Source organism: Carassius auratus, chromosome 17 (genome assembly GCF_003368295.1).
Source record: "Carassius auratus strain Wakin chromosome 17, ASM336829v1, whole genome shotgun sequence".
NCBI classification, from domain to species: Eukaryota; Metazoa; Chordata; class Actinopteri; order Cypriniformes; family Cyprinidae; genus Carassius; species Carassius auratus.
Window position 1 is genome coordinate 16,496,198 of NC_039259.1, and position 72,089 is coordinate 16,568,286.

Sequence of the window (72,089 nt, forward strand, 5' to 3'; positions counted from 1 at the left end):
AATGAGAACTAATTTGTGCCATCATTTTTGTATTTTGCAGCAGTAGTGCTTGCTCTTCTTGTTGAAAGCGTGTCAGGCCTTTTGATATGGTACAGCCCCGAACCATCCCGCCAGCTCTCGGTGGGAGGACATGCGCGTATGCAATCCCACACACACATTTGTCATCGCTGGATGTAAATGAGCCCCGTATTTACAGCTAGAGCAGCGTTATCGGTGTGAACCGGGAATGACTTCTATGTAAGGACGGCAGGAGATGGTGACTGTACTATTCATCACTGCAGAGACACACACCTCACGGTCACCTGACCAGCACTGACTAGAGACAGTGTAGAGACGATATGGGCCATTAAAACATACTAGACTTGATGATTGACAGCTTTATGCCACAAATACCTCAGTGATGAAATGTGGGGGAACGGGCAGGAAAAGGGACGCTGAGCAAAACTCTGTAGTCAGCCATGAAGCTGATGGATAAAGACGAGATCTTCTTTACATTTCATCCGTTTAATCCCTGTGGTCCCCTCAAATACCAGCTCTTCCTTCCTGTTGTGGTTTTAAGTCGACAGGCCAGCACTCTTCCACCTCTGCTAAAAGTTTTTTTTTGCAAAGCGTGTTGGCAACTAGACGATCGTCCCATTTGTGGAGCTCTTTGAGTTGCATTAAGAGGCTGGGTATGTCCCTGTTCATCTACTTAGACTCCTCGATGGGCCGCCACTCCTGCGCTCCTCTGCAGATTTAGAGAAGCGGCAGCGGCCAACCTGCAACCGTAAACGATGTCAGCCCAGAGTGAAAGAGAGCCGTTTCTCTAAACAAAAGCAGGCGATTAGATAACCACCTAGGGGATGGATAACCAGGGGGCTGGGACTGAAAAGGTAGCTAATTGTTGTGAATGTGCGCCTTTGGCAACGTTCAACTTTCCGATCTGATGCCAGGATTTGCAGGCCCCGCGTTCTCTCTCGGGAGCGGTGGAATCAAGCCTTTGTCCGGCTGCCAAGCAAACCGATTTAGTCACACTCTGTTGCCATTTTTCTTTTCAAACAGTCGTGTTTTACCCCCTGGACTTGCTCACTGGGTCCTGGAAGAGTGCAGGGGATGCGTTGTCCCAACAGGGGTTGGTGATAGGAGACGTCCTGGAAGCCCCTGGGCAGAAACAAACCTGTTTGGATTCATTTGCAGGCCTGAGGTTAAAGCCGCCCACATGATGGCTACCAGGCTTTGAGCTGAGTGATGACAGAAGGCTGAGATGTGATTTATCAGACAGTCTTATCGCTCACATCTTTTATTGCTTGACAAAGCCATGTCTTTCCATTTTATCTCTTTTTCCCCAATGAACAGCAATTAAGGCTGACATTCCTTCAGATTCACTAGATTAATGTTTCTCTCTTACTGGTGACATAGTAGGGGTGAGAGAGAGAGAGTTGGGGACAGATGAAATAAGATGAATCTTTGTAGACTAGTCCTAATGAGCTCTGTGATGAGGCTATGCTGGTTGTGTGTACATATTGATTGTGATTTTTATGGAATATTTAAGATTTGTTCACAAACTGATTTGAGGTGTGGGAAGATTTAGTCCCTCTCGGTTTCTTCTGTTTCTATAAAAATTTTTTTTTAAAAATCTGCAATCTGCAAGTGAACTCACTTCTAAGATACTTGCGATTGCCTTATGTAATGTTTTCCAAATAATGTTTAACAGACACAAGAAGGTGGCTAAATGCTTATTAAACATCTTAAAATAAAATATCCAACTGTGAATATAGGGTTCAAACTAGATTGCTTCATTCAACTTAAAATGTCGAAGTTCTTTCATTCTAAATGCTGAAGAGACCACATATTAATTTCTATTCTTCAATCTTATCATTTAATTTAATGTAGATGAAGGGCAAACAAGAGCTCATTTTGTGTTGTAAAAACATATAAAGATAACACACTCAATTCATGTTAGTGATTCCAAATTAGGTTGGTTGTTTTATTTTGGCATAAATTATGCTTTAAAAAAATTATTAAGTGTGAAATTGAGGGAAATGTGTGTTGGGATCCATGCTTCTGTATCTTTGTGGCAGTAACTGGCCAATAGAGGGTACTGTTGCATTGCAAGTTCAGCACATAGGAGCGATAGATTGTAAATAAATATATCTTATCAAGTGTGGTGGACACACTTGCAGTAGTCCTTATAACTGGACATCACATATGAAGATATTACCTGCAGGAGAATTACAGTATTAAAATATGGAGTATTGCATCTGTATTCTGGAGTAAACTATATTTAGAGTTTGTGCTTATAATATTTGATTTGTGATTCACCTAAGCAAGGCACTTGTGTTGAGAAAAACAAAGACGTCTGTCTTTTATCGCCCCCCCCCACTCCTCACCACCGTCGCTCTCTCTCTCTCTCTGTATTTTTAAGAACCACGTTTAATTGAGATGCTTAAAATTTAATTCAGATGCATAAAATAAGTTTTATATCATTTTGGCATTTCTCCTCTTCTATGGGCTCATTTAAGAAAGTTGCCTTTTATGGTTCTTGCCATAAATGAAGATCACTGTGTGTGCAAATTACCCATTAGCACCTGAGGAAAAATACAAGTCCAATGTACAGGTAACTGTATAAACGTAAAAACAAAAGTTTGTAAAATTGCAATCAACAGCAGTAATACTATATGCAGTGATTCCAGGTGTTTTATATCATTTTTATATAATAACTTGAAACACTATGAAGATGTACAATATGTTTACTGAGGTTAACAAGAACAAAAGACTATTTATACACACCACACTAATGCATGGAGAAGAAAGTTTGAGCCAAACTATTGTTATAGAGACAAATTTATTGACACAAGGGAAAAATATTCAATGAAAAACAGAGGAAGTACAGGATGTGTCCAATGAATTCATGCAATAAAATATTTTTTTCAGCTGTGGGCAACCACTGCTTTTCAGAGAACATTTCACGCTTTTTATAGGGAGAATAATCCAGCAGTAACAGAGCTCATATCAGCAGCAACCTCCTCCAGTCTTGATTTCCAGGAAGATGATTGTAAATCATAAAATGTCATTTTTTTGGCAACACCTGGAATTTCTAATATAAATCACTCATCTATTCTTGCCACATTTTAAGGAAACTGAATCTATCTATCTATCTATCTATCTATCTATCTATCTATCTATCTATCTATCTATCTATCTATCTATCTATCTATCTATCTATCTATCTATCTATCTATCTATCTATCTGTCTGTCTGTCTGTCTGTCTGTCTGTCTGTCTGTCTGTCTGTCTACTAAAAAAGTTGGGGTGCAGTTTAACAGAGTTCAGGGGCAGAGGATATATCAGAGACAGTGGCAGGATATATGGCATTGTTGGTGAGGCTGGGCCACCCAGCGTCACATCCCATGATGGATCATGAGCAGATGGATCGACAGAGACACACTCTCATCTGGGCGCTCCGCCTGATATCTGCCTCTGAACTGGCACAAGCCGGACGCTCTGTGTGCCTTTGGTAGCGCCGTGACTCTATTATGCACCAAGTTAATCAACAGTTGAAGGTAGATACAGTCTCCATGAATTAAAACGATAACAACTTGTTCTGTCCCCCTCAATCTCATGCCATTAGCTTACTTTTCCACAGCATGTCTATTTAATTGGTTTCAATTTACACGAAACATGTTCACATATTACATGTTACTATAATTAAGTGCTATGGCAATAACAAAAAGAATGCCTAATTACATGCAATTCTAGAAAATAATTACATATTTAGTGCATGTAGTTCATTAGCTTTTCTCAGTGTTAACATATGTATGAACACTAAAGTGTGACCTCTATTTTTTTTTTTAAATTGAAATGCCATTCTGAACAAACTAGCTGGTTATTTACAGTTATACCTCTGCGAACCTCAGTTTAACCCCAAAATTATGATTATGGGTTACTTCCTGCCCTCTTTGCATTTGCAATTGGATTACCAAGAAAGCATGAATCATAGGAATTTATTTAGAATTAATAGTCATGTCACAGTGGAACATTTGTCACCATATTTAATCAGTCTGACTTCAGTAAAACATTATTATTTTTTTATGATTAGAAAACAAAAAAGGTTTGCAGTCTGATAAAATAAATTAAATACATTTGTTAATAGTTTAGTTTTTAGAACACAATGTTTTAACAAACCTAGAAATGCATACATTGATTTCAAGAAACTGTCCAAAAAAAAAAAAACCTATACAGGCACCCTTAAAAACCACACACACACAGACACACACAATAAATAAACAAATAACCTGTGTATTTACTTATATCCCACGTATACAGTTGTGTGTGTGAGTGTGTTACAGTTTCCAAAACTCAGTAAGAAATTATTCCAAAAATCTGAGCCACATGACTAGATTTCATTTTACTGCTGTACGCGGAGTGTAAAACAGATGCAAAGGAACATCACTTGCATTTCACCCAGTAAACTCAAATCATGCAAGTATTTGCACAACACACCTCCCTTATTTTCATTTCCTCCAGTATTCAGTCTTGCATTTCCACTCATGCAACAGTTTGTGTAGCATTCATTCCTTTGTTCAAACAGATTTGATCAAATTATTAAACGTCTGCTATATGTGGATTGAAATGCTAAAAATATACATTAGATTGCCTATCAATAAGGATTAAGAAATGTACTTCACAATAACACTTCACAATATTTTTTTCTTCCTTCCGATGTTCTTTTCCTCTCCAAATGTGGGTTTAATTTAATAATGTCATTTCTGTAGGACATAAAACACATAAAGAAGAAATGTGTCTATCAACGCCTGTCTTGTCTCGTGTAATTTATTGCTTATGAGGTAAACAGCACACTTATGTCTCACTGAAGTGTATTCTTTGTGCATCCGTCCGTGCTTTAATCTTTTCCATCAAATGATTTGAAATGTTCTGATTTGAATATTGAATGTCAATGCGTGACTATCACTATCACTGTTTTTATTCTTTTATTTTGTTTGCATACATAAAATATTTAATTTTAATGCGCATTCACATATGCACGGAAAAAGGTTTTTTTATATTTTATTTTATTTTTTATAAGAGCTATATTCGCATCCTCTCCCCCTTTAAATTCATTGCAAACGTTGTAGTGCATGCAATATTGCATTGTTTTATTTGCGTTAAAGCGGATACAGACAAGCAGTGCGCCGGTCTATCAGGTGCTGTGTGTTTGTGCGCGTGTATGTGTGAGTGAGTGAGTGTGTGTGTGTGTGTGCGTGTGTGTGTGTGAGACAGCGGCTCGCGATGTCCACGCTTTCCACCACTGTTCTGGTGATCCGATAGTTGTGAAAAGCCACCACTAGTCGCCCCCAGTGCTCTTGCAGTCTCCAATTTTCTTTCCCACTGTAGACTTAACGTCACGTCCGCACTTGAACTTGAATTTTATCCCATTGTACGGAGGCAGCCCTCGCCACAGAGACACTGAGAGCTCCCGGAGAAGCAGGACTCCGCCATCTTCACAGAGGCAGAAAAGGGAGAAAGAAAAAAAAGCTTCATTCATTTGGAAAGGAGGTGGCAAGTCCATGTCCCTGGTCTCCAGTGCGCAAAGCCGAATAGTGGAGCAAGTGCAAAGAGTTGGAGAGAGTGCAAAGTAACCGGGCATCGCATTCACTTAGAGCCCAGGAGAGAAGAAGAACTGTCCAGTGCTTGGCACACTCAAGTGCCAACTCACGGAGAATCTGGATTCGTTTCATCCGATCTAATAAGTAATGACCATTTTTCTTTTTTAGAGTTATTTTGACTCAGTGAGAGAGAGAGAGAGAGAGAGAGAGAGAGAGAGAGATAGATAGAAAAAACGAATTGCTTTTGACAAATCCACAAGGCGCAGACCGGACGAAGAGAGAGCCGCGAGAGGGTCCAACCTACCCAAACGCACCGGGCATCTCGTTCTGAGACATTTCCCTTGGTTTCTTCACAACTGTCACTCGTGAAGGATATTTTCGCCCTCAGACAGATCGCGCTCTGCACACAGCTGAAGTGCATGTGTGTGTCGCTGAGATACTGAGCGTCTGCGCGTCTCTGGTCATCTGGAGAGCCGGAGCGCAAAGACACTTTCGCTTCTCTCACATTCACGGGACCCCTATCTGTATTCACGGCCCGGAGCTGTGGCAGTTCTTTGGAAGTCCCAGGAAAAGTTAGTTACCGAGGTGGGTAAAATCCCACGCCACGGACACGGAGGACAGAAGGCGCGAGCCGACTATTCCTTGTGCGGGTCTCTGGGCGATGCCAGTGTAAATGCCAGGGCAATGTCCCGTCGCAAGCAGGGAAACCCTCAGCATTTGTCGCAAAGAGAAATTATAACACGTAAGTCCATCTTTAATTTGACTTATTTGTGTTTAAGAGTTTGTTCGGTCATTTTCGGCCTTTTTTTTTTTATTTGTATTTTGTTGTTGTTGTTGTTGTAATAGTAATAGCGATCTGTGTGTGAGAGTTTATGTGGTGTTAGTAATTAACTGGTTTCATTAAAATGCGGAGGATCTTTATTTTTTTTTATGTAGTAAAATAGAACAGTTAAATTAATTAATATAAGATATTTATAGCTTTAGCTGTAAGCAAACCGGTTTATGAGCTTGGTGCTACTTAAAAAAATTAAAAAGTGATTTGGTTGAAACTCAATTAAAAGAATTAAAATACAGCAATTTTTTAGACTTACTTAAAATACAAATCTTTGATTTAGTCAGTATTGCTTAAGTTTTGTTGTTTCATTTTAATATAAAATGGTTTGATTAATATAAGAATTTTTAGCAGGCCAGGATTAAAAACTTTAAATTGCGGTGATTAATCAAGCACTTGCAAAGTTTCTGTAAATTTAAGTTTAGTTACGTTAAATTAAAGTGTAGGGTATAAGTGAGGTGTATGTTATGTTAATATTTAAGCATAATTTAATATATTATGCTAATTTAGAGTGATAATTATTTTCTCTACTTTAATCCATGTAAGATTTGGGCCTATATTAAGCTATATACGACTATTTAAATAACTTATTGCAATATAAATATATTGTATTCTCTTATTTATTAGATTTTTTTTTTTTTTTTTTTAAATTTCAAAAAGTGTCATGCTTAAGTTGTAGGCCTTTCTTCTTAAATTCTGATGCAATGAAACTTTATGTATCATGTTTCGTTTTAAACCAAAATCTTTTGCACTTTTTACAAGATATTTGTAGTAGTTCTCAAGGTGAGCAGCTACCTGTAACCACCAAGCACAGGAACAGTTTAAGGTTTTACTTTTGCAGCACATGCTGCACGGATGCAGTGATGTGGTTGTTATTTTTTTAAAAGACTACGTAAAATTTATTGTAATTATGCAACATTTGTGCTATTAAGTCTTAGATGTGTAACTGAATGCAATGAAATGTCAGAGCAAGGAAAATTATTCAAATGAAATTCATTTGATATCCTTGTGTCAAATTAGGTGATACAAATGTCAAGCATGCTTAGTTTTACTCAAGTAGTTTTACTTCACTGTAATACTAAATAAACTGTCTTCTTACACAAAACTCATTGTTTTATACAATGCTTTTTTTCTTTTTTGGAGAAAACTGAAGTTAGCTAAATCCGTACGAGTGTACAAAGAGACAAAGCAGGCATAGGTCTAATAATGTTTCTCACACTTAGCTTTGCCCCCGAGTCAAGATTGTGACTGTGAAGTAAAGGTAACATGAGGCAGACACTGAAATCGAGAGTGTTTCTTGACAAAGTTATATTCAAAGCCAGCAGTTATATTCTAATGCTTGATATAATTTACCTTTTAGGTTTTTCTTCGAGATACTTTTACATCATTTGTGAGAAAACAACTCCAGCGATTTATTTTAAAACACTGTCTATTTTTCCTAGAATGCATCTGTTGCAGTTAAAATAAAAATCATATCACTTAAAAGACAATGAAATCTGTCCAGATTTAGTTTCATATTCATGCAAGTGTAGTGTACAGGACCTAGATAATTCATAGCAGAGCCTAGTCAAGTAATACCAGCCAAATCTGTTTTGTGTTGCAGGGATAGGTCCATATATGCGTTTCATATTTACACTTACACACACCATTCTTTCGCTAATGGCATAATCTGTTACTGTACATACACATATGTACACAGTGGCACTGTAAACATTTAACATGCCTGTCCATTGTGTGTTTGAATTTACCGTTAAGGATTACAAATATGACTTACGACTTACAAATATGACTATGTCTTATGAACGAATGAGAATGGAGATGTTATTTAAAGCTTAAAGCACATTATCTGGCTTGCATTGCATGTTAGCTTTGCTATAGGGCATACACAGCTCTTTTTGTATGTCATCCGCATATGAGATCATGACCATAATTTATATATATTTCAATATTTAATTGTGCACTAGCATGCAAACCATTTGTGTTTACTGCATAAATGCCATCCATTCAAAATGCATGTAAAACAATCATTCCAGTTTAGTAGAAAATGGCCCTTTTTGAATTTCTGTCGCTGTAGTTATCACATGTCCCATCAGTCATTGCATGTACAATGGCCGTGGTTATTAATTTGGGCTTTACATTTCAGAATGCTCCAGTTACACCAAGGAACTTTGCCTGCTTTCTCTCTCTCTCTCTCTGTCTCTCTCACACACATTCATAAACGGACACAAATGCAGACGTGCACAGAGTGAAGCAGACGCCAGTTTAGACATCAAGCTTTTGTATTTTTTTTTACATGCACACAGTGTGTGTGTGTGTGTGTGTGAGTGAGAGAGAGAGAGAGAGAAAGAGAGAAAGGAAGGTGGTTGACTTTCTCCTTCTTAGAAACTAGAGATTGAAAGGTGTTCATTGCATCACCGGTGAATGAATATGTAAGCTTTAGAGAGGGTCCTCAAACGTATCATGCCTTAGTGGGTTTTATGCAGAGGGCATGTAGGCCAGGTGCTAGCAGATAGTCATCTGAGCTCAGGGACGCGTTCTTTCCTCGTAGTTCAGAATTCTCATCACATGCTGATTGTGGCTATGATTTTGATGTAACGAGTGTTTTTGTTTGTAGTAGGCAGCGCATGAACTCTTCACTCATACTGGTATGTGTGTGTAAATGTGCAACCTTAAATTCCCTTGTTCGCTTTTATTCCGTTTGATATGTGGCTGATTATGTGAAACAGATTCTTGTAGAGCAAGAATATGTGGATGACAGTTGATATATCTGGTTTTTCTCTGTAATAGTTAAATTGTCAAATTTTGCTTTAAATGTCAAGGTCAAAAGCAGTGTGGTCCCAACCTCAAAGTTTCATTTTTGAGGACATATTTGGAGCTGTAAACAAGGGTGTGTGTGTGTGTGTGTGTGTGCATGTCTGCTCGTCAGCATGTCTTCTGTGGTATTTAGCTTTTGTTAACCACGGTGTCTTAGCTGGATTAGCCTCAAGTTAGAGAGGCAATTTTTTGTCTGCTCAAGTGTTCAAAAGTGTGTGTGTGTGTGTAGTTTATGTCCACATGTTAATTTATGTGTTCTCGGCGTGAGCGATCTGCAGACTTTGCAGTGCTGTACATCAGTAGTTTTAATGGTTTGGCAGCCTGTGGTTGTGTGCTACATTACGCCACTCAAACGCATATTCTATAAACCCAGTGGTTTATTAGTTCTGCGTGAAAAGCAACCAGTTGCAGCATTTAACGCATTTTTGCATTTCCTTTACATATGCTGGGATTTTCATTACATGCTATTAACGGAAGGGTATTTTACAATTTTATAGCTTTTTTTAAATATTTTTTTTTAGTAAGAATTATTTCTGAATATCATTTGCCTTCCAAATCCTTAACGTTAATAAGTTATAATAATTTACCCACACATTTCTAAATGTTTGCATTCATGTGAGCGTGTCGTCACGTAATTGTCCGAATTTAAATGATATTTTTAACACCTGTTCAACTTTTCATGTCACTGCACAGAGTGTGTTTTATAATGTAGTGCTTTAAAATAAAACTAATAGTGAGTTAACAGATGTCGTCTTTAAATAAAGGAAATCAGATGACAGGCGAGAAGGATAATTTTCCTCCTGTGAGCTGCAGAATTCTGAAGTTGTAACATAAATTTTCTGATGCATGTTTCACATTAGACCTGCCAGCACAGGAAACTGTCTTTATCGGAACTTTGCATTGAATGCATTTAGGAGATATGCCATGACTTCATGTCATCACATCTGACAGATTTGAGTTTATGATAATAACTTTGAATTGCATTATTACTTGTTTAGATATAAACAATAACATATTTGATTATAGTAAAAAAAAAGAAAAAAAAGAAAGTCAAGATAGGAATATGAATTTGCAAACAGACACAGGCGTTAACGCATGAGAGGTGTGCAGCAGCAGAAATCCAGAATCATTGTCTTTTCTTTTTGTTTCTTTGTTTATTAATTTAACAAATTTAAAATGTTTGCTTATTCATTGTCATTTGCATGTATGAAATAGGCAGGGTTTTATTTAGAATTAAACAAGACACGTTTTAAGTTAAAAAAAATATAAAAATTCAACCCCTCTTTTAAATGCTTTTTTCTTTTCTTTTCTTTTTTTTACAGTTCAGGGAATCAAAAATCCTTGTTTTTATTTCATTTTCTCTGGGTGCTGAATTGGGCCACTTTACATTAGCAGTGCAGAGTGTGCTTGCCATGACCTGCTAGGGGGAGCTCTAAGTCTGCCAGAGGGGGTGGAAGGCAGTTCTGAAAAGTGTAAAAACATATTTCCTAAATGTACTTAAATGGGTAAGTCGAGTGAAATAGGGGGCTGCGGCTTCCGACGACTTGCCATAGATGTTTCAAATGATACTGCCATTAACACACACGCTCAGATGCAAACTGTCAACGCCTCACAGCAGCAGCTGGTCTTACAACATGAAGGCACTGTCATTCTCTTTCCCTTTTTTTGACTTTGTCTTTAGCACTTAAGAATTATTTAATTATTTACAGTGAGAGCTGGATCGCTTCTCTGTGCTCATTTAGATGTGTAATAAGTATTTGATAGGTGTAGCTTTAAATATAGATAGGACATCAAGCGTGACACCAAAACAAACAAATTTAGGCTGAACGTCACCTCGTTCGTTTCGCCAAGTATGCTTAAAAAGTGAATGATGAAGTGGCTCTGGAACTTGTGGGCCCCTCTGACTGAGGACCTATTGTTCTTGCCATCTAAATAAATAAATTTGAGTCTGTGATATAAAAAATGGTAGCCTCTACAGGGCTTACACTCTCCCCATAACAATGGGCAAAATGTCTGCCTGGCACGTTTGATTAATACACTTGCATATTCTCTCTTCCTTTCAGTTTCAGGTGGCTTTTGTTGCACCACGAGCGGGAGAATGAGAGAGCAACAGAAAGCCGCCTCTGATGAAATGTACAGAAGTCTATGCATGTCTGTCAGTATAAATGCATCAAGGCGGCTGAATCCTTTGGACGGCATCAAAAGTGGGCATAGTTTTTCATGGCTTGATTTATGAGGCACAGACACTCGTAATAGTGGCTTGAGTGTTTGACGTCCCACAGCTGGCTGGGTTCTGTCCGGCTCTGAGCATGGAAGCGCTCCGCTTCCTAAGCATCAGATGAGCGTGTTGTGTGGGAATGTGTTACTAGCTCCGCCTTTTTTGGTGCTATTTTATTAGAATAAAACATTTGCAGGGAAAAAAAAGAGTGATGCCAATCTTCAGGTGATATTTAGTTATTCAGCTACCAATAATTCCTTTCCTTGTGAAAATATTAGGTAATATCTCCCTGATGAGATTTGCAGATAAAGGTTCCCAGTGGACATCATCATGTTAATCTCTTTTTACCTGCAAGACGACTCATTTTCTACCCCCCCACCCCTTTTAATTAAACAATGGACTAGCGATGCCGCAGTGGCCGAGGATCACGCTTTTAAAATTCCGCCACCACCGCCGCCGTGTGCCACGATGATCCCTGTTCTCTTCTTGTTAACAGCTTCATTTGCACATGCACCACGCTTTACACTCACACACACACCGCGCGCATTTAGTAGCATTTTAAAACCTTTGCATCTGCACAGAAGTGCTCTGCAAGCTAAAGCAGCTAAATACCCTGAACAAGACGGTGCTTTGTTTTTTTTTTTTCATTTCACAGGATTTTGCAAAGGCCTTCAGGCTAACAGAGCTAAAACGTGACAGTATCCCTCGAGGAAGAGTGCTTTGCATCATACATTTTTACACATATTTAGTTTAACAAACAGGTCGCAGAGAAGTTTTTAAGCAAGAGAAAACAGGAAAAACTAGAGGCCTAGTGCAAGGCGGAGGTTTGCGGTTTGAGCGTCAGTGCGCTTGACTGTGGGTTACAGATTAATGACAGACTAATTAATTCCTGATAGATTCCTGTAAGCGCTGCTGCTACATGTGCATGTGTTACACAGGCCTTTGGTGAACGTGAAATGACTGGAAAGGCGGCTGATGTTGACTTGCTGCCTCTTTGCCAACCTGTTTTTGTTTGTTTGCATGCCGTCTGAGTGGAAGGCTCAACCCAAATCCAGCCTGTCCTACTCAGCTTGCCTGCATCTCTGTTTTGTGCATGGGTAATGGGTTGGTATTTCTGAACTGGAGTTTGTGGGCTGGTGTGGTCAGGTTTGTGTATGTAGCAGCGTGACTAGCTAAGCCCCCACCCACTGCTTCTGCTCTTGTGCAGCTCGGGCTGATGGGAAACATAGGAAAATAATGCACAAACAGTAAAGCAAAGCTTTTATTGTTTGATTAGGCCCTTTCCCTGGCTTTTATTTTCAGCACGCTCTCCCCTCCGTGCGCACAGTTCTGTGAATGGCTTTAATTGGCGCAGGGTAAATCTTTATATCTGGACAGCATTATAAAGTCTTTCAAGATTTAAATAGGAAAATTTATGGACCCAGTAAAAAACAATATGAAATCCGTTAAATGGTGTGTGTTGTCTAATTAGGCCTTAACAGTTGCAATGGCTAAAAAACCCCTCTAAAACCTGTTTGACTGTGACTTTTCATTCTGGTATCACTACGGAAAATCTCAACAGTTCAACTATGAGCCAAATAGCGCTGAGCGTTAATGGTGGGGTTTGCAGGGTGACAGTCCGAGGATGAAAGGTGCGTTAACGCGGGGCTGCTAAAGCGTTGTTACGTAACTCACAGACCTTTGTGTGCTTTGGAAGGAAAGCCAGACTGTACCGCGATCAGCCAAATACCTGTCAACAGCAATTTGGTTCCTCACAAACAAAAAGACTCCGTTAAGTATGAGTCAGAGGGCCCGTGAACAATGGTGCGTAAATCCAGAATGGAAAAGGATAAATCCTAAACTGTGTTAAGACGTGCCTTGTGATGCGTTCATTTTTGGAAGCCATGTCTTTTTTTAGTTTTGTTCTACTGAAATCCCATTAGTGTTTATTCTGACTCATATACATATAGTTTTCTTAGGTTAATAAGGGCTTATTTTTTAACATAACCACATTTTACTGATTCCAGGATATCAAGGTAACGTGGATGAAAAATATAGTCTATTTCTTGCACTTTTTTTTCATTCAAAAATGAAATAGAGGTAAAATAGTAAGTGTGAATTTTATCCAAAGTCAAGATTTCATTTCATATCATCCTTTTTTAGCCACCTATAAATATTATTCAGGCTTCCTTACTTCCACTGTCCCTCACTGTCTTTCTCTCCGGCTGCCAGAGAGTGCTTGATAAAGACAAATAACATTTGACATTTCGGTGGCCCTGATAGAATTATATGGAGTATTTGTTGAGGGATCAGAGAAAATCATGAGCTGTAATGTTACCTTGGTGACAGCATTGTTATCGCTGGTGGATGAGAGTGTGTGTGAGAGTGTGAGTGTGTGTGTGACTGTGAGGAATTGCAGACTCTCACCTGTTTGCCTAGAGCAGGAAATGTACACCATCGGATCGGGCCTGCGCAGTTCAGTTTCATACCTTCTGCACAGTTGTTTAAAGGAAAAGGATCTCCAAAAATGAAAATTCAGTCATTTATTTAGCCCCTTATCTTTACAAACCTGTATGACTTTCTTTTTCTGTGGAAAGCAAAAAATGACATTTGGAAGAATATCCGAGCTGCTCTTTTCCACAGTTGTTTTTATATTCAGTTTTCAACTGAATTTAAGTCGTTTGCTTAACCATCACCATTCTCCTTTATTCTCCTGAAAAAAAGCTGCTTGGACATTCTACACGGAACATGTCATACAGGTTTTGAATCAAATGAATCTGAATAATTGACATCTTGAAGTATTTAACTCACCTATGGATTAGTTCAGACTCTATAGGCAAATCCAAGACTCTGCCGTATGTTTACATGATTGCAACACCTGGTGTGTGTGTGTGTTTATGCGTACGGGGGTCCCTTCTTTTGAAGTGCGTACTAGCGGCATTGCTTGCAAGCAGCGTGTTTCCTGTGGTTGGCACAGACAGAGAAAAAGAAGGGGACAGAGGGAGAGAGAAAAAAAAATTCAGCTGTGCACGTTCTTTACCACTCTGGGTTTTTTCTTCAGCTGTCACTTTGATTCAGGTCTGCGCTAGACCTATGACACATTAAACTAACGCTTTCCACTAGCGCACCTCAAATTCTCTCCCACTGTACCGAGAGGCTGCAATCTCACCCTAACCTCCTGTTAGAGAGCTTATAACAGCTTATAACTACTGTTTTTTTATTGTATAACTTATTACATGTTTGATGATTTATAGCTGTTTATCTGAGTCTAATACAAATGTCAAAAATATGCTCTGTGGTAGATGTTGTCTTCTTGAACTTGTAAATCATTTGAAAATTACCTCTTCCTGCAGTAGTGTTTGTTTGTGTATGCATGCGTGTGTGCGCATCTCTGCTGGTGCAGCTTCCCAGGATGCACAAATGCGTGACACACAAACGTGCACGCATATCGCTCATGTACATGCCTGCAAGCAATCTTCATTTATTGGTTCATATGCATATGCTTTTTTGTGCATGTGCTCACAGGTGCAAGTACAGTTACAGATATATGTAAAATAGTTTTTGTTGTGAGACCTTCCACAGCGATAGAGAAATCTACAGATGAGTCACAAAGTCCTCATATAAAAATATTTATTTAAATCATATTTTTTTAAAGCTTTAAATTAAAAAAGGAACACTATTATGTAAAAAAAAATATATTTTTTTTTTAGTAAATTGTGACATTGGATATGTAACCTCCTGACAAAAGCTTCTCACATCTCACAACAACAAAAAGAATAATAATTTATTCTTATTACTTTCTTATTAATTCTTCTTATAAACTAAATGCAATATTATTGATTGAAAATCATTTATGATTACCCCCCCCCCAAAAAAAAAAAAAAAATAATAAAATAAATAAATTGTGTGGTTCAAAATAAATGAATATTAAAATTTAAGTAACAAAATTATTTATTTGAAATAATTTAAAGTATTTGTTTTTTAATGCAGTGTATTGCATAGGTTACAGGCCTTTCTCTTTATTTACATGCAAGCTAATTTAATGCACAGATGGCCTGTTATTGCCTGAAGGGGGTATGTGCTCCACTCCTATATGTCTGAGTCAGGAGGGCTGGATTTGAGGGGGGTTCAACTACAGTACCTTAGTCATCTTCAGTTATTTCATTCAATATAGTGCAAAATCTGAAAACAGTGCCATGTGTGTGCAGATGTAATTATATATATATATATATATATATATATATATATATATATATATATATATATATATATATATATATATATATATATATATATATATATATATATATATATATATATATATATATATATATATATATATATATATATATTGTAGTGCTTTATTTAATCAAAATGCTTTCTTAATACGATTGCAAGGTCTTTAGATGCTGTTGTTAAACAGGATGCACATCTAACACCGCTCTAATGTAGTGTGCATCGTCTGAAATAAAGATAAGAGGGGGTTTAGCGGTTTCATTTTCAAAGCTGCATTCTAAGCTTGACATTACAAATCTGTCCGCATTCATAATTTGGATCGTGGACAAATTGCAGATGGATGCGCAGGCTGCTCGTCATTTATCATCGAAAATTAGTGGTTAGCCGGTTCCTCTGGGAGATGTAAACAGGGCTACCTGTGTTGTGTGAGCAGCGTGGTCCGTTCCTCCATCTTTGTCTCTATCGCCGTCTGTCTCTTCTCACTGCGTTTCTCAAAGAGGGTTTCGGGCCTCATATTGGTGCAAAGCATGTAAAGTGCACAGGACAAATTTAAAAAATGTGAGGAATTCTAATTTGTGTTGTTCCGCAGGGTTGTTGTTTCTTTAAAAAACATCCCACATTTGTCCTTTAGGCTCTGACAATTTGAGAATTCCTCCCTTCATTCTCCTCCCAGATTTATGTGCACTTCAAAAATCCGCACCTGCTCACTGTGAGGCTCTAAGTGTTGCTATGGTAGTGTTTTTCTTCTTTTTTTCCTGCTTTCACCCAAATCATGCAGCGTGTTGAGTAGAGAGAGCATGAAAGCAGTGACAGGAAGCTGAAGAGTGTAAAGTGGCAGTCAGAGAGGTGTTTGTCTAGATCTTATGATTAGTATGGCGCAAGGATAAGCTGTCAAATGTAACATCAACAGAGCTGTCTGTCAGAGGGTCCCGAGGGGGCTTTGTCAAGGGCCTCTACTGTCTTTGATAAAACTGCTCTTGCACCCGGCATTGGGCTACAAAGGGCCAATTGTGGCCACATGCTGAAAGGTGAGGCTGAAATTTCAAAATGGAGGCAGAGGGACCGAGGTTGTCCGGCGTACTCTGTGGTTTGAGAGCCCGCCGCTCCGCGCTGTTTATCTAGGTGACAGAATCAACCAGAAGATCTGCAGGGCCTCTTGCTCTCATGGCTGTGCAAATATCTCTCACAGCCAAAAATGGAGCCCTCCCTCCTTCCTTCTTGCTTTTTTTTCTTCTCCCTTCAGACTTTCTGTTTCAGGTCTGGCGGTCTCATTCTCAACCTCACAAATACTGTATTGTATATTAATAACAGTGTCTTGCTGCTGGGTCTCGGCCTCACATATGGATGTTTATCAAGAGTTGGCTGGTTACAGGACAGAACACGCCGAACTGGAGCGAAGGGCCTCGTGTGTGGCCGCTGAGATGATTAAATTTAAGTCTGCCTTTATTTTCTGCTCTCGAAGTTTAGTGGGACTGTCATGGGACGTAGGTGAATGCTTAAACGGGCCCCAGCATTCATTTCCTTTATTTTAACAAGCTGCCAAATAATGAAATGCTAAATGACCTGACCCTGAACTTTCAGAAAATGTGTGATTATGTCTCAAGTTCCACAGCATTTGGATTTTATTTCAAATCCCCTTACTGATGTACCGGTGTGTGTTTTTTATTTTATAATTTTTTATTTAATTAAAAAATTTTTTTTATCAATTTGTGTGTGAAGGCGGTTAGGGATGCATACAGTGGCAAATTATGAGCTAAAGATGAATCAGTGTTTGTTTATGCATTCAATTTGCATATAGTGACTAGTGCATTTACGAGTGAAACAGAATATTAAGCAGGAAATAATTTAGAGTGAGACTTGATTTTGTTTTTGATTGAGTGAGGGTAATTTATGTTGTGCTATGATATTATTGGTTAAGCATTTTTCTACCAAATCTTCTTTTTTTCTGTTTCCCTTGTAATGCTATGATTTTTCAATTAATTTGTGTAAGAAGACAGGATAGAGAAGATAAAAAAAGAATAGATAGATACAGATACAGTGACGTATTCCGGAGTGATCACCGACGAAAATAATATTTACTTATTAAATAACAATTTTACCTAGGTGCTAGTATTTATTTATTTATTTTCAAATTCCCTTGCTGATGTATCTGAATGAATCTAAATGCATGAAGTGACATATTTCAGAGTGAAACTGAATATTATGTGGAAAATAATCTAGGCTGGTACTTCATTGTAATTATCAGGATCTGAAATCGGGTTAAGCACATTATGCTGTGATATTATTGGATAATATATCTCCTCACCCACATGGCCTGGGTTACATCAGCAAAAAATAAACTAATTTCAGTAGCAGAGAAGTTATTAAGTTTAAATCTTTTTTTTTTCTTTTTAATTTGTTTGGACTAATATGCACTGTTTATTTGTGCTTAGATGGAGCATTTGTCAGAATCTCAGAACGCTTCTTTCTTTTGCTTTGCCCCACAGCGGAAGCTGAGCATGTGGATGCGGGACTGGCCGTGGCTGATCTCCACTCTCACCCTCACCCGCTGCTGGATCCCAGCATGCCAGGGCATCTGCCTCCGGGCCTGGGCGACCATGACCTCCTCACCTGTGGCCAATGCCAACTAACCTTTCCCCTGGGGGACATTCTGCTCTTCATTGAGCACAAGAAAAAGCAATGCCAGGGTCTGACAACCGGCCACGGCTGCTACGACAAGATGGCGGATCGCAATAGCCCCTCGCCGCCCCGCGCAGAGCTGAGAAAAGTGGTGGAACCGGTCGAAATTGGAATCCAGGTGACACCTGAAGAAGAGGACGAGAGACTGTGGACGCCTCCAAAAGGAATTTGCCCCAAGCAAGAAAGTGGCCTGGCAGGTAGGTCAAACTCTCTCCGGAAAAGTTTTGAGCAGGCATACGAAGCGGACACTAATGAACTCACACGTTCTCTCGCGCCAGTGTGTTTTCTAAAACTGATGTGCGCAAACGTACACTTAGAGCCTGCAGAGTTGCAGACAAAGGGAGACACGCACTCATTTACCTCAGTAGGACTCTGGGCGTCCTGTAGTGATTGTGATACCGCTCATCTGCGAGCCTCAAGAGAGATTGTTTTTCCTTCAGCTGATTTCATTAGGGGAGCCTACGCCGTGCAAAGTGAAACATCACATTACTGACTCAAAGCCCTAAAACCCCCTGAAGGACTCTGGTAGTTGAAACAAATTGTGCAAGACGTGACGGAGAACTCACCCTACTTTCATGGAGAAATCCAGCCTGAGCCATCTGCTTAAAAGGTGAAAAGCTCATTAAAATTCAAATGCTCCAAAAAAAAAAAAAAAAAAAAAAAGAGGGAGAGAGGAAAGAAAGGAAGAAAGAAATAGAGTCGGATTAAAAGAGAGTTTCCTATCGAATAGGGGTAAAGAGGCTGTTTAGTTTAGTCCAGCTGTAGGGAGAGAACTCTCCCAGTTATCTTACAAAACAGCGCAGTCAAGTCCTTCACAAAGAACCCGGAGGGATCTTGGGAAATGGGTCTCATAAAATAATATTCTAGGTTGGACAAAGTTACCGGGGGAAACGTAGGGGAGCGGCTTATGACACTGCCTCGGTTTTTAATAACGTCGTTTTTTAATGCCTCACAATCCTTATTTGCGAAAGTTACCCGCGGCATCAGAGACAATTTATTCTGTGCCACCACAATGCCTCGTGTATTTAAATGTCTGTAATAATGAGGCCGCTGCTAAATTACTCAGTACCTCACATGATGCAGGCAGACTTCACTCCCAGACTGACTGGCTGGCTGATCGCACCGAGAGAGTTTTGGCGTCAGTTGTGAAATATGATGCAAACGTCCACACAGTTACGTGCAAACTGTTCCGCTACAGCTCGTCGTTGATGTTTCCTTTTTTTTAAAGACTGACTGGTAAGCGTGCACTTTGCTAACCACACACACACACACACACACACACACACAAACTTTAGGTCAAGGTTCAAAAACAAAGACACACACACACACATACAAATATAACTCTAATAGTTTGAATGTATTATATAATTATTATAGTTTGAGTCAATTTCCCATGGGTGTTTGCATCTCTTTTTTTATCTTTTGGAGAAAAAAAAAAAATTTTTTTGAAGCAAAACTGTAAATTACTTATTCAGAATATAATCAATTGTTTTTCTAGTTAAATTTCTATTTTTGTACATGTTAAAACATTAGCTTGTATTTTCAAGGATAAAAAGGAAGGACACTATTCATGTTACTTTTATTGTGGATGAAAAAATGTGATAGTATTAGATTATCCAATTAATTTTAATTCAGTCATTGCCATCTAAAATTACAAAATCTCTCTTAATTTGTGAAAAGGTCCACACTGAAAAGTAGTTTTGATCTCATTTAAACTTCAGAATTTGAAAAATGGCATATGAAAGGTGAACATTTGGCTTTGTAAATCATATTGCAGTTAGCAAGAGTAAATTTTACACCTTTCATTAATTCAGTACTGGAGAAGGGAGGCAGTTCGGAGAGAAGAGTATAACGGCAGATGAAACATCCTCTGAAAGTGATTAAGACGCTTGAATGTCAGCTTGAGCATGCAGCTAAACACTCACAGGCTGCCTTGTATTCATAATTGCCTCCCAGCAGGTTAAAGTATTCTTTTATGCTAAACCTTTCCCGTTCCATTTGTTCTCGACGTGAAACAGAAAATGACACGAAAAAAAAAAAAAAAAAAAAACACTCAGCCATGCCGCCTTTAAAATGGCAGTGGTACTCTTGCTCGGCAAAGCACAGATCATTTTTCATGAATTTGTTTTTTTTTCTATGATCTATCCATCTGCCAGCTTCAAGTGGAGAAATGAGAGAAAGCATGAGAACGCGGGAGAGAGAAAGAGAGAGATGTTGATGAGGAAGGCCACTTCTGAATCTATCCATACGATTCCAAAAGCTAACTCTGTTCAGGCCGAGTTCCCTGCTCTTCCAGACCCTCACATCTTTTTTATTTAGGCCAGAGTGCATTTTGATCTTTTCATTAAACCGTCTGAGTAACCTTGACATGCGAGCAATGTTGTGACAGGTCTTAAACTCCAGCGCTTCATTCCCACGCGTCATCCTCCATCACATCAGACCTCTCTTCTTGGACTCTCACATGTGATTCACAGAAAGTCCGACAGGAAGAGCATAATTTCTGGCCTTCCTTCCTGGAGTTAACGTTCCCAATATCACGGCTCATATCTTGCGTACATTACGGGCCTTTAGGAGGAAAATCATCCAAGTGATTCTTGGTATTTGGCTGAGTGAAGGTACTAAACGGCAACTTCATTAAGTCACATATACGTAACTGTTCTCTAGAGACTCCGTGATGATAACTAAACATTGTGTGCCTTGCTCCGGAAACCCTGTAATCAGTCGAAAAAGACCTTGTGATAAAGTATTCTGATTACTGAAATTGCTTTTAGCGCTGATTCTCCCAGTGGCTTTTTCTTTATTAGTGTGTATGAAAAAGTCAACGTTATCTATGACAATACGGGACAGCCATCGAAGAGGAACCACTTGAGGGTTGAATTCAATATTTCTCGCATAAATATCAGCAGGACACAGGCACGCTCGGCGCCGTATTGTATTGCCACTTAGCCATCTTAAGTTTCAGTGGAATTTAATTATATTTAATAGCCCTAATTAAATAAAATATGACATTCTGCATACCCTCAGGCGATAGGAGCTGCTGCTGGGGGCATTGGGAGGGCTTGGTTTGCGTGCACGAGCCACTAGAGCCCCTCTCGTGTCACACAGCTAGGTTAAAACAGTTCAGTGGCACTGAAAAATAGGGCCCTGAGATGGCCGACATAGCTGGCTGTTGCCACCCTGCACCATTAAGCAGTCCAAATGTGAAATACATACATAAATAAACAAATAAATAAGACATTTACCACCCCTTAATGCATCTAGATGGCTAAGCCTGCTGAAGCTGGCCAGGCATTTAATGGTACTTGTTATTCAATTATAGATCTCAAATAGAGGCGCTATGAACCACGGTGCATTGTGCTGAGAATGTCCGCTGTGAGGATGCCTTAATTAAAGAGACATAATTAATATGATCTCATGAACCTGAAACAAAAGGATTATGGCATAATATTATGCATACAATCTTAGAATAGGGGTTTTTGGAAGGCAGGCTCTGGTCAGGTTATTACATATTCATATCTAAATACAGCTGGAATAATCAACATCCTTCTGGAAATGTGAGCTTCCTCTCCATCTCTTTTATTTTGCCTACTGATGTTTAATTCTCAAAATCTGCTTTTGAATTAGCAGTTACTGACTTTATGAGTTGTAAGTGATCAGATGCAAAATTTGTATGCTTTAAATATGCATGTGTGACGGTGGAAGGAAAGAAGATTGTGTCAAGCTCTGTTTGCTTGTGTTCTATAGCATCCAACAGGGATGGTTGTGTTTAAGTTTTTCAAGAAAGCCGATTCAGATGTGGTGTAAATAAAGAGGGTAAATAAAGGCTTATTTCTCCGAGTGTTTGGTGTTGGTTGTAATCAGGCTCTTCTTGGTGTGCACGTGTGGTGATGTTGCCATGTACCATTCCAAACCAATGTTGCATTTGAGGTTGGCTTAAATATCAGTCTGAAAATCAGAGTGTCAAATAGAAAGCAAACATTTCCTTAAGGGTTTTGATTTGTCCAGATAAATGTGGTTGCAGTACTGTGTTAACATGACCTTTTTTAAAAAAAATATTCTTTCATTGTTACTCTTTCTCAGTATTAAAAATATAAAGTTTCCAAAAAACAACAACAACCAAAGTCTCAAATAATCTAAAACAAGTATTTTAGATCATTCGATTTATTCATTTTTGTTGAATTCATTCATTCATTCGATTTGTTATTTGAATATTAATGCATGTTAAGCAATTAAGCAGTTAATTGAAGTTTAATACTTAGGACTATCAGTATTGAGGAAGGAATAAACATAAATATATTAGTGATGCTGTTATTAAAAAGTGACTTAAAAATGCCATACAATTGCATTAGTGCTCAATCTAAAAGCTCACAGCAGGCTGCATCAGTTAGCTCGCATTCTATCACCATAGGAACACCAGCTAGCCATGTGGTGAGATGGTGGACATGTCTTATGCCATCATGGACCCATTTCTGTCAACGTTTCATTCTCTCTCTCTCTCTTTCAATTTCTCTCCACTCACACCATCCAAGCACACTCACACAGTTTTACACGTCTAACAAGTGCTGCGACAGGGGGAGTTATTTCTGACCCTTGGCTCACCAGACCGTCGCGGTGAATATTTCATGAGACATGCTATATTTATAAAGAAATTTACCTCAAACACTTTCCTCTCTCACCCTGCCTCTCCTTGAGAGTGATCACACCGCTGGGCCCCTGTCGCTTCGGAGCCCACACCTGCCATTAATGCCGTCTCGAGTCAAGTGCCAGAACCGTTTGTAGGTGTTATGCAAATCGATTCATCAGGAGTCAAAACGCTTGATGTGCAGGGCCTGACATGCTCAGTATCAGCATATTTGATGGTCACAGATTCATTGTGAATGGTAATTAAATGTGATTTGTCTTTTTTTTTTTTTTTACTTCATTTAAAATTTTAAAGTGTAAAGGAATGAATAGTGCTTGAATTAATAGGAAATATGTGTAAAACAGACCCAAATCTTATCAATGGCATTAAGGGTGCCACCATGTTGGGATCACATGACCAGCTAAATACGATCACATTATTACATTATTTTACTAGACACTAATAAATTAATCATGGCTGTCTATGCACATTTCTGCTTTGGTTACTGAAAACTTTAGCACAATGCTATACAGCACAACATAAGAACATACAGAGTGCATCTTTAATTATTCAAATATGCAAATTGGTTAAATTCTATTTATGAAGCGCACTGTAAAATATTAGCAGTGTACTGAGTGACAAAATGTGGTTATTGTCAGGGGTGCACTTTATATATATATATATATATATATATATATATATATATATATATATATATATATATATATATATATATATGTATATATAACAAAACTAAATAAATTGCAATAAATGTCGTTTTTACAGTTATATTTGGTGGTGCCGTGTGAGGACTAGTCCAAATCTCCAGGCTCAAAAAATTGTGCACCCCTGGTTATTGTCTCTCAATAGCGAGATTGTGGTGTATCTCTCATCTCAGAGCTTTTAATGCTCTTGAGAACGATCCGGTCCTGGCTTTAGTGATACTGAGCCTGGCCAGCCGGTTCCTGTTACCTGCCCTCACTTCCTACCTATTTTTGAGATTTTGCCCAGAAAGATTTGTTTCAGAGTTTCACTTGCAGTGGTGTGGTGCCAGCATGGTTTGCCAGCTTTGTAACTGTGCACGATGTGCTTTGTTTCGAGTGTTAGCATTTATTTAGATTTCATCTTAGGTTGACTATGTAGGTTTCATGGTTTAGTCTATCTTGCATGTACAGTTCACTTTTCTCTGATGTAATGTCTAAATTCAATATTTACAGAGGGGAATTGAGAGAACATGCGCTGCCCATTAGATGTTTAACGTTGTTGTAAAGCAGACTGAATTTTGAGTACATCAGAAGATGGTATATTTTTCTTGTTTTCTGCCCAGCAGAGATGAACATGCACAGTCCAGAATAAACTGATATTTAGATCTTCCCTCACTGCGCAGAACATCTCAATTGAGAGTACATGTCCCTCTCTTAGAATCAACATAGACACTGGGAGGGCTCTTCAATAAATAATGACACAACACAGGCGCAGAGATATCGAAAACATGCTTCCATAATATGACACACATGCCATTTTTTCAATTAAGATTCACAAAGGCTTGGCAGGAGGACAGTCTGCCCTGGTGCAGAGGCTATGCCTGAAACAGTGTGCACAGATAAATGTTTGATTTAATATGTTGCCTCAGATACAGTTTTCTTGTTGGTCTTCTTGTTTTATTCACTTTGTTATTTGAAAAAGCCTGAAGTCAGACAAAGCGGCCATTTTAAAGTGAAAATTGTCCATTTTTGTCTAGTTGTGCAGAATTTGTGTTTTTTACCCCCATACTGTATGTGCATTTTAAATTTGCAGCCTGGATAATACTTTGAATGTTGCATTGAGGCGCAAGCAAACAAACAGGGATTTTTTTTTGTCATGTTTTCCTGGACTAGATATACATTGCACCTTTTAAACGTATTAACACTTAAGATCACCATTCTAATTTGCATGAATAGTTTGTTTACTGACTTATCATGCTACATATGCACATTTGCATTTGAAATAATTTAAATTTTTACATTACTGCAACACATAATCAAGCTTGGAAAAAAGATTAGATGTATATGTTTAGAGCTATTAGTTTCGTGGCAGTCAGATAAAGTAGAGTGTCTGTTTTTAGCAATATCTCTCTTAATCGACAGTTGATTGCGTGGCCCTCTGCGGCTCGTCAAACCATCTTCAATAGTTATGACATGGCCTTACTTGCTGCTAAAGCCGTTCCCTTTGGTGAACCAGACTTTAATTTCTTCCCTCCTGTGTGTTTAATCCACTACTTCAAATTTCAGCAAAGTGCTACCTTTACTTAGCTTTTGAAATGCCTTCCAAATCCTTGCATTTGGGTCATGTCCAGCAGCGGCAAGAACAGGAAAAGCCAGGAGGAGTGAGAAGCTGAAAATGAGAGAGAGAGAGAGAGAGAGAGAGAGAGAGAGAGAGAGAGAGAGAACGAACGAGAGAAAACAGTTTTAGTCATTAATAGACCATAAAAAAGGAAAGCTGCATCCATGTTCTTCTCAGCATCTTGAAATCCTTTTCAGATTTTTGCCTCGTTGCTTTTTTCAGTTAATCACTTTGCATGCACTCATTTAAATATTAAAATTTTCTTTAATCATCAAAGGCAGTGAGCCTCATGCATATTCATATTCACACCCCCCCCCCCCACGCTTCCCCCAGAATTACAGGTTCATTACCTCGCTCCAAAGCCAAACAGTCATTACCAAGAGCCAGCTTTTTAATTGCGGATGCCTGGCCATCATCGCCTTACTGCTAAGGTTTAAACTTCCATAAGAATATAAAAAAAAGATTTCCCAAGTTCAAAATAACTTAACATACTTTGGTATACATTCTCTGTGCCTTGGAAAAAAGTACAGAGTCTGAGGGAGAGAGAGAGAGAGAGAGAGACCGAGAGAGAAAAAACCTGTTCTTTGGCTGGAGCTCTGAATATTTGTCAAGAGGCTTGACGAAAGTTGCATTTGCATAATGACTTTGTAGTTCTGCATTAATAAAATTTGCATATGAAGCCGTGTTAATTACTCCTGATCAGGCTTTTTTGCATTCATGCATGGTAATTTTCTGCGACTTGCGAGAATTGATGTCCTGGCGTCAGGGCTGTGATTGGTGGCGGTGGTGCTTGTGGATGTGGAGATTTGTGTGTGTGTGTGTGTGTGTGTTTGAGTATTTGTGTTTTAGGGGGGGTCAGGAGGAGATGGCGTCGGATGTACCGGAGAGAAAGAGGAGATGGCAAATTTGTGTGTTTGTGCGGGCCTCTTTATTGCATCGCTCTCTTGCTGTTGTCTCAGATATCTCCTGTAATTGGTCTAAGAAAAAGAGCAGTCATTTAAACGGCTTTCTATGTAATGAAACGTCATAAAGCAAGCAGAAGAAAACAGCCCCTCAACTGCAGACAGGCATTTCAAATCTATTGTTTGGCCTATTTATTTCTAAACAAGCAGACTGTTCTCTGCAATAGAGGGCTTCGGTGTCTTTACCATCTGAATGGAGGACGTTGGGAGTATAGAACCATAAATAGGATCGTTTACCTTCTTAATTTTCATTTTGTTCCAGATCTTCCTGTTCCCGCCTCCAACCTTTTTAGTCTCTCACCTGATTGGTTTAATCTGTCTTATTGCTAGTATGCAATTAAGTAGCAGGTTTACATTTTGCTTTCTCTTCTTAGTTTACTTAGCGTCAGCTTGTGATCTCTTTTCCTCCTTGCAAACCTGATAAAATGTTTCTAAATGCTGTGGCTTATTATTAGCTTGTGTGTTCTTTTTTTAAATAACTGAGTATTTTACCTTTGTAATGAGCTCCATTTATACAGTCCTTAGGGATTTGCCTTAATTTAAGCATATCAATTTGTACACTTTTCACTAATGTTACCTTTCCACTGATTTTTCTTTTCTCTTTGTCAAAGCCCTGCTGGGTTTAAGCATTTGCCTATGGAATTTTGGCCCCTTGCTTGTGGTTTGGCAAAGGCATCACACGGCAATGTGTGTGTGTGTGTGTGTGTGTGTGTGTATGTGTATGAGTGAATCCCCCTTACTAGCAAGACTAAGAAGTCTATATGTGAGTTTATTTCTCTCCTTTTCTATTTCAGAAACCGGTGGTCTCCTTGTCATTATGATATAGCGACAGAATTAAACACAACTTTTACCAGCATGAGGATTCTGGGGCTGGTTCCAAAACAAAGAGATGTGTTGTGAGCCAACAGACGCTCAGCATATGAGCGCTATGCTGCAGTGCACAGAGTGTGTGACGGCTCTGGCATACCTGAAGCCTGGCGCTCTCTAAATGCTGCCATGTGTGCCATCAGTGTTGTGATAATGGCAGAGAGAAACTTACAATGGCGCTAAACCCTCAAGGGCAGTGTAATCAGAGCCAGTCAATCATCCAAAGCTCATAGTACATGCATCAAATGAGACCTTAAACATCAGAGCAAGTGATTTCTTTGAGGAGGAGGATGATCGGTAATTGTATGATAAACTTGAATAATAATAAAAAGTATTTAGAAAATCATACACTATTAGGAAAAAAGCTGAGTCTTTCAATTTGTGTGTTGGAATTTGAATTGACCACACCCCACAGGAAGTTGAATAGGAATGACTGGAAGAGGAATGTACTGAAATGTAATTAAATTAAGTCCAGGATTTGTTTAAATTTATTTCAGTATATTTTAATTTTACTTCCTCACATGTTCAATTTGAGTTCAGCATTCTTTCTGCTGCCCCAATTCACTCCCAAATAATTTGCAGTTTATCTTTTTTTTTTTTTTTCACAGATGAGGGACTAACAGACTTCCCTGCGATCTGTAAAGAAGTAAACAATTCCCTCCTACTGTAATTGTGAGAGTGTAATCTCGTGTGTTTTGGACTGTGTACAAGCTTTAAGAGGTTACTATATCCCACATGAAGACATCAAACAGTCCCTGTGCCACTTTGTGGCTGTTGTATGGCAGGATTGTAGTCTCTCCCGACCACAGGCGGGGAATAAACTTGTCACTAATTTGGACTGTGAGCGCTGGCAAGGCTCTGTGCACACGCTGGTGGCTTTCGCCCTCACGCTGGCCTTTGTTTTATTTATTTTTCCGTTTCTTTTATTTGTCAGCAGAGATGTATACAGCACACAGATTTCTCCTGCATGGCTCATGCAGAATTATTCAAGGTAACCAACTGCTTTTAAATCCTCTTAAGATTTTAGAGTTGAAGGCACTTCTCAAAACCAAATACGTATAGGGTGGTATTTTGTATTTATCTTCATTTGTTTAGCCCAGTCCTCCTCCTGCAGGTTTGAAAGCTGCAGCGCTATTCAGGAAAACTGAGCACCTTCCCGGCTCGCCTTTTGCATATCGTTACAGAGGCTCCATCAAACTGACAGTGTTTGTTTTGTGAACTAGTCTCCATGAAGATTTGAATTTGTAAAGCGGGGGAGATGCTGGGGACGAGAGTGTATTGTAAGCCCCTCAGGCTGGGTCTAAGCAGGCCTAGATGGCAGTCCCTGTATACCTCCCTCTAAAGCCGCTTTGGCAAAAGTGGATTGGCGCCGCAAACAATGGGGCGGGTGTAGAAAGCAGTGGACAGGATGGGATTACCAGGTTAGTGCAGGTTCCTCCCAGCATTTGCACATTCTCCTGGGCCGTTCAGGCTTTTTGACACGGCGCGTCTGAGGGAATTAGTCCATCTCGCCGGTTTAAATCCAAACCTTCTAATGAAGCCTCTCAAGCCTGGAATACTTCCCACAAAAGGGTGTTGCCATTTAGCAGGAGAAATCACCACTTAACAAAAGCTAATTTTTCCCTCTGTTAGCTCGGGAGGATTAGGGGCCAGCGGTTGAATAATACAAAGTTTGTGGATCATGCGGAGAGGTGGGGGAGAAGCTTTTAAGAGTGAAATTAAAGCCTGGTGACAGTCTACGAAGGGGCTGTTTGTCACTGTTGAAGGTAGGAAGCGTGGCGGAGTGCGTTCGGAAGGACCGGAGCGCTCTGCGGAGATTGCATGCGCTGGCAGGCGGCACAGCTTGACGAATGCGTGTTGATCCCCTTGTTTAGGGGGGTTTTAAGTCTACCCAATTTCACATGCTAACGGTCGCAGAGCAGGCCCTAGACATTCCATCCTGCCAGAGTGATGGCTCTAGCTGCTTTAAGCTGAAATGCATCCTGCAATATTGATATTTGTTCCCCATGGACTTCTCTCTCTTTCCCCCTCTGCTTTATACTGTCCTCTGTCTTTCTTCTTTTGAAACCCCCGGCATGTAAAACAGCAAAATGCCAGGCCTGTATGGATATGGCAGACCTATAATCATGCTTCTCTTACAGTAATTGCTCTCGTCTGTGGAGTTTAGAGAAAGCACTCTATCAAAGCGCTGGCTGGAGCAGGGGATCACGCGCTGGCATCGTTCGTTTGTCCCATGAGGCACTCTCAGGTTAACCCTTTCCCTCGCCTCTCACCGTGACAAACCGATTGGTGTTCAGTGAGTCTACAGCCGTTTCCAAACTTTCCGTCCACCCGTCCCTGTTTAGGTTGGGCAGACGTAGCATTTTAAGAGTTTATTTTGTTCCTATGTGGGTGAATTCTGGTGTTACTTTACTATTTACTCCACACGCGGGACTATCTAGGTGGCAACGTGGTGAAACTGGAGCAAGTGTCTGCTTTCACAGAATGCCACGTTCCACTCGATTTCTCATTAGAGTTTCAGGCTTGTGCATTTTATCCAACCTCTGTCTTTATCAAAACACGGTAACCACTCTGAAACACATCAAATTATTTCCCTCGTAATTGCATTAAATCAGTGGCCCCTATAATCTGTTAAAACAATATGGCTGTCCATGCTAGCATTTTCCTCGCTTAAAATCAATTGGATTACTTTTTCAACTCCTGAAAAACAAAGATTGGCAAATAGCTGCGCTTGTCTGATAACTTCATATCTTTGACAAAAGCCGCTGTTGTTGTAACCTGTTGGAATTCCAAAAACCACCCACTGGCAGGCTAATTCATTTGCTAGCTCAAGGACCTTTTAGCTGTAAACAATGCTGGACCTCAGCCAACTGCAGTTACTTATTGTGCTTTAATACACGTCCTTCTGATTAGACGCAGGAAAATAAATCACTTTCTTCAGCACTCAAAGCCACCAGAGAAACCCGCCGGTTAATCCAGGGAAATTGCTTGTGGCGGCTGAGTGGAGTAGAGAAGAGAGTCTTGTTATTTTAAGATGGCACCCCTGTTGTCTGAATAGAAAGGTGTTAATGCACCTGGCATGACTTGAAGGAAAAATTGAAGATGAAAGGCATATCTTTCAGGTAATTGAGCCACTTCTGTTTAGTTACCCTCTCTAGTCCCCTAATTAGGCCAGAGTTTTCTTAGGAAAGTATTATTTGCATGTGGGCAGTTAGGCAGTTGTTGTGTTAGGCCACCCTGTTCATTTACCTCCATGCTAAGTCTTTATGCTGTGCCTTTGTGTGCAGAATTTCTTGTGTCCCAGGTGGCCACGTCTTGGTCGGCAGAGATCTGTAGACCCCCGGCTGGGAGCATTGCTCTGTCCGCAGTCTGTGGCCCTTGTTGTTGGAGAGGATGCCATGTGGAATTTTGCCTCTGGCGGAACTTTGGCCATCTGCCTAATTCGAAAGTGAGAGGTAGCATGTGAAATTAAATTAAACGGAGGCCAGTGCATCAGCCCAGTTTAATTGGGGCTGGAGAGTCAACTTTCTCTCTTTTCGCCAATTCAAAATCACTTCCCTCGATGGCACTAACCGATCTTCTCTCTCTCTCTCTCTCTTTCTCTCTCTCTCCCTCTGCTCAGTTGGGCTCAGAAATCAGATAAGAATTGCAAGGCTAAATGAGCATCATTAAAGTTAATCAGCAAAGCTGAAATAAAGCGGAAGGTAATCGGCCTCGTCCTTAGATGGTAGTGATATCAATCAACCCTGTTTAAACCTGAGGTGTGAAATGAGTTGTGTGAAGTCGGTCAGTAAAACTAAGTAGCTCTTTTATTTAACATTCCGCCAACTTTTTCACATTCAATACATTTTCTTGTTAATAAATATTTAGTGTTGATTCACACAGCTTCATCACCTTATTCCATGTCACTTGAACATGGTTTTAAGTGCCCCTATCAAGATGGTGTTGTCTGTGCAATTACAACCTTCGATGTCTAAAATTTTGTGCCTGGCCGTCCCAGCTGGCATGGCTCCCTGCCTGCCCCCTGCACATTTCTGCACACACATCACAGGGACCTTTTATAGTGCCCTGCTCTCTTTGTGAAGGGATTGCTGAATGCCCAGCTTTTTATAGTTACATTTAAAGGGAGTTGGATGCCTGGCCCAGCTGGGGCTCATTATGGTATACGCCATCCAAAAATGCACGTGTAATTAATTCGCTCACACAGGCCCCCATCTTCCCTCGTTGTTTCGGCTCCCAAGACCCGCCTGGCCTCCGCTCTGTGCTCCTTCTGCATCTCTGAAGGACTCCTTGGTGGACCGCACAAGTCTCTGCTCACGATCAATAACCCAGCAGAGCAATAACATGCATGTGGATCACCCTCTAAAATCCAAGGCACTGGCAGAAAGCGCTTGGCTTTTAGTAATTTCCGGTTGATGTGGAATAAAAAAGAATGAATCATTATCCTTTCAGTTTGCACAATGCCTTTTTTTTCTCCGTCCCTTTTCTTGCAGTCCTCTTTGGGTGTTTGAGACACTTTGACATTATTTCAGGGCCACGCTCAGCCATAACAGAGCTGGAATCAAGGGAAGACGGTCCATTTTGGCTCTTATTGTGACATCGTTCCCAGGCAGTGATGTAAATTCTCTCAAATGAAATGAATAGCTCAGCTAATGCAATTTTTTGAAGTCCATTTTGTTCCCTCTCTGCCGAGGCAGTGCCAGAAACCATTGCTCTCTTTGACAGTGAGCATTTTCCAGTTTTCTAGTGTCTGATTGTCTCTGTTCCAGCTCTCCTTGATGGCATGGACTGGGGCAACCTAGTTAAACGTTTTAGCAGGTTTACGTTCTCATTTGCTAAATCCACACTGCACTTTGTACCACTAATTGGACTTGTACATAAAGTGAGGAGTTAAAACTGGTTAAAGCTAGATAAAATGTGTCATTCTATGGTTTTGGAACATGAAAGCTGGTTTCTGGCTGGTAATTAGCTGGCTGACTTGCAATTTTGTACCAACTAATAACCAGCTAAACCCATAGTAACATGTTCCAAAACTAATATTTACCAGTTGGATTTTATTGGAGATCGTTATTTTGTGCATTCTAATAGGGGTTGTTCATCCAAAATGTGAGCAAGTGACGGTTTTCATATTGCTTTAAACTTCTATGACTTAATTTTTTTTTTTTTAAATAAAATAAAAGATTTTAATGAAAGCCATTTAGGTCTAAAACTACACAGGATCCCACTGATTTTCGCTGAATGGACAACTGGGACATTTTTCAAAATATCTTCTTTTGTGTTTCACAGAAGAAAGAAAGTCATACAGGTTTGGAATGACATGAGGGTAAGTAAATGATGACAGTTTTCAATTTAGGGTGAACTATCCGTTTAAGATTCACCAAATTTACTAGCTATCTAAGGAACTTAGGGTACTATTAGTGCATATACTTTACCAGGTCCATCAGAACAAGCAATCCCTTTAATTTAGTCCTGATGTTTATAACATGCTAGTATGTCAACGGTCCAGTAAGAAGCGAGGAGTTGATATTTAAAGTTCTTCCTTCGCTGAGCACCAGGTTTTGGGAGGCGAGATGGGGGTGTTCAAGGAGCTCTGTTTCTGGCAAATGAAAACAGATTGGACTGGTTATGGGAGAGGGCCTGGTTTCAGTTATACTGGAGACAGGCGTACTGTGTGAATGCCATACCCCCCACTACCACCACCCTTTCTTCCATTTACAGTCTCTGACATGTTTTTTCCAGCATTACTTTCTGCTGTGCTCTTTTCTTAAGGTTTTTTTTTTTTTTTTAGCTTTATTTTTCCAGCCCCCTTTTTCACTTGGGAATTAAACAGAAGGAGAGCAGCTCACGGCTCCTGTAATCATGCTCACCATTTTGAAACATTTATTTTTGTTGTCAGGAAAAAAATTGGTCACGAAGAGTTAAAATCTCAGACACAAAGAGCATTTTCAAGTGTGTGGTTTAACACGCTGAGCATGCCAGGGTTCATGCCGCTGAGAGTCATGTGATTATCATCATCTCTTTGACATTGGAGCCATTTTACAACTTCGACTCACGGTTATAATCATCCCATGAGAAAATGTTTTCTTTGTGCTGACAGGGAGGGGTACTTTGTTTATGCTGACTGGAGCACCCAATTTCTCTTATTATTTTGTCTAGCTGAATGCTCTATAGACAGGGAGACCAAACACTGCCTGGGTAAGGCAGACCTGGCCCCCTTCGAGTGTGCATTTTAAAAACTCCCGGCCTGTCAGTGCATAAAACTCTGTGTTTTGTTTGCTAATTGAAGCTACATCATCCTTCGTGTTTGGTCTGGCTCAGTGATTTAAATATTTCATGCAGTTTGCAGAACAGCTTTAGTTACAGTCTTTTTTGTGTGTTGCTCTAAAACAACATTTACATTCAGTTGCAGTGCAGCCGAGTGCCACGGAAATGAAGTGCTTGTGCAATTAGTACGTTATTGCTAGCCGTTCCTCCCTGGTCTGAAGTACAGAGTGGGCCGGGACACAATGGCTGGCGCGATTATTGGGTGCATTTGGTACGCCTGATTACATTTTACAGGTGCTTGTTAAAGCGAGCCTTTCACACTCCAGACTGCCTGATGATAGGAAGCACCTCTTGCACAGGTCATGTGTTTATGTACGTGCGTATGTGTATGTGTGTGTGTTTTCACTACTCCTGAGGTCCAACAGCCTCAGCTGCCCACTGTCTCGGCGCAGTCCATCAGGTGCAGCTTGCATGTGATCAGGCCCTTATAAGGGCCGTTTATGATAGAGGACACTCATCCTCCCCCCTTCTCCAGCCCCTGGATTCCTACTCTAACCCATGTCTGGTCTGAATCTGCTCTTCCAGGACACAGCGCACAGGTTCTCTCTGTCTCAGCAGTGTAAACACAGAGACCTCGGCCAGAGCGCATGGACGCTGCCTCTGAAACCACATAAACACACTCAAGGGTTTGTTCATGTATACTTAAGAGTTGACTGTTAATGGTTTTAAAGGTGCTGTTAATTGTTGTTAGCCATTCTGGAACAGCTATTACTGCACATTTTTAATGAACAGATATAACATTTCTGAAAAGTAAAAAAAAAACAAAAAAAAACTATCAGATGTTACTGTCAGATAATAGGGACATTTTCTATGTGCCAGCACTCTTACAGCACCTTTTAATTTAGCTAGTTACTCCAGACTGACCACAAAAGGTCTACCTGTGTCCTAAAAACCTTTGGCAGTTTCTGAACTCAAATAAGTTACTATTTGGTCTATTTAATGCAAAAATGAGGGAGTGAGTGAATTCACACAAAAAGTATATATTTTTAGTAAGGCATTAAGCTGTTCTGTTAGTATGATTATGCTTCATAAGATATCCTGCTTATTTTTCGGGATGCAAGCATCACCTGGCTTCATGCACCCCACAAAATGCACCACTCTCGAATTTCTCCTAAATTGGCGTCTCTGCACCAAAATTGCTGGGTAAATAAAGGTGCCCAACCACAAGCCAAAACCTAATTTTTGCTCTGCCGTGGGAGACATTTTTACACCCACTACTGAGGCCGAGTGTAAACGTGTTTAGGAGTCCACAGACCAATCAGTGAGGCAGATGTTTGAGTCACCTTCCTCATACTTTAGTCTGACAATTGCAGGAGTCAATCAAGAAGTAACTTAGCATGCTGGATTTATCTATAGCAGATAAATCTCAGCCTATATCACAACAGTTTCATTAAATTTAATTGAGGAGAAATAAAAATAGAATAAGAAATTATGCAGTTTATGCTATAGAGTTGCTATAAATTAGATTTGACCAGATAATGTGGTCTTGGAAGAATTTGATGAGGAATGTTTGAGTTCATAACATTTATTTATTAAATATGCATCAATAAATTTTTACATGTTATTGTGTAGATGTAATGGCAGTGCCTGTGCCCCAAAAGACTGCAGATTCATTACACCACACAGAGCCAGAGAGAGAGTTGAGCCAATAAGCGAGGCATATCATGTGGGGATGCTCCCTCTTGGGCCTGTACACTTTGGACCATCTCACTCTGGCATGAGGGCAGACTGAAGAGGCTGTCCAAAAATCTGTTGGTTTGTAGTCCCGTGCAAATCAGGGTTATGGTCCGTTCTCATTGGAAGCACCAGTGATGGCATTGATGCAAAAAACAAAAACTAAAACATGACATGAGTGGCAACAAAACAAACATCTTCGCTTTAAACATTTTTTACAATTACAAATTACAATTGTTAATATGCACTAAATGGATGAGATTATCCGTAATTACCTTGCCAGTCACTTGTGATGTTTTTGTTTGATTTAGCGCCTAGGGTTGTGCGGCATTCAGAACTGATTTAAGAATGCTATATTTTATTCCTGAATTTGAATTGAGGTAAGCCGAATTGCAATTTGAATATAGAGAAGAGTAATTGAACAACAATTTCAGGAAATTCAATATAAATACTTTTTTTATTAGATAAACTATTGATTTGTCAAAGATTTGTTTGAGCTTTGAAATGTAAACATTCTGAATTCTGCCTAAATTGGTTTGTACCTAATCTTTTCGCATTAGCATTTGCTTTGACTATATATTTCTATTGAGTCTATTCTTATGTTTTAAACTCCCAACATCTGGAATTCTGAGAAGTTCTCTCTTGCATTTTCAGGCAGGTACGAGCAGGCAGGTGAGGCTTGTGCTACTTAAGACTTGTGTAGCAGGATTAGGAGGTTTGAATTGCCCTCTCCCCCAATCTCATCGAAACGCTGCCCATTTCCTCACTCCCCCCTCCCCCCTCTTCCCAGTGCTGACCAGCCTGATGCCGATGTTAAGCCATGTCTGTCCCATTCACCTCTAATCCTTTTAATTTGTTAACATGACACAGGCTTTCATATACAGAGCTGCTGACTTAGGCCTTCCGCATTAGCTCGGGTTCCTCATCCAGAAACTACTGAAAGCATCTACCTTTTTTCACACTGTAGTACACACATGGCCACACTTGCACACAGGCACACTTATGGTAATTTTAAAGCCTTATTTAAAACCTGATGTTCTCCGGAGGAAGTAAATCCAGTGGACTAGTAATGACAGTTTCCCCCGTCCACGGAGAGGATGAAGGGAGATGAGACCTTCTGTTCTCCTCTAGCTCCCTCTGCTTGACAATGACCCAGCGAGCCATGGTTTCCTGACACGATGTTCAAAGTTCTGAGCCACACGCGGATGTTTGCACACACTCCCTGCCTATCTATCGCTGGCCTGTTTTGGAGTGACATGACCTCATTGGAGAGAAATTGTTAATTCTTCGCTCCGCCTTGTCACTTTGCTGTCACTGGGTGAGTTAATGAATTTAATTCATTCTGATTTTCCTAAGCTGCTCAGCATTCGTTTAAATTCATAAGAAATAATGCCAGTAACCCTTCAGCTCCGTACCCCCTCCCGACCTGCCTAATCCTTGCCTCCCCTAATCTCACGTGAGGAGATGGGCCGCGGTGCTGCCACATGCACCCGGATTTCGCTCCACACGGCAGAGGAGAGGAGAGCGTGTCTTTGTCAGTCAGGGGAAAAGCTTTAACACAGACAGTCATATAAATGTCAGTTCTCCCAGTCACGCACTTTTCCTGTCAGAGTTGAATATAAATAACATCCTTTGCGTGAAATTATGACAGGATAATGGACGTTCATGTTGGTTTATGGGAGTAGAGGTTTTGGCATTTTGTAAGGGCTCCATGCTCCACCTTAAGCACAAGTCAAAATGGCTAATCACTTGTGGTGAATGTTTTTGAGAACTCTTAGTTTCAAACTCTGACTTGATTTACTGTTTACTGACTTTCGATTTACTGTCTAGGCAGCCCAGCAGTTCGCACCTTTAGCCATGCTATTAACGTTGCAGATACCAGATTGAAACTGCAAAAATTCTACTCATAACTAGAATTTGTGTCAGGACAAAATAAATATTTGGTCAAGATGTAATCCATAATAGTTTTAAGTTCTAAAAGTTGTAATATTAAATTCAAGTGAATTTATCTTGTTTTAAGGATTTTTTTTTTGTGTGTGTGTTATTTTGACTACTGCATTATGAATCCTTTTTTTTCCCTATCGCTTCCAGTCCTGCTTATAAATAAATTTGGCGATAATGAAATAAAAATAAAAGTAAAATAAAGACAAGATGTGACATATTTAGTTAAAGGAACGAAAGAAAGAAAAAAACAGGGAGAAAAAGTGGGTGAAAAGTAGTGAAGTAGTATTGTCCAAACTGCTGAAGAGTGTTTATCCTCTTGAACTCAAACTGTCCAGTTGGGGATTTGGCAGATAGGAGGCAGAGAATGTAAAGCAGATGTTAGCTGTGGGAAATGGCTGTGCGCTGTCCAGTCCAGGTCTGCACTAGTATGTCAAGCAGGCTGTAAAAAACAGCTGCTTCTGGATTCCTTTGCCTCATTTACGCTTAGTGAATCACCCATGATTCCCTGCTCCCCTGCTGAATGCTATCTCTCCCCCTCAGATCTGCCCACTGTCTTTGTGGCAGACGGTGCTGTCCCCGCTGAGTACGCTCTAAGATGTGTAATTTTGCGGCTATGGACGCCGCTGCTCTTTACAGCACTAGTTCATGATTATCTCTCCTTTCTGAGGCTTACAGAGCAGGTGTAGCTCTTCCTACAACCGTACGTCACATGCGTAAGAGCGTGAGGCGTTCCACCATACGAGAGGAAACTGTGGGCAGGCACAGTTCTGGCTCTTCACAGCTTTGTTTGCAGCAGCGCAATGCGCTGGGACTGATTTGCATATAATTGTTGCCTCCGATTTGCCATGATAGTCATAAACAAGACATTAGCAATTCAAGGTGAGGAATTAGAGGCCTGGGAGACTCCCAGATCACACAAATGGTAATGAAGCCCCTGGCTTAATAATGCAAGAAATGTCAGGAAACTTTCCACAAGCTGGGCGGACGGGAGGGAGGCACCCTGTGCCTAGGGCTCATGTCATCTTTGTTCTAAATGCAAATCAGTTTGTCGTGACATTGACTCTATCAAATGTGGAGCGCTCCGACACCCCAGGCCCAGCAGCGGGCTGTCAGGTCTGGCTTAGTCTCCCAGGTCCAGTCTAGCTCACGCGGTGGACTCTCTCGTTCTGCACAGCCTACTTCATGGCATTTTGAGTTATTGATCCGCAACGCAGAGAACTTGTTTTTGTGTTTTCCTCTCTGTTTCTTGTTCTTTAGTCCTCTCGCAGAGAGATGTTAACACAGCAAAGCGCTGGAGAGAGTGAGTCTGTAAGCAGGAACTCAATCCGCCTAGTCTGCAGGTACCATGAAATACAAGGAATATAATCTCGACCTTAATATTTCAAGAACTCCAGTGTGTGAAAAACTCCAGGCAGTTCAAAGAGAGATGACTCCGGCTCAGAAAGGGAGACTTCTAAAGCTCGGGAAACTCCAAGGTTATCTGAGTAAGTCCTGGTTAACAGGATGTCCAGTTTTGAAGTGGGATTTGCAGTCCCATGTGACCAATTTTTTCTCCTTCTTCCCTTTGCTCATCTCCAGCATGAAAAGGCAGAGTCTCCCAAAATAACTCCAAAGGTTAAGATATTAATTAAACGTTAAGGGGCGAGAGGACGGATAATGAGGGGGACTCTTCACAAACAGTCTGCCTAGTGCTCCAGTCAGGAAGCCTGGGATGAATGAAGGTACCAAATCAGTTGCTCTCCACTCTCGGTCTCTGCAGTCATTACACAAATTACCTCCCAGCTTCAATATCCGCCTGCACCTCTTGCAGTTGTCATAAGTAGCCCTGGTCATTAGAGTATGCTGGGTAATCAGATGGAACAAAATTCATCCCGAGCAATTAAAAAACACCTCCAAGACCTGGTGGCTGGCAATTAAACCTTTCCATGCGCATCTCGACCGTCATCTTCTAGGTCTTTTTTTCTGCTAATCTAATAACTTTGAGCGAAGTATTTAAAAGCTTGACCTTAACACAATTCCTCCTCAAAAACAGATCAGATGTTTAGACCCTTTTCTGCTAAGTTACCTTGCATCTAGTTTGTTTAAAAGCCTAATCTGCTCCAGTGCATGACAAATACCCTTTAGATTTTTCCGTAATAAAGCATTTGCATATGTTTCTCTTATTTCACAGCACACAAGGTGTAGAGCGGGGAATGAACGCTGTAATTTGATGGCCTTGACACAGTTGACATTAATCGTAAACTGTCTAGTGATTGGCACTTCCCCAGCAATTGTCGATCTAAAGGTAAATCTGTTCTCCTCACTGACTGGTGCAGTCTTCTATAATAGCCGTGATTTAATTTAGCTATTTAACCTGTAATTCCAGCAATATTTATTGAAGAGCGAGGGGAGAAAATTGGGCCATTAGGCGCTGAGGATGAATACATCCAGATGAAAATGAACATGCCTAACTGGTAGTTGACCTTCGCGTTTTGTAGCAGTTTTTATTAGCGCGGGCCACAGTAATTACTGCAAATTGAATCATAGAGAAAACTGAATACATTCGGTAATGAGCATTTTTATTCGTTATTGCACTTTCTGACTGGGCTGTGAGGTATGAAGTCTCCGCGCGGGGCCGGCGTGCGCTCCTGAGAGGATTCCAGAACATGGAAACCCAGCTAAATTAACACCGCCAAATATTTCTTCTCAGATCTGCACCGCGAAACGGTGTTAACCAGCTTCTCCGGCTCACACCTCATACGGGTTTAAAGACAGTCATTATAAAAATCTAATTTTTTTTTAAAATCAGATGATCCCCCCCAAACCTGAGGTGATGTTTTGTTGTTTGGTTTGTAACAGACGCTGTCTGGATTTTGTTGTGTGCCATCTTTAAAACAACATCCGTTCGCATCCTCAGATGTTGTTTTTCTGAGCCGGGCAGAGATGGGGTGAGGTGGGGGTGCCAATTTATTTGTGAGCATTGTCGTTTTTGGATGGCATATGGCACGTCCTGTAAGACGTTGCAAGATGCAAATTCAGGGGAGTCTGACTTTAAATGAAGCAGTGCCAGTGACAGGAGTCCTTTTGAAGAGCACACATCACAGTACTCCAGGGAGGAACAGCAGGGGAGACCCACAATGCCATGCGGCTCTCTCATTCTCCCTCTTTCTCCCCTTTCTGTCTGCACCACCCACCTCTTCCTTACAGTACAATAGCATTCATCATACAAGAGACCAGCGTTACTGTATGCCCTCATTTGCAGGCTTATCCCGCACCGTGCCTTCCTCAAAGGGAGGCTAGCCATAGTGTCGAAATCCTTCAGCCATAACATCATCTTAGTTCTACCAGTGTTTAGAGTCTCATTTTGTTTTTTTTTATCTCAAGAGTCTTGCTTTGTTAGCGTATAGCGGTTAGTGTGAGGTGACGTGCTGTGTCGTTTACGTATCCATGGATTATTTCCCTGTTCTCACAAGGGGACTCCAATTTGTTGTTTTTTTCCCTCTCTCACTCTCCCTTCATATATTCAGATAGACAAGTATTTCATCTCTGTTTGATGGGCTCATCTGGTTGAATAGAGACGTGTGGCGATTCTTTACACTCAGCTGCGCGGTGCTTTGCAGCCAGACGCTGCGCTTGAATGAGGCTGCCGCCATGTTTCACGAGACTCGTCTCTGCTCTGCAAAACAGCAGCTTGAGTCCTAATTAATGGGACATGCGTCACTCTGCATATCTATCCGAGGAGAATCTAACTTAATTTTCAAGCAGGGTGTCCACACTAATAATCGTTCAATGGAATAGTCATCCTGAGGCCTGTGGAGTTTAGTCCCTCTAAATTATCATTAAGGACCAGACTACACTTAATCAATATTACACACACAAAAAAAAAGAGCATGCCGTGATAGGGATTAAGGTAGAGATTATTAGAGACCTCTCAGAAGGCATTTGCATGAGGCAGGGCCTCCCCAAAAGCATGCTGGCTTACTCTAAACAGATGTAATAAAACTAGGGTGTTAAAGGAAAACGCTACCGTCTTTCCATATTCCACTGTGTTCTTCCCTCAACTTAGACAAGTTGATACGTACCTCTCCCATCTCAGTGCATGCTCTCAATCACTGTAGCATGCAGTGCCCCTACATTCGCATTTAGCTTACCCTTACCAAAAAGTAGTATACTTCAAGTTCAATTTAGTATGTATACTCACGTAAAGTTCAAGTATATTTTTAAGAATACTTTATGTAGCAACTAGCAAGTATACAAATATCAGTGTTCTAGTAGTAAACTTCTTGTAGTACACTTTCTAGTATATAAAAATATACCTTTAAGTATACTTTAAGTATAACAGTAGCAAACTTTGAGTACACAACTAGTTTACCTCTATGTTTGTAGTTTGTACTGCAATTATACTAAAAGTGAAAAGGGAAGAGCGCTTCGCAGAGCTTCGACCTCGGCCCAGTAATATAATCACTCCTGAAAACTCCCCTTCCCCTTCCCTGTAACTTCCGTCAATACAACCAATGTGAGGAGTTTTCAGGAGTGATGATATTACTGTGCCGAAGTCGAAGTGCTGCAAAGTGCTCTTCCGCCATACATTATTGTTATAATTTTTTATCCGCTTAGAAAATCTCCAAGTTTTATTTTGTGTCACCATACTTACTCGTGTACTCGTGTAACCGTCTTTAAATAGGGAAAACATGGAAGTGTTTGGTGGCTTCTAAATTCATCCCTGTTTGGATCCTAAGTGATTTGAATGAATGGTGCTAAGCTAAACGCTAGCATAGTTGCACTGCGCGCCACAGTGATTGAAGCGGGAAAGGTATGTATATACTCGTCTAAGTTAAGTGAAGAACATAGTTGAATATGGAAAAACTGTGATGTTTTCCTTTAAGCTTTGGAGAACTTTTTTTTGTAAATGTATGGAAAATGAAGGAACACTTCAGTATGGGATGTGATTTCAGTATTACTCGATTAGAAATATGACCCATAGTACCAAGCTGCCAAATTTAGCACATCACAGTGCTTCTACACAAATACCCTTAACCTGTTCTTATTAACAATTACAGTAATGTTTCACTTTTCAGCAGAAACGTTTTATTTTTGTTTTAAGCTGCAAAACATTTCCAGACCGCCATGATAAAGCACTTATGTCTCAAAGGCGTCTCGGTCAGCGGCATGACTCTCTCTGGATCTGTCTTTACTGTACTATGACAGTTGTTTCTGTTGGAAATTTGGATGGCGTAACTGTAAATGCCGAAAATGGGACACCGGACTCCCTCGTGGGCTCAGAAAAGCCACCGTGCACGAGTGAGCTAGTTTCTCGCTCTTCCTTTCTTTCTTGCGCGCGCTTTTCCCTCTTTCCTCTGTAAGCCATCCAAGAAGCCCCCTGCCAAAGCTGTGTGTGAACCACAGCCAAACAAAACACAGGCAGCCATCCAGGCCAGCGCGGCACGCTTCCACTAATAGAGAGAGAAAAGCTTCCAGACCCAACACGCTACTTACAGGATGGCAAAATTCTTTATGCTAGATAATAACTTAATGACAGCCTAAATGAAGTCCCTATAGTGAAAACCACTATCAGCAAATGAGCACCTCATTAAAAGATGCTATATCCCTTTCCTCCCCCATTCCTGTCAATTTATAACCGCTTTTATTGTGTCAGAATCTAAAATTCCTGGAGATTTTTGCCCCTTTGTCCTCGCAAGACAATCTGGTTGTGTCTCGTTCACTTGCACACACACACAGACACACATTCACCCTATGCTTTCTAAGCAAATAATATATGTTACAATATATGCCAAATCAAACGAAAATCCTTTTTTTGGCCTCTTAAAAAAATTATATTATGATTTATGGTTTATTTTTAATCTCATTGAAGGTGCAAACAACAAAAGCCAAAGAATTCACTAAGCACATCTCCAGGTGTAATTTATGCTCAAACGTTGGCCTTGTCAACTACCACAAAATAATTGTCACAGTAAATTTGTGACACTGACTATGAATTGTACAATGCATTTTGAATAATTTTTATTCCTCATGTATTTTTTTTTTAATTTTCCGGATGAAAGCTAAAGTGGATCATTGTACCTCAGTGCGACGCCGAAACCTATTAACTGTCATCTTTTTATTTTTCAGTTAATGTGTCTTAAAGCCCGGCATTTGCATGCTGTTCAAGTTGGTGTGTGTGAAGAGCCACGATTGTTATTAGTGATAATTTCTCTTTAATTGAATTGGGGTCTGCATGCACGACTGATACTGCCGATGACACACACTTTCACACAATACCGTCCTCATTCTCCTCTCCCGCCCGGCAGCTGGGCCTCGTTGGGAATATCTAATTGAAAATAGAATCAGCCAGTGCTCAGCATGAGAAACTAATCACTCCAAACTTATCAGCAGAATGGGCAGGCTGCTATTTGGCCCTTTCATTTCCAAATCAGAGAAATCGGAATTGCCAGAATGCACTGCAACAATGCAAAAAAAAAAAAAAAAAAGTACTAAATGTGTCTGTGTGGAAGTCTATATTAAAGGTCATGTCTTGTATATTTGTCATAATTTAGCTTCATGCTTTTTGTTGTATTTTCAAAGTTAAATGTGTACATATCTATACATGCATTAAAACAAAATCCTTTAGAAAGACTTTATTTTTTTTTAATAAATCCTATTATAATTACTATGATCTTAGTTTTGATTATGTTATTCTGAATATATTATTTTTGAGTAAATTTTAGCTTTATAATTGTGTGTGTGTGTGTGTGTGTGTATATGTTTATTACAGGCCATATTAAAATTAAATATGACAAAATTAATAATAATAACAATATAATCAATTCAAAATAATTCTATATCCTAACAAAGCCTGACTCACTGTCCAATAAAATCACATTCTGATTGTTACGTTTTGTGGATTCCATTTTATATAGTCTTATATTCTATATTCTATGTATTCATGAATGAGTGTTTTAGGTGCATGTTTATAAAGACAACACTGTACCATTAGTTATTTTTATTATTATCATTATTGCATTTATTATTTATGTGTTATTTTATAGAATATTACCTGTATAAATGTGTTTTCTGATATTTGGTTTCAATGATTCATTATGGTTATTTTAGGTGTAAATGTGTGCAAACATGTTTTGATACAAGAACCTAATAGTGAATAGCTACAGCGCCCCATGCCGACACAAAATCCAGGGATACATCCACCTAAACCTGAGCACACTCGTAGTGTTAGTAGCAAGAGAAGTGATGCAGGTTTTCTTTTTCGCTCTCTCTCTCCCCCCTCTGCCTCTCTCTTCCTTTTTTCATATGGAAATGTGAAATAATAGGGTGATTAAATAGAGCTGTATATTAAAGTACAGCTGACATTAGAATTAGCATAATGTGCTCTCGCCTCGGGCTGCATACTTTATTTGCCATCTGCGTCGGACTCCAATCCCCTCGGGAGTGCAGGCACTGAACACTTCTCAATAAACTCACGCCCGAGTCCCTTCAGCACGGCCACAAATACCATTTCAGGCAGCAGCCATTGATTCGTCTTAATTGTGGGGCAGAAATGAACATTCGGCCCCCTGATGACTTCTGTTTGTCTGTGAGAGGATCAGCTAGTACAGTAGCCCGTGTTTTACGCCCTGATAGTTAGCATAGAGAAAGGTTCACTCGCTTTCTCTCTCTCTCTCTCGCTCTCTCTCTCTCTCACACACACACACACAGTGGAAAAGGACAGTGCCTGGTAAACACAGACGCTACTTGTTTTCTAGGCCTCCTTTACATGGAGCATTAGTCTTTGAAAGCATCTGCCATAAAACAACAAGAGGAGGTTGGAGGATTGTGTGTGTGTGTGTTTATGTGTGTATGTATATATGTAGGCCTTGAGAGGCTGGGGGGGGAAAGATGGCCATTGTGTGTGGAGCTTACGCTCTGTCCACTGTAATTAAGTCAAAGGGCCCTATTTTAATGATCAAGCACATGGTCTAAAGCGCACCACGCAGGTGCACTTAGGGCATGTCTAAATCCACTTTTGCTAGTTTAACAACGGGAAAACGGTTGGTGTGCCCGGGCACATGGTGTAAATGGCTTGTCCCTATTCTCTAAATGAGAAATGGGTGTTTTTGGACATAACATGCAATAAACCAACCAGAGTCTCATCTCTCATCCCCTTTAAAAGTTGCACTTGCGCCATGGTGGATTTGCTATTTTTATGGCGAAATGTAACTTTTCATTTTTTTTTTATGTTTGTGTGCGGCTGTGCGTCCCTGCTATGTGTAATAAGCAAAGTATACGCGAGCTGTGCACTCACCTATGGGTGTGTATTACTTACGTACTCTTTAAATAACAAAGAAAACGACTGCGCCAAACTTTAGAACAGGTTTGGAGTTGGTCTATGGCGCATGCTGTTTTCAGTTCTTCAAAAAAGCAACGCGCCAACAATGTGCCTGAGCACACTTCTTTTTTTAGACCAGCATGCCCGTGGGCGCACAAATGGGCACAAATGCATTTGCTATTTAAACAATGCAGTCCAGGATGTGAAAATGTGAACTGCGTCGGGCTGAAACTAGCAAAAACACTTGTGCCACGCGCCGCATGTATGATAAAGCCCAAAGGCTTTACAGGACAAGGGAAGAGGTAAACAGATGTTCTTCTGAATGCACATCAGCCACATAATAACATATAGTAGGGAATTATTTTTTTTCCTCCGTAAACCTTTAAAATGCGTTTAAGTGCCTGTGAATGTTTCATCTTTAAAGGATTTTTCTCATATTAAAGGGCATTGATTGAACATTTCTTTCTATGTGTCATACATATCAGCTAACACATCATCTGACAGAAGCTTTTAGTGTTAACCCTCCTGTTCTGTTGAGAATTAATGTTTCTGCTTTATGTGGGAGTTTTCACTTGTTGTAAACTTAAAAAAGAATTTTGAAATGTAATATTCTCCTCATTTACAATATATATATTTTTTTATTATTATTATGAGATATAGGCAAACATTAATTCAGATTTAACTTATCTGTTGTAGTAAATATTCACCTTTTAGAATTGTGACTGATATCAAATAAAGTAAAATGTTTCTGGTAAATTTGACCATGGCAAAAAATGTAAAGCATGCATTAAAGCAGTGGTTGGAGTGTATTTCTTAGTGTTTACACCAATGTGAAACTTATGTCAGCATATAATTTTTTACACTCTATATTTTTTTTATTTTAATTTATGATTTTTCCTTGAGGATATTTTCACCTTATAATCAGATTTTATAAGATTAGGAACTGTCATTAAGAATCAACCTGATATATAAATTCTAAATAAATGTTTAGATGGCATAGGGTCAGACCCCAAACAGGACACGAAGGGTAAACTATTGATAATGATATTTCTCTAAGTACAAAAGGATGCTATGATACCTGTGGAAAAAAATGCTTTTTTAAATGTTGTTAATGTGGCCCTTTTGAAACTTAAATATGCGCATGGCACTACTCATTTTTTACTGATTTACATTTTTCTATGCTTACTATTCAAATTCCTTGATGAAATATTGCATCTCAGTATACCAATAAGATGAAGCTTCAGGCTATTGCTGTATATAATCCCTTGTCTCTGTTTCTTTCAGATGAAAACACACTCTCCTGTTTAGCATTGCTCTTCGGCAGCATGTAAAGGAATGCTAGAACAGATACTAACCATTCATTCTCTCTGCTCTTTTTGATCCTTCACAATGGCCATGATTGAAATAGACACCCATAGGGCTTCCTAGTCCCAGCTCCTCCGAGCCCTGTGTGTGACTGCCGCCCCATTGTTCTCTCCGCAGTCGCTCACTCCCGCACACATACATATACATGAAAACACTCATAAAGGTACACAAAGCACAGCCAGAAATCAAATACCCAAACAATTACGGCAGCATATGTTTTTCTGCGTGTCCTAAATTGCTGCATTAGGTCAGAACAGCAAGCTTTCATTTAATGAATAAATGAAACTCATTTCCTAGTGCACAATTACCATTTCGACTTTGTAGATCTTTTTTTTTTTTTTTTTTTTTTTCTTTTTTTTTTTTTTACACCAGTGCCCCTGGAGTATAGCAGAGATGGTTTAGCATACTTTTTCATTGTATACTCAGTACACTTGGCTTGTTTGTGCTGCCATGATAATGAGTCCCCTTTGCATGGTGGAACCTGTGTAACAGTGAAGTTGTAGCATCAATTAGTCATGTATAGTTAAAGCTCCAGAGCCACACCAAGCATAGGAGCCACTTTTTAACATATCCTCTGATCCGAGAACTGATGCTTTTCACACTTTAACTGAACTGATGCAAACTTCACACGCTCACTTGCTGGTATTTAATTATATGATTAAAACTGTTGAATACGGAATAAAATTGTTATCAGGGAAATTAATTCACTAGTGAGCCATTTTTTCTTTGTAATCAAACTTGCTTTCAGAGCAGAAGTGATTCACTGTGATGTCATTAAGGGGGGAGGGGGTTTTCCAGGAAGTGTAACCATAGAATAAGATAAAAACGTGAGAGGAAGTAAGAAAAACAATCTTGAGAAATTCTTAATGGAACAGTAAATAATACCCTTGAGCTGTTTTAAATGCCACAGACTTTAACACTCTCACCAGTGTGCTTTTTTCCTCTCAGCCTCTTAAATCACAGGCAGTGTTTTCACTCTTTATTTGAAACCATTTATCTTGATGTGTGCTCCCCCTTTTCCCCCACACCCTCCTCTCTCATTTTTTATTTGTTTCTTTGAGGGGACAACTTAAGTTTATTTGTTTGATAGTGACGAGAGTCCCCTAAATCACAGTTTAAGTTGTACTTCTCCAATTTGGTGCCATATTACTCTAGCATCCTAGGACAGTCTCAGTGCTTGGAGGGTTTCCCAGTTTAGAGTGTTCTTGCCTGACATTATGCTTCTAAAATGAGTCAGTCGTTTGTAAAAGCGAAGATTAAAGTTGAAAAATGGGGAATGTAATGTCCCCACAGCTCCAACCCTTCGTGGAGCAGAATGGCAATGCACTTGTCACAGCTCTGTTAAGTATTGCCCTGTTCATGTGTCAGCCTGATGGGTGCACGAAAATGGCCATAGCCCAAAGTGTCAGATACCTCAGAGTTTGTTCTTTGTAACATGTAATCATGCTTGACCCTACGTCTCATTCTTCATTGAGTCTACTTGATCTACTTTTAGTGGGTTATATAACCGGGACTATATTTCTAGCATTATGACACAAATGTTGTGGAAGTGACCTGCAGAGGTTTTAAACTCAAAGATAAATAAAGATCTTTGTTGTTTCTGCTTGGTTGCAGGTAGAGATGAACCTTCAAGTTACATATGCACGACGTGCAAACAGCCCTTTACCAACGCCTGGTTCCTTCTGCAACACGCTCAGAACACACATGGGATCCGCATCTACTTGGAGACCAACCACTCGAATACCTCCCTGACCCCACGGATCACTATTCCTCCCCCCATTGGTGCTGAATCCATACCACAGTCTCCATTAACCAACTTTTTAGGGGAAAACAACCCCTTCCACCTCCTACGGATGTCTGGGCCCCTACTTAGAGAGCCCCCACCTGGCTTTGTGGAAAACCGCCTCCCTAATACGCCTCCTTTTGTCAGCCCCCCTCCTCGCCATCACTTAGATCCCCATCGCCTAGAACGCCTTAGCGCAGAGGAAATGGGTTTAATCTCCCAGCATCCCAGTGCCTTTGAGAGAGTGATGCGCATGACACCCATGGCCATGGAGTCCCAGTCCATGGATTTCTCCCGCCGACTCAGAGAGCTCGCTGGAAACAACAACTCCACTCCACCGCTTTCACCAAGCCGTGCCAACCCTATGCATCGCCTCCTCAATCCCAACCCCTTCCAGCCCAGCCCGAAGTCGCCCTTTCTGAGCACCCCTCCACTACCTCCCATGCCCCCTAACAGCACCACCCCACCGCAGACACAGGGCAAGTCGAAGTCCTGTGAATTCTGTGGTAAGACCTTCAAGTTTCAGAGTAATCTGGTTGTTCATCGGCGAAGCCACACAGGCGAAAAACCCTACAAGTGCCAACTGTGTGATCATGCCTGTTCTCAGGCTAGCAAACTGAAACGACACATGAAGACCCACATGCACAAGTCTGGCTCCATGACAGGGCGTTCTGATGATGGCCTTTCCACCACCAGTTCACCCGAGCCAGGAACTAGTGACGTCACTGGGGAGGGTATGAAGAACAGAGAAAGTGATTTTAGAGGTGAGGGCATGGGCCCTGAAAATGAAGAAGAGGAGGAAGAGGAAGAAGAGGAGGAACTAGAAAATGAAAGTAGGCCTGAGTCAAACTTCAGCATGGACTCGGAGTTCTGTCGGAATAGGGAAAATGGCTCAAAGCCACCTTCAGATGAGAAGAACCTCTCCTTGGGGAAGATGGTGGAAAATGTAGGGCTCAGCTCCATCCAGCAGTACAATAACTTAATAGTTGACAATCGGAAAAGGCTTCCGTTCTCCAAAAGGATGTCAGAAGGGCAGAGGGATGTAGGTAACCACGATTCAGTAACAGGGGAAATAGACCAAGTGGAGCGGGCAACTGTGAACGGAAGGAACTGTGGCTCGGGTGACTCTTTCTCAGGACTGTTTCCCCGTAAGCCCACTCCCATCACCAGCCCCAGCCTCTCCAACTCTTCTAACAAGAGGATCAAAATCGAAAAGGATTTAGACATACCCCCAGCCCCCCTAATCCCATCTGAAAACGTCTACTCCCAGTGGCTAGTGGGCTATGCAGCATCCCGCCACTTCATCAAAGATCCCTTTCTTGGCTTCACCGATTCCAGACAATCTCCATTCGCCACCTCCTCAGAGCACTCTTCCGAGAACGGCAGCCTGAGATTCTCCACGCCACCAGGGGACCTGCTGGACGGGGGCCTCTCCGGTCGCAGTGGTACCGCTAGCGGAGGCAGCACCCCACACTTGGGTGGGGGGCCAGGACCAGGCCGGCCCAGCTCAAAAGAAAGCCGGAGGAGTGACACCTGTGAGTACTGTGGGAAGGTGTTCAAGAACTGTAGCAATCTGACAGTGCACAGACGCAGCCACACAGGCGAGAGGCCCTACAAGTGTGAGCTTTGCAACTACGCCTGCGCCCAGAGCAGCAAGCTCACCCGCCACATGAAGACACACGGCCAGCTCGGTAAGGAAGTGTACCGCTGTGACATTTGCCAAATGCCCTTCAGCGTCTACAGCACGCTCGAGAAACACATGAAAAAGTGGCATGGGGAACATTTGATGACGAATGAGGTCAAAATTGAACAAGCAGAGAGAAGCTAAGCCAGATTTCCTATTTTGCCTCACAATTCCTTGATTATAAAAGGGGTAGCTGGATACTCTGTTTTTTTTCCGTTTGTTTGTTGTTGTTGTTTTTTTGTTTCTTTTTTCCTTATTTTTTCAAGTTAATGGTTTGAGTTAGTTTTGTCCTAAGAAACTGCCATCTGAGAATGATAAAGACATTAAAGAAAAAAAAGGGGGAAATTAATTTGGAGCCGCCATAAACCGCCTATATATGAGTTGATACATTAGACAATATTTTAAATGGAGCCTTTAACTGTGCAATAATTTCTGTATTTATTGGATTTTTTTATGTTTTGGCATGTGCAGGTTCATTTTTTTTTTTTTATTATCTTATGATTTATTTCAAATGCTGAGATTTTGTTTAAACCAGAAGACATCCTGAGATTTTTGTTTGTTTGTTTTTAGCAAAACAGAGTATCGTTTGCGAGATCCATAGGCCGCTGCTTACAATGTAGATTATTTAAGATACACATGTAATTTCTTGAAGAGAAGCCGCATTCTATCTTCATATTTTGAAAGCTGAATTGAGAAAGCTTAGTCTTTCTTTTTGTTTTCCTTTTTTGTTTTTTATCCATACTTACGAAATGAGCGGACAACAATCCTTAGACCTTGTAGCACGAACTGATTTTAAGCATGTCAATCTAATTGGGAACGTAGCACTGAATATCAGTTCTAACAGTAAATCTAAAGAGAACTGTGGGGCTGAAGACATCCGTCTACTCGAAATCAAGGAGAGGAGACTATAAAGACAGACAAAAGTGAAGGCAGCTGCTTATCGGTACCTAGTACCAACCCAGACAACGCTAGTCATAGTATGGATTGTGTTGTAGGTCTCAATAGTCAGTTTTAATCGCCAGCACCCTTTCCATAGACACTGCACTTAAACAAACCCATTTGATTTTGCTGAACAGCACAATAGTAGTAGAATGAAGATGGCTTTAAAACAACTCAGGGTGAGCTGCATAGCTACTTCTGCCAAGTCTGCTATCTGATCTCAGCCGTCTTCTCTGATAAAGCAGTCCGGTCCTCTGGTTCAGCTCATTCACAACCCTCGCCTTGTCTCCACACTTCATATTATACTGCCAACAACCCTTAAATGTCATGAATCAACTCCATCTTTCCCGTAAAAGTGGCTTGTCATACTACATCGTTTTTAAGTTAAAGGAACAGACGTCTAGGCCAGAGGATGAAGCAGTTTTCGTACACTAGCAGAGTGATTTAAACACACACACACACACACACACAGGAAGAGAAAGAGAGAGAAGGATCTTTACAGTCCAATTCGGGTTAGTAAACCTAAAAGCACATTAGTCAAAGCAAGGCAGCATCACTGTTCTGTTTCCGTTGACTGACATTTAAATCTAAACATTGTTATTTTGTGTTTAGTTCTGTTGTTTCATTTTTGGGTATTAGGTTCTGAGGTTCTAGACGGAATCACCACTTTAACCAGATTAGATTAGAATGAATTCAACAATTATACTTTCAGCAATGTTGTCATTCTATTACAATGTCTCTTAAGTCACTTGAAACAGCCCTATGCATTTTTGTACATATATATATTTATCAATCATTTTGAGAAACAAATTTATACTGCAAAGTTAATCTGATTATAGTTATAAAACGTGTATGATATTGATTTATCTGGTTAATCTGGTCATGTCCCTTGTGTCAGAGCCATCAGCAGGTATGCAGATTAGTCAATTGCACAGTAAAGAGTGTATGTCATGACCTGTTGAGCGTGTGCTAAAACAGTAAGACAATTTTTTTCTTTCTTTCTTCTCATTCAGGACTTCCTGTGATGTGTAGTTGAACACATTCTCAGAAGTAGCAACACGCTTACAGAATGCAGAGCTGAATTTTCCCTTTTCTTTTCTCTTCTATCCAACTGATTTATTGGCAGTTAAACAGCCTTCTTTCGACAAGATGCCCTAACCAGCGCAAACGATTGAAGCGAGGGAATATCGTGGTTTTAAAAAGAGCAAAGCGAACTAATGAAATAGAAAGAGAGAGAGAAATAAAAGTAAACATACATGTACGCAGCTCTTCGCAGTTGACCCGCACTTTATTATTTTGATTTACATATTTGAAAACAATAGCGAAAACGGCTTCTGAGCAAGAAATTATGTTAAAATACAAATTTATTGGGCCTTTATAGAGGGAGCATCTGAGATTGAAGTGCCAGTGTTGATAGGCTTGGCTTTCACAATGCTGGCACTATAAAAATGAAATTAATTTATTTGGACAGTTTTTGTACTGCCATTCAATTTGACAAGAGTGTGCCTTGAATACTGATCTTCCTATTTATTGTCTTATAAGACAAATGCAACACTTTTGTGAAGCAAAGAATTGAAAAAAAAAAAAAAGAATTATAATATTATTTTAAGTCCATGTGGTTTTAATCTGCTTCTAGAAGAATAATGATAAAAACAGATACATAGGTCACTTAAAGAACTAAGTTGAACTAAAATGAAAAGTAGCCAGCACAATACTAATGTGTGTCTATGTGTGTATATATATGTATGCATATGTACATATAACTGCACAAAAACACACACAAAAGACAAATATATATAAATATGTATATGTAAAATTTTTCACTTCATGACAAGACTGCGTCCCTTGAACATAATGGATGATTTTTTGCTACAAATAGTCAAGGAAGAGACTGGACAAAAATCAGGAACTACAGAAATGTAAAAAAAAGAAAAAAAGTAAAAAAAAAAAAAAGTAAAAAAAAAAAATTAAACAAAAAAGTAGTGCACTCTGTCTTAAAATACGTTTACAGTATTGAAACAAGTACAAGGGTAAAAATGATATTTCTGTGTATGTGTGTTTTAAACAAACAAAAATATTTCTTTTCTTTTTTTCAAGTTTGCTTATCAAGTTTCTCTGAATGCCATAGTGGCGTGTGTATATTGGTTTTTGGTGACGGGATTTAAATATATATATATATATATATATATATATATATATATATATATATATATATATATATATATATATATATATATATATATATATATATGACATTTCTCTTGTTTACTGTAAAAGTATACCAGTATTTGTAATATTGGAGAATGCCTGGGCATTTTACAAAAAGGAAAAACACAAAAAAAAGGAAGTAAAATATATATATTTTTCCCAATTATTATTTCTGTATGTATTTTTTATTTGTTTTTGTTTAGTTTTTTACGAAATTTGATTTCACAGTCCAATTTAAATTGTGGGTCTTTAAAATGTTTTGTCACTGTAATTGTAAAAGTCTTGAGTTTTAGTAATTTTCTGCCTTGGGTGTAAGAAAATAAAGATGAAATTGATTAAAAGAGAACTGCAATGGGGCCAGCAACATTTATGTATGGAAAGATGATCACAGGAAAAATACTGAGGTTCCTGTCATGTGTATGTTTCTGGTTTCTTCTTCGGTAATGGATTTTCTTAATGGCTGGAATGAAATACATGTGTAGGCACTATGATGTGTTTATGTGTGTGTGTGTGTATATATATATATATAAATACTGTATATGTACACACATTTGGCAGGATACAATTGTGAAAATTGAAATTAAAATGTACAGATGAGTTAAAGAGGTTGTCTGACCTTTTACTGTAGCTACAGATACAACAGTAAATGTTTTGTTCACTCTTATCTTGGTTGTAAATAATTTTATATGCTTGCCCAGACTTAATTTTGTTTCTCTCTCTTTCTTGATCTTTTTTTTTTTTTTCATTTTTTTTTTTATTTGTGTGTTCAGACTAGCACTGGCAACAGTCTGTCTTTTTTTTAAACAAAGCCCCCGACTGTCCTCTGAATTGTGGGGCGTTATACCTGATTTCTGGGGCCTGTAAAGTTCAGGTCTTTTAGCATGAGAAGAATAGAGCACAAATACAAGATGTTATACCTGTCCAAGTCATTATTGTGTCATAATTTTCTGACCAGGAAGTAAAGAAAAAGGTCTGGAAAGTTTGGAAGGTCTTTCTCTCTCTGTCTGTCTCTCTCAGTCTCCGACCCTCTGCACACACACACACACAGGAAACAGGCTCACTCATAATATGTCTAAAATAATCAACACAGGGGACTTTTAAATGTGTAGGTTACAGGATAGCCGAGCCAAACCTTGCTGTATATGATCTTCTCTTCAGTTGTGTGCAATTCACATCAAAGCTATTTGCCTCCAAGCAAAAGCTACAATTAAAGTCATCAAGAGCTACTAAAACTGACCACATTCATACAGACACGAATCAATCAACCTGACCCACCATGTATGCTCTCAAACCCTTTCCCAGAATGTATTAGCTTCTGGTGTCTGCATCTTTAAAAAGATCTGGTACTTCATGGAGGTCAGAGAGCTCTGTACAACTGTTTGTCCACTGATTTATACAGTACCTTCATCTCAAACTGACAATTATGTTCACTTGTGTCATACTAGTTGTTTTTGAAGGCCTCCCTTCTGTGTATATTTTAGTTTTTTTTCCCTCCCGTATTTCTTCCAAGCATTAGATGCTGATGCTCCTTGTTTGGACTGAGGCAACTTTGGTATGCAGGTCTTGAATAAAAAAAAAAAAAAAAAAAAAAAATGATTGTTTACTGCTGTTTACTCTTTCTTTCACATTTCATGATTCTTCAAACTCTTTATATTTGTTATTAATGAGATATAAGAAAACTTTTTATATCTAACTGACATGAAAACACGAGTGGGCGGGGCCACACAGATAAGGGTTTTGTGATGTCACATTACGTTCAGCTTCATCACATACAGATTAAGGCAAGACACATGATGCTGTAACACTAACTGCAATCTAAACATAATTGGCTTCCGGGCATGTTCTTATCGTGCGGCAAATCTTAAGGGAACGCAAGACCTTTTAGTGCACATAAACATGTTTGTTTGTGTTTAAAATTCTTACGATGTGTTTTTAGTTGCAAACAGTTTTCAGAGGCTGACAAGTGAGACTGCATTTAGTCATAATGAAAAGAAAAACTAAAAGATGCAAACTATCTCACGCACTCGTCTGTCCTTACGAGGCCATTTTGTGGAGAGTGGCAGAGCTCCATGAGTTAGAGGGATATGGAGCCCCTCCCGGGACCTGTCGAGGGTGGGTAAGCTGACTGATGGCAGGCTCTGCAGGTGCCCCATCCGTCGTGGGCCCTGGGCGGTGAATTAGCACTCATCCCGACTGCTACGGCATCATTAAGCCCCCTCGTATCCAACTCTCCATGGTGTTAAATACCCCGACGTAATGCTTTCCCTTAGCCAGCCATGGAAACCTCACGGCACATCCCGGAGAGGTTTAAACTTCACTCGCTTAAAAAAAAGGGCCAGATTACCCCATGTAAGATTAAAAACATGGAAAAATTATAGAAGTACTTTCTGGACTGGCCAAATAAAACACCCTCGATATAGCATGCCATGCACAGCCCGTGCTATTGCTGAGGTGTTATTTAGCAAAAAACCAAACACTGCTATAAAAATGACTATGTTGTACTCTGAAATAGCTCCAAAATTCACATCAATCAGGCAAGACCTCCAGAACTATATAAAGTCCATGATGATGTGTGATGTGCCGCCCACATATTTCTTGTTTTGATTTAGTTGTGACTTTTTCCTTCTTTTTTTTTTTACTCCCCAAAATAGAATTCAAGGCCACAATTAGTCCTGCCAATGCAGGACAGAGATTGACCAGAGCAAGTTTTGATTTGGCATCAGTTTTAAGGCAGGCGGGTAATTAAGCCTGTCCCTGCCTGGCCTGCTCTTTGAAGTCTCCTGTAGGGGGGATTATTCCCACTGAAAGAAAAAAAGAGATGGAGTAAGGAAGGGAGGGAGGGAAAAGGCAGGGAAGAAAAAAAATACAGAGGGAATGAGTGATGGAAGAGAAGGAGAATTGAAAGAGGCAAGAAGAATTAAGATTCTCTGTTCATTTTCCTGTAAATTTCCAATATTAAAGACCAAAATTAGGTGAATAAGTGGAAAAATTTTCCTGATCATTTAATATATACATCAGTGAGTTCAGAATTTGCTGTCAGAATGCAGGTCAAAATACTGTACAGACAGGCACATCATTAAATTATATGTGTGTGTATATAAAATTATATTATTTAATAAACATGATAAATGATAATTAAAAAAAATACATAACTTTTTTAAACACATTATTATTTGAAATAAGGGAATATCAGTTCTCTTCTTCTCATGCCATGAGTTCCTTCTTCTAACTGTCTACAAAAAGTATATTAATACACAATAAAACTAAATTAAAGATAAAGATCACATTTGCCTTTTCGGGGAAAAAAAAATGCTTACATTAAAAAAAAAAATGATATGGTTATAAATAAAATAAATGTGTGTGTGTGTGTGTGAGTTAGAGGAAAAGGAAATTACATCATCTCATTGAATTAAATGCCAAAAGTTCTATTACAATCATCTTGATTAGAATATGTTTAAAGGGAGATCTGCATTGAGTCTTTTGTATATTACACACACATCACCTTCATATTCAGTGTACCAGATCCAGTCTGTGTGTGTGTGTGTGTGTGCGGGCCAGAGCTTACCCTCTCATTAACCTGTTCCTGCTTATTTCCATTACATAAACAGCAGCAGGATTAAAAGACACGCTTGGGTTATTCAGTAGGTATGGAATTATTTCGGCTCAGTCTGACAGCGTGCGCAGACCTCCCCTCTCATTAAAAGGCAACTTCAAGTGACTTAAGCCACAGTCTTTGCTGCTGAGCCGGAGTGTTGACAGGTACGCTGAGACTTAAGACTTCAAGATCAACATGGCTATTCTTTCCCACAAAATCCCCCACCGGGCTTCAAGTGACGGCCTGAGATTTTACTGTCGGATGGGGAGGGGGCGAATTCAAACTGCTAAATAGAACTTAGAGAGAGGTGTGGAATCTTTGTACTTTGTACTCTCGCTCTCTCTCTCTCTTTCTCTCTCTCTTGCTCTCTTTTTTGGACTTGTACCTGATCCAGGGGGAATTGCAGAAAACGATGAGGAAGAGTGGAATGGTGCTCTTAATTATTGTAACGGAGGAGTCTCTGTGGAAGATAGCTCAATGAGGGAGTCATGGCAAATCAGGGATTCCCTAGACTTGTGTTGTAATTATTAACATTATTATTCAACCAACTTGTCCTTGTCCAATTGATTGGCATGGCTGTTTCATGGCTGTTTCCAAAAGCAGCCACTCTCTCCTCCTCTTCTTCTCTCGCTCTGACAGACAGATCGGCATGACAAATGACAAGGAAACTAATCAAATATGTTTAAATCAATTTGAAGCTTAACAAATGTAGCATTTCAAGTCAGAGTCGTACAGAATCGCAGCAGATGCATAAACATTGGCACTTGGCAAGAATGAAGACTGGTTTTATAATATGTATATAGAAAGGGGAGAAAAATCTAGAAAAAATGTTATTGAGAAATGTACTTGTATAGGACACACAAACTTCAATGAAGACCAATGGTTCTGTCAGTTATCAAACTTTTCTAATCAAAGTCAAAGTAATACACTATGTCTAGATGTGGATTGAGAAGGTCACACTCGACAACACAAAAACACAAAAAGCATAGGACCAAGACATTGAGACTAAGAAAGAAAATTCCTTTAACAGCACACCAAACCAGTCACTCAAATGTCACATTTCTGTTTTTTTTTTTTCGTCTTCTGTACTTTTTGCCTTTCCTTAAGTGACAACGGGGTGAGTTCTTTAAAAAAAAAGCGGTTCTGAAGAACTGAAGGCTCTGGCGAGGTGCGTGGTGTCTTTTTGATATTCAGATTTGCCTGCCTACACAGAGCATTATGACACATTTGGATGATCGCATTGTGGGATTAGGGGGCTGCCTTGTCATTTTCAACAACAATACTGCGATTTAGGGATGCTATTTCTCACACTGCGGCTCGCATTAACGCCGGGCCCAAAGATTTACATAAATCTTTGTCTTAAGATGAAAGAAAGGGTTTGAGACAATGAAGTTAAGCTGTAGAAATGGGAAGGAAGGTGTGTGAGTGTGTGTGGAGGGAGGGGGGTGTTAGCAAATGCAGATGGGGAAAATATATATATTTTTCTAATTCATCCACTGTACTGTTGATACAAAGATACATAATGCCTCTTTCTTATTCTCTCATCATAAAAAAAAATAAGCTGGAAAAATAAACATTAGCTACACACAAGACACAGAACAGAAGCAAAGTGTTACTCATTCAGAGCTGATTTACTGATTCGTCTTTCAGCGAATCGGCGCGTTCCTTAATCTTATTGCCTGTAGCAGTCATTTCCAAAACTGACCTAGATTGTTGCACAACCCCTCCATGATTGGATTCATTTCCTGTGATTGTGATTCGGTTTACATCGCAGGCAAGAGATTGGAATCAGCCAGTTTTTCTCTAAGGTTACTGTCGAATGCAGATTTTCAAGAGTGGATTGAATCTCGCAGCCATAATTTTTCTTGCTAAAATTTGTTTCCTGCACATACCTGGTTCCACTTCCCTTTTATGAAACAAAAGTTGATAAGCTAAAGATAATTTTCATAATTCTTACCCTGCATACAAGATCACAGCGTGGTTTATGACTCCCAATTTGAAATGAAAGCTGAGAAATTATTCTGCTCGGAAATATGAAAAAAATTACGATTTTTTTTTTTGTCTATATATAACAAAATACTTAAAATAAAAAAATATATAAATTCTATATTAAAATGAATAATACTACTACTTAATATGTAATGATCATGATAATAAAAGTAGATAATAATGAGGAATATGATTTATTATTATTGTTATTATTAATGATAATAATAATAAATTAATGAATGATGAATTTCTTGGCATCCTATTATAATAAAATAAAATAAATATATAAACAATTAAAACAGGAATAAAAATATATAAATAAAAAATTACATTTAAATTTAATTATAAAATATTAAATGAAATTAAACTATTTATTATTATTTGTAAATTAAATTATAGGGAAAAAAATTAAATCACAGATTTTACCAATATTACCACACTAATTTGTCATGTTATACAATACTTTGTTTTAATTTAACTTTGTTTTGTAGATGTAACTGTACACACATCTTAAGAGTCACTTTTCAAAACTCACGCCAGACAAAAATGTGCAAAGTGTGTTTTATTGGAATTTATTTCCATAAAGAGCCATTTCCAACACCAGGGCTGGGCAGGATCCATATGTCCGACATATGATTGGATGCTTCCCTGCTGCTAAGAGCAAGAGCCACAGATCTGTGCCATGGCAACACTTTGGTGATTATAATTCAGAAAGAAAGGTCATTATTTATTGCTTTTCCTGCCTGCAGCAGACACTGGTGCTGTCCCTCAGTTCATAGTAATAAACTAAATAAATGACAGTGGACAGATGGCCCACCTTGAACTAGTGAAAAAGGTTATTTACATCTGTGGATACTCACAATCAGCTCGCTCTAGATCACTCAGTGCTGACAGTCTCGACAAGCTGACATCAGATAACAACGTACAGAGATCATCTGTGTGTGTGTGTGTGTGTGTAGCGCTCAGGGATTTTTTGCTCTTGTTGTTGTGATCGGTTCCCAGGTTCTGGAGTCCTAAGGAACATGACATTGTAATCTGGGCTATGTTTTATTTATGGACCTTACCGAAGCAGATAACGGCTGTTTTAACAAACAAAGATGATTGCTTCAGGGGCCACTCACTCGTCCTGAGGTAATTAAGACAAAGTAGCTCCCTTGGCCAGGAGGCGGATCCATACAACCAGCTATTATTTCCCTAAAAAAAAAAAAAAAATGTGAGAGCGAGCGAGAGAGAGAGAGAGAGAGAGAGAAAACGTGTGAAAGAGAGAGAGGCTGTACTTAGAGTGCGTGAAAAGCCAGCATTTGATTCAAAAGGTCTTTTGTCATGTTTTATCTGTGCTTAAACCTGCTCGCCGTCCTTGTGCTATTAATGAGGCTAATGCAATACAAAACACAAGATCAACTGTACAGTGGGATACAAAAGTCTGAGGCTATATTGAAAACCTATGATATAAAGTCTAACACAAACATGAAAATAAACAGAAAATTGCAGGATCTTAATAAAATTGTAAACACACACTACTATGTAAAAGTAATACGTCACTTTGGACAAAAGCGTTTGCTAAATCAATAAATGTAAAATGTAAGAAGACTTTGTACTATTCTTACCTCACTCATTAAATATGCAAATTTTGACATTGATCATGTGACTCCTTTGTACAGACGGTCAGATGTTCTTGCTTCCAATAAAGCACAAGATGCTCTTTTCATCTTCTTAAATAATACTGGAGAACATGATCAGATTTTATATAAAATTAAGTGTGTGCTGTAATTAAATGATTTTTGCCATTTCATACATGCATGACTATATCTTTCCCTCTTCTTTGATGTTGATTTTTCTTCTTTTGAGTGAAAACCAGATTATCAAGCTCCAAAACTCTGAAGAAACGCTATTCAAAAGGTAAACAAAAGTTTTCCACACAATTATGCACTATATTTCAGTAAGTTTCGTAAGTTTTCTGATGCTTATGTGAAAAGCAGACTAAAATGTAAATATTTATTCGCTTGAAAATGTTTCGGTCACCATTCACTTTCACTGGAAAATAATAGCTCGGTCATTCTGCTTAAAATAACTCCTTTTGTGTTACAGTTAAGAACATCATTCAAATGAATTCCATGAGGCATGAGGGAGGGTAAGTGGTGACTGAATTTCTATATTCGGGTGAAACTTTAAAGCAAAATTTCTAATACTAAGAAATTCTGAAAGTAACATTCAGTTATGATGTTAAATGCATTATTAAGTTAAGGTAAGAAACCAAACTTACACACCCAAGGGAGAGAGGTGGTGGGAGTAGGTGATAAAAATGCCATCTAATGTATACATACAAAGCTAGGAGGAGATGTTTTTGGCTGAATGCATGCGTTAAAATGGAGTGGTTTGTGGAAACAGGGGCCTGGGCTTTCCCCGCAGCTTGTCAGGCACAATGAATGGGGCTATCTGTTTGTTGTAGGCCATGTTTATTTGTAAACTGAGCAGACAATATGAAAAGCTGGGCTGTTCAAAGACCCGAGACTGCCAGCTGGCTGACTGAGGGTATTCATGCCTTCCCTCAACCCCTTTCACAATGGCAAAACCCTCAACAGACGCCTGAATGCATACAGACACACATGCGCGCACATACATTCGCACACAACCTTTCATAATAGCCCTGAGAATGTCTTAAGGAAGTGCAGAATCCCGCTTGTGTCCACTTAAACGACGCACACACACACACACACACACACACACACACACACACACACATACACACAAACACACACACACACACACAGACGCGCACATTCAGGAGCTTTGGGCTCTTGTCTACTGTAAAGCCGTTGACTTGCGATGCCAAGAATGAGGAAGACCATTTTACCAAGTGTGTGCGAGTGCGCACGTGAGATTTACAAACCCCCCAGTGAGAAAACAAATTGGTCTCTCTTCCTGTTCACATCAATTGATGTTCTATTAAGACCAGATGGCCCTGATGGGCCTGAACCCATCTTGCAGAACATACATAGAAGAATGTCGATGCCTATTAATTTTCTGTCTGCTCTATGAATATTTAGCCCTTGGCTTGGTAGTGAGGAGTAAAATTGCACTTTTGACATCCATGAGGGATGTTTCAGACTCCTCCAACCTTCAACTCACACTCTCAGAGAGCGAAAGAAAGTGGTCGCCCTCATATTGATACAAAATAAAAGTCTGTCAATAGGAGCATGCTGAAAATCAGACAAGTGCTCTCGAGCAATAACATACAGTACATTACGTCGGAGTCTCCCTGCGTGTGCGGGTGTGAGTCTTGTAAGATTCATGCACAGTTTGAGATGGCTATTTCTGCATTATCGCCGCTTCGAGCCTTGACATCTCTGTGTCACACACTTGGCGCTCTGTTTAGGACGGTGTGAATAGAAGCGCGTAACCTCTCTTCTATCACCCTGAACCGCTGAGGAAAAACATCTCAGTGCATTGCCATCTGAAAAGTGTTTTATAAGGCATGGTATGATATATTGCACATGGAGGCACTGATTTAAGAACCACTCACCTCTTATAAATGCTAACCTTGGTTTTTTTAAAGAAAGTGAACAAAACCTCTAGTGTCAGGTCACGATACGCAGCTTACAGGCGGTGTATGACATGTTTGAGGCTTCTTATGGAGAGACAAGCGATTTTTCATTCATTGTTTTGACCTCACACTCATCATCCCAATTAGATTATCTTACAGTGTGGCACAGCCACATGCTCGGAGTTCGAGCGAGCCAATTCACGTCCCTGAGCAGCAATAACGCTTTTATTGACTTTTGTTCTGAATAGTCGGGTGATGACTTCTTGACTGAAACCAAATATTGTTATGGATACCATTCTCAACGCAATAAAAACCTCACTCTGAATCTGTGTGTGGCGCGGTTATGATATATACGCTCATGTTTTGTGTTTCCTCAGACGGCGGGGTTGACGTCCACATGTGTAAAATGTAATTCAATGTTCTATTGATCCTGCTGCATGTCCTGATTAATTCAGTTCTAATTTAGGCTTATTCTTTGAAAATGAAATTATAAATCACTTAAAATGTTTTCACAGCTTAAAAAATATTTGTAAAGTCTTAAAAAAAAAAAAAATCTGTAAATTTTAATGATAATATTTTTAAGCGCAATTGAACACACATATACAAAAACTGATTCACATTATACCACACTTCAAGAATGTGAAAAACATAATATAAATATGAAAATATAACATTTAATGTTTTTCAGATATTCACTTTCCCACACTGACCTCAACATTTGGTGCATAAAATACAATAACAGTAACAATCAATGGCTAATAATTCTTATATGAATTATTATGAAATGAATAATCTAAATTAACTCATAAAAATACATGCATAAAAAAAAAAACAAGTTAACAGCTTTGACAACAACCTCAACAGAAACAACAGAGCAAATAACAACCTCAATAATTATTCATGCCCCAGTGCATACTGGGAACACCTGGACAATAATGTTAAGTAGATTTTACTTAATTTTATACAGTTAAAAAATAGTCTTTGTGGATCAACTGAATCAACAGAATCAGTACCTAAGATCACTTTAAATAAAACCAACAAAATAATAAGAAATATCCCAAGTAAAGCTTTAAAGATAGCTTTTAAGAGCTTTCAATTCTACAAGCATAATTGAGTATATTCATGCTTTAACTAGTGTAAACCAAAAAATAAAATGAAATAATTTTTTTTTTACTGCATTGTCTTTGCATTTTATTTTATTTTATTTTATTTTATTTTATTTTATTTTATTTTATTTTATGTCTGTTAGTGTTTAATGTTGTGCTATGTTGAAGATTTAGAGATGTCTCTGTTGGATAATGTTTTGTGGTTAAAATTGTGCTGAAGAGTGGAGCTTGTACTGGCAACTACATCATGGTTTCTGTTTGTGTGTGGTGCTTTATTACAGTAAGTTGTTATTCATTTAGATAGACTTGTTTTAGTTTTGTTGTAGGATTTTAAGTGTGTGGTAAAGTTTTCCCAAATTTCAGTAAGATCATGGAACAAATCACTCTTTGCATGTTTGACCTAAATTAAAACTTTCCATGATTGTGACAGAAAAAAAACAAAAGAAAACATAAAAGACATGCATTGTTTTATGTATGCTTTCACCATCTCGTAAAAAATTATTATGATTATTATGAAACAGAGTAAACAGAAAATGACAGGCGTTTCTTTGTGTGCTGTATTGAGTGGTATCAAATTTAGATTTTTCTCTCCCTGGAGGGAAGAGTAACATTCATAATAACTTAGTGGATCATTTAGCTAGAATTTGCAGACCTTTTTATTACAATTCCAGATTGGGGTCACCACATTCGACTCCTAGGTATGCCATAGGTCAAAAACACTCTATTGTTGGAGGCATTTCCCCCTCAAAATGCAGACGTGAAATGTAAATCGCTCGCTGAAAATATTTTACTCTTAGTCTTTATCATCTCTGCGTTAATTTTATTGTCACACAATGCAATTATCCTGACATGCCTTCAGGGGAGAGATGCTCAGACCTATTTGCCCTAATGTGAAACGACGATGAGCTGGAAATCCTGAAAAAAAGTGTCTCCCGTTGACTCAGCTTTGCTTCAAAGCGGTCAGACGGCTTTTAACAACGAATCCACAGAAATATCTTGTTACAAATGAAGTCCTGCACATATAAAAACCACAGTAATCCTGTTCCACACTACAGCAGGCAGTCTCTGCACATTCTCTAAGTGTCTATGTGTGTCCGAGACGAGGCACAGACTGCCTAAGTGAGCTCTATGTAGTCAAGGACAGGAAATTTCTCTCAGTAGAGATTGTCAGTGGCTCACATGGGCCGATGTCATGACCTAAATGACAGGTCTCTGTAAAACCAGCACCTTGTTAAACAGGATGTTCTTTTGACTCGTGGATCCAGAGCCTAGATGTTTAAAAGCTACTTGTGTGCGTTAGAGTGAGCTTTTTCCTCTACGTATCTGGGTTCGTTTTTTTTTCCCCTGTTGAACTGACAGAGCCTGTTTGGCTCTGTTCTCAATATCAAGTTACTAAACACTGTTTTTGTGGCCAAATTCCCTGACCAGCCTATGATCAAAAGGCCACAAAATGAGAGATCTGGCAGCAGAAGCTAAAGAGCTGCGATAACTAAGTGCTCGTCCAAAACAGAGAGGGAGGAGGGGAGCAAATGAAAGAGAAAGAGAGAAATGAATCCAGGTACAGTTAAAGGTGTAATGCATCTCAAAAAAGGATATATATATATATATATATATATATATATATATATATATATATATATATATATATATATATATATATATATATATATATATATATATACACCATTATATATATGTGTGTGTACACATTACATAAAAAGTAACAAATATCTTTTAAATATTAAAAAACAAACTTATACTGATACTCACAAGTATATGATATGCATACTGTTACTCCGAGGATCATATACTTATATACTCATTGGTTGATTGTGTCTTTTTGTCCTTCATTATGACCTAGCACAAGTGATTCTCAACTTTTTTGACTCCAAAGCCCCTTTTTGACAATAATGAAAGGCCCTTTTATCAAGGCTGATGTGCATCTCTGTTACTCCTTCTGTAATGTAAATGTATAGCATTTTTACATAATATTATATTAATTTATATATTAATTTAATTAAAATTAAATCAAGATTCCCCTAGTTGAGAACCAGTCCTAATGCATTTACTCATTGTTTGCAATTAGCTTTGTCTTCCAAAGCTCAGTTCTTTGTCTTGGCCTCACACTGTGGCACTGCTTGTTACCCAGCATGCTTTACAAATCAGCTTTAAACCTCATGCTTTTTTATTATTTTACTTCATTCTATTTTTTTCAATTTTTTTTCTTCAAAATTTTTTTGCATGAACATAATGTCAAAATGCAGAAATTCTTTCATTTTCATTTTCTATTTCTATTTCTATTCTTTCTTTTCTTTTCTTTTCTTTTTTAGATGAAATATGACCTGGAAACAAGGTAGAATGGGATCAGAAAATGCAATGAACCAGATTTAAAGTCATGTTGCTTAAATAAGCACCTCATGCAAGTGTGCATATGGTAACTGCTACACCCCAATTGTCTTTTTGTTTTTAACAGAAAATGTAAATCATTGATATGATTAGCACCTGTGGCTTTTTTTGCCGGAAGCATCTTCTAGCAAACCATTGGGACCCATTATTTATCTCCATTCAGACATACAGGATCCATCATTTCATCTACTCAATTTTCTTCCCTGCTGACCTCAAGGTCAAATGTTAAATGAGCCAGTTTCCGCTTGGCTGCCAGTTGTTTTACACTAGTCACCTTTTAATCTAGTCAAGACCATATAAGAGTCTCAGGCTGAGACAGTCAGGGGTTAAGAAACCACTCTGTGTCTGAACTGCTCTGACCTGTTCCCGTGGTTTACATACCTCTCAATAGCTGCCTGCTAGCCCTCAAGCCAGAGAAGGAGTGAAACCCTAGACCCAGCCCCTCCTCCTGTTTGAACCTATAACAGAAAAAAAGAGTCACATTTTTTTTTTCCTTTAGATATTATGGTGGTTTTTATGGAGGAGAGATGTTCTGTTTTGAAGCTCTGTTTCAAAACCTACACAGGCATCCTAAACTTGGTGAATAAACTGGAACACTCTATACAGGTCAAAACACATGCCATGTAAATATTGCTTCACATGAATCAGCTTGGTTGCAATATGAAACAGGAGTAGAGACAGATCTTTTCTTCTGTAATGTGACAAACAGAGTGTAAAAATTATCGGAAAGTGTAGGACTGGGACTCCGTTTTGTAAAAGAAAAAAAAAATCTTCACAATAAGATCTTTAATACATTTATAAAATACATTTTCAATTGTATGTTGTATAAAATGTATTTTCAATTCATTTGGACTTTAAAACAAAGTTTGACTTTAGCATTTTGCTAATAAACTCTAATAGCCATAAAACACATAGCATGCACAAATATTTAATTTGAACATATTTTATTAAATAAATTTAGAATCACCATTTGCTGAACACATTCTGGGATTTCAGTTTCCACAAATGACACATGTGATCCTTGTTGAAAAAAAAAAACAAAAAAAAACAGCATGCTGGTTAGATATGTTTTGAAGCACGGCTGCTGGTTTTTAGCTGGTCCTTAGCTTAAGCTTAGTTTAAGCTGGTCAAGTTCTGGTCCTGAATAGGAGCTTGTTGTTAAGGACCAGCACATGATCAGCTAAGGACCAGCTTAAACCAGCTCAAACCAGCAGCCGTTCTTTGAAACATACTTAACCAGCATATGCTGTTTTTTTTTTTTTTTTAAACAGGGACGCTTTGGTCTTAATAAAGTATTTTAGAAGGCAGCATAGTTAAAAAAATATAAACCCTATGGATGCCTTACAATAACAGCTACATATGCAGTACACTAGGTTTTAAAACATAGCAAGACAGAGGTGTACAAGTGTGAAAGCATGTGTACAAGAAGGCCCCTCACTACGTAACCTTAGCTGAGTTCACTTCAAGTGTGAAGCTTTTCACCTGCGTTTTTGCACCCAAATGAGATGATGAAAGCATCCCGATGCAGTAATGGAAATAGGAGGGGGGAGCCCATTTTGGAAGGGGGTGTCTGGCGATTGTATCTTTCAATCTCCTGATTCCTGTTGATAAGCAAAACACTCTCTTTCGCCCTGTCCAATCCAAAGCCTCTCCTTCCATGTATATATTTTATTTAATGATAAAATCTTTTTCTTTTTTTTGTCTCTCGTTTTCATTGTCTGAGCAGTGAATTATCATTACACATTTTTTTTTCACCCTCCATTGCATGCATATATGCGTCTGAAAGATAAGTTGACCTTTCCGAAATCGCGGTCCAGGATCAGATTGAGCGGTTATTGCAAAATTCCAATGTAGCGAGATTAAAAGAAAAAAGGGCAGTTTTTGAATGCTTTGTGATATTTGTTCGTACTGTACATGCTAAACACAGAGTTTTCCCTGTAGTTCACCCCCCAATACGCATACCATTTTCTCTGGTTGCGACAGCATTCCTAGCGAACAAGACCAGGCAGTGGAGCTGTGATTTAACAGTCTTGTGTTTCTTAAGGGAGAAAATATTTTGTTGACAGGCTAGAGAGATTTCACAGGACATTGCATGTGGGTGTGTGCGAGGAAGCACCTCATAACCAGTGAGAAAGGAAACTTACACCAGCGAAATTGTTGATAATACACTTCCACCTCACTGTTTTTTGGAAAGGGTTAAATGTAAAGCTGTTTTGCAGGAAACAAACTTTAGCCTTTTAGGCCAAAAGAGAACAGGGAGTAGCATCGACTCCTTCCAGGAACGGTCTTTATGAAAGGACGTGACACGCTTGGCGGCTGCAGGGTTAACTTTGAAATTGCCTCGTGTGATATTGCGTTCTGAGAGGATGACCTGACCAGATCTTGGTATTATATTCAAAGCAGGCCAGGTAGGGTCAAACAAGCTGAGATATTGCAATGAGGGTTTGCTCAAGTGGACCATTAGTCTTCGTAATAAAACGCATCCTACGTCTGCAGCCGCCAGGCCTATTAATATTCACTTTAGCTGTGCATTGCTGGTGCATTTTCCCTTACTCAGACAGTCGCTGGGCAGCGCAGCCCCAGACCTGCCTCGGATAATTAGAATGATAAATCGACATGGGCCTCTTTTACTTGAAGGTTGAAGTCTTCCTCTTGGTCAGTACCACGGCCGTGATCAGACGCCTATTCATCCTTGTCCGGCTTTTCAGCAGTTGTGTCATAAAAAACATGCAATCAACACAACCAGGAGTCCACTCATGTCAGGTGCATACACGTTTAAACTCCCCCCTCACTCTGTTTTCAACAACCACATTGCATCTTCGGCCCTCCCAGAGTGTGTGGACAAAGTGAGGATCAATATCCCACACATACTGATCTGATAACTCTGCATAGCACACAGCATTACTAGCGGCATGCTTTGGTCTAAATAAAGTATTTTAGAAGGTAGCATAGCAAAAAATAATATATAGCCTATGGATGCCTTACAATAAAAGCTACATATGCAGTTCATTAGGTTTTAGAACATAGCAAGAGAGAGGAGTATAAGTGTGTAAACGTGTGTACAAGAATGCCCCTCACTCCGTAACCTTAGCTGACAGAATATCATCATCACTACGTGACAATAATTGGGAGTGTTTTTAAAATATAAATATCCTTGATTAGCTAATTGACTCATGTTCTTTCAGTCTCTCATACAGTATGTTTATATAATATTGGCATTAGTTTGAACATTTATTAACTCTATGGATATTTAAGTAGTCACTTTTAGTAGGTGAACACTAATTATATAAACAAATGTCGGTCAAAGAGAAAACCTAGAACATAAATGCTTGAAATTTGCCACTTCTAATAATAGTATCTTACATCTAATTGCTGAAGAGTTCTATTTAAATAGTAAACTGCCAGTGTCAGAGCTATTGCGGCTGCTAAGAAAATGCGAATTTGCATTCAGATCCCGTTTGATAAGTGTAATGGCTGTAGACATTTGAATGGGCACAGGGCCAATGAAACGTTCAGACAAAAAGCAGGTCATCTGAATATCACTGATTCTGCCTGACGGCATACTGTCATGGGTTTTAATGGCTTAAGTAAATATACTGCTTGGAGAACTAGGATTAATTCAGTGTAACAACAATCATTCCCCAGACGTTCTGCTGCACTGTTCACATTCATTACAGTATTTAATGATCACATACACTTAGCTTCAACTGAATAATCTCTTCACGATTGTACGTGGCTGCCCCCCTCATGTTCACAATTTTGTAATACTGTTGGTCTTAATTAAGAGCATGTTAATAATGCTGGTTTTGTTGAAAAGGTGAATTATGTCTCACCTATGTGAGGTGTTTCTAAACTCCTGCCAAGTAGAAGTCATGTTGCTCAAGGTAAAGTTATCGTACCATTATGTAAAAATAAAGTAAGGAGAAATAGTTGTGGAGATAGCAATCTTTCATGCAACCTTCATTAAAGCAGACATTGAAACACTGAAGAATGGCCTATCAGAGCAGCTTCCTCAATAAATACTGGATTGTAGAAATGTACAGGTATTGTCTTCTTTCTTTTTATATATATATTTTTTATTGTGTCCACTGCACCTGCCTGCAAACATCCAGGTGCGCAGATATAATGTTCTTAGAAATAAAATCCCTGACTACAAATAAATAAAACTGCGACTACAGTTAGGCAGAATACATGACATTTAGAACAAATCCCTTTCTTTATATAAATCACCATGGTCAAAACTCATTATATGTATCTTTAAATACTGAAAGTCATATGAACGATGAATCAAAAATACATTCCCCCAAATCTTGCAGGTAAACTAGTAAAGTGTCATGTTGTTAGAGTCAGACTCGGTTAGGCATGTAGTGTAGTAGCAGGTGTCCTGTGCATAGATAAATTTTGCATTCTTTGTATACCTACTATATACTGTCAAAACAGTAGAAGAAAATAGTAGTATGTTAGCATGCTATTCTGAACACTCTACTACTGCATGTAAAATTTTTGTAAGGCGAACATCACAATGGCGTATGGAATGAAATTTCACCATATATGTACTCTCTGGGGGTGGCTGTCTGATGGCTGCATTGTTTGAAAGAAAGAAAAAAAAAACACATTGAACCATGCATGGAGAAATCCCATTTACATGTACACCATCTAACAAGATAAGTAGACCGCCTGTCTGTTGACCATGCAGCTGTCTCATTGCATTCCCAGGCAGATATTGATGATACAGTGTAAAGGGATGGGGGAAAAAAATACCACGTTTCTTGAAGGAAAGGCATTGATAGGCTTTGTCCATAAGGATCTCCATATGGGCCTGTGAGGATAGACCTCCTTCATCATCCTTTCACCTGCATTCTGACAGATGGATGGAGAGGGGACCACTTGGCCGTTAATTGCCCTTTTCCCTGCTTTTGTAGTGGCGTGGTCCTCAGGTTCGTTGGGCCCTCTCTAATTAAAGAGCTTTGAGAGCGGGAGCCAGGCATCTGGTCACTGCCATTTCCATTCCCACTCACCAAACAGAGCCAGCCAGACAATGATAGCCAATTATCTCGTTTATTAAAAAAAAGAGGAGGCCTTGCTGGGTAATGATTAGCGCAGATAGGGGTGCGTCAGCCCGGTCTCATGCACATCAAGGGCAGCTTGCTGGAATTTGGAGGCTGAGATCCAGCTAAGGCTTTTTGTGGGAAACAGCCGAGTAGTTCATTATACATTCAAGTATGTCAATCAAGACAGGGAGTGTTGACCTCTTAAAAGATGGTTAGTAATTTGCAAAAATAAAGAGGAAAAAGGAACTTATTTAAGTAATCATTATGACAAGGATAAGGGTATCTTTGGGGCCAATTGAAACTCTCGTATGTGACTCATATAATTGGCTGAAATCAACACCTTTATGAATCGTGAGACCTCACTTTTCTTTTTGCAAAACTATTATCATTGCATATTTCTAATGGTATACAAGTTAAGATGGATTACTTTTATACAAATTGCAGGGAACACAATTGGTATGAAGCATTCATGAAGTGAATATGAACTGCAATTAGCCATTAGTCTAGTTATAATTTATACATACAATGAATACAAATAAATATATATTTTTGTATTTTCTTTATTAAAATCTGCATAAAAAATGCAATCAAATATTGAGTAAAAAAAAAAAAAAAACTTCAGAACACAGATATGCATATACATTCGGAAAACTCCAGAGGCAATTTTACGTTCATTGTTTTTTAGTTTCTTTATTTGTTATTTGTTTAATTCTGAACCGATACAGTTGTTATAGACAAGCTGTTATAGTTAACTGAAACAAATATATATATATCAACTTTTTATTTGGCAGGGCAAAATTTCTAATTTTAATCTAGTTTTAATCTAGTTTAACTTCTAAACTAAAAGTAAAACAATGAAAAAAAAAAAAAAAAACTATAAATATATAAAAACGTTTGAAAAACAAAAACAAAAAACTCTTAAAATGACAAAAGAACACAAAAACATTACTAACACTTTAACTTAAATTAAAACGTGAATGGAAAATAAAAAAAGAAAATGATTTGCAATATTAATCCAAACTTATTCTCTCAGTGATACTAAAATAACACAGAGAAAAGCAATT

General features: G+C 39.1%; 1 protein-coding gene across 2 annotated transcripts; it reads left to right on the forward strand.

The window, feature by feature from the left end:
* Window positions 1-4,296: 4,296 nt before the first annotated feature.
* bcl11ba (BCL11 transcription factor B a) lies at window positions 4,297-53,075 on the forward strand. 2 transcript variants are annotated; one of them, XM_026286097.1, is made up of 4 exons: window positions 4,298-6,326; window positions 18,150-18,539; window positions 48,335-50,194; window positions 52,140-53,075. In XM_026286097.1, exons 1-4 carry the CDS (start codon window positions 6,269-6,271, stop codon window positions 52,160-52,162), a joined length of 2,331 nt encoding a protein of 776 aa, XP_026141882.1. In that variant the 5' UTR covers window positions 4,298-6,268; the 3' UTR covers window positions 52,163-53,075. The 2 variants fall into 2 exon arrangements, with proteins under 2 accessions (XP_026141881.1, XP_026141882.1); XM_026286096.1 differs by having other exon boundaries at window positions 4,297-6,326; window positions 48,335-53,075.
* The last annotated feature ends 19,014 nt before the right edge of the window (window positions 53,076-72,089 follow it).

What these genes read in the sequence shown, in the direction of transcription:
- bcl11ba (XM_026286096.1), top strand. Translation starts at nt 6,269, where the DNA reads ATGTCCCGTCGCAAGCAGGGAAACCCTCAGCATTTGTCGCAAAGAGAA. An exon ending in GCAAAGAGAAATTATAACAC is followed by an intron (nt 6,327 to 18,149) that starts GTAAGTCCATCT and finishes TTTGCCCCACAG; the next exon opens with CGGAAGCTGAGCATGTGGAT. An exon ending in GCAAGAAAGTGGCCTGGCAG is followed by an intron (nt 18,540 to 48,334) that starts GTAGGTCAAACT and finishes GCTTGGTTGCAG; the next exon opens with GTAGAGATGAACCTTCAAGT.